This window comes from Calliopsis andreniformis, chromosome 9 (assembly GCF_051401765.1).
Source record: "Calliopsis andreniformis isolate RMS-2024a chromosome 9, iyCalAndr_principal, whole genome shotgun sequence".
Classification (NCBI taxonomy): Eukaryota; Metazoa; Arthropoda; class Insecta; order Hymenoptera; family Andrenidae; genus Calliopsis; species Calliopsis andreniformis.
In genome coordinates, this window is record NC_135070.1 from 18527772 (window position 1) to 18588719 (window position 60948).

Genomic DNA, 60948 nt, shown 5'->3' on the forward strand with positions numbered 1-60948 from the left:
AAGACATTCGAGCGATCTCTAAACATTTAACTATACTCGACGTAGAAAAAGGACAAAAAAGAGACAAGTCTACCTCTAAGTACTACCGTAAGCGTGTTGCTAGTCGATGTGATGTGACATGCAACATGATTCTTGAATTTTCTTCTTTGCGCGTAAGAAAAATGGACGAACGATTTTGTTTCGTGGTTTTAGCACCTACGAGTTTGGAATTAAAGTGAGAATTAAAAATACTTTCTGTCGGTTGCCGCCTTTCGGTCGGCTTTCGTGGATCATCGTCTCTTCAGTGATCTCATATAATGAATAAAGTTGCTCGATCAACGATAGTAGTTTAACGTCTATACGGAACACAGGGTGTCTGAATCTCGGTTGGTCAAAATTCAGGAACACTGTCTTTGGATGAACTCAGAGAAATGCTTTTATTGGAAAAGCCTAGGAAAGTAAAAGAGATCGATTGCTGAATATGTTTACTCTTAGAGGATGCACGAACAGAAGTATAGTCTCGCGTAGTGATTAAAAAGAAAACTCATGACGAAAAATATTCATTCTTGACCAGTAGGGTGAAAATTCAGGCAGCCTGTGAACATGTGTGCATATTACAGTGGCCAGTAAATTCTTGAACGTAGTTTTGTTTCATTGAAACATCTGCATACATTTATACTATACTATAGTCGCATCGATTGACCATTGATTGCGGTCATCGAATACCTAACACATAATTTGCCTATCCCTATATCCTTTGACTACTACCATTATCACATCTTCCATTTCTTCAAGCGTCCACAGTATGCAAGAAACAGAAAAAGTGAATTTATACGTTCCCTTGAGTATCTAATTAATTTTAATAGACTTATAGTCTCTGTCTTGAACACATTGAGAACACTAGTAACTCTAGAAGCCCTCTAAACACTTTCACTAGTACTTTCAATCTGATCTTTTCACTTTTCGACCAGTGTCCAACTTCTCGTGGGCTTCAATTAAATAATAGACGGATTTTCATTATTGTAACTTAAATAAACTGTACTCGATAACAATAAGTTATCAAAATTTGGACTCGTCCAAAAATTATTGGCCACCCGTATTAATATACATATACATATACATATATATTTTAACAACTTATTTGTACAAAACGTAGAATGTTATTGCACTTAAATAATGTAATGTTCCTCCCGCCACGCGTCAAGTTTCTTAATAGTATAAGTAAAAATAAATTGCTTCCGGGATAAGTGACTGCGCGACAGGAGAAGCATGATATTTCTTAAATATTTTTACAAAAGAAATGTCGATTGGAGTTTCCTTCGTTAAATTAATAAATAATCGCTTAATCATGTACACGATAGTAACCGTTTTGTTGCATTAATCGTAATTCTAGCGAGGATCAAGTGTTATCGAAAACTAGCGAGTAACTAGATTGCAGTCGCTTTGCAAGTCGTTAAATATTGCGTAAAAGACGGGTCAAAAAATATACTTGGAACTGAAGGGGACTCAAGACGAGTGGGATCCCTTGATTTCTTACTTTAACTTCCCAGAGCTGTCTTCGCGAAAGGTTTCACCGTTCACATAAAATACGCGTCTAATAAATGTCATGGTCACGTGAACTTCGGTGCTCGATTATTTATGTAAAATATTGCTCTCTTCCTTCTTTTCATAGTCTTAAAATGCGCAAACTTCATCTCGAAACGCGACATTCGGTCAGCTAGAAAACATATTATTCTCCTAACGTGTCTCGAGAATCGATTGTGAAAATATATTGGACAGGAAATGGTAGTCTTCAAAATATATTCCACTTCCGTTTCGTTAATCGTTTTTTCTACGATCATCGTCGACCCCTTCTTTACCTCTCCTTCGACGCAACAGCGATGGAAATACCTACGTAGAGGAACAAAACGCTCCATTCGTTTAAACTTTTCATTAATTAAAATATATTTCCATAGAGAATTTTTCTCGTAAAGTTGCGTAAAAAAATATTTCTTTTCTTTCTCAAGAAATCTCCATCGCCCTAGCGTCGATCATCTCCGTCCGCGACGACAGATCGAATTTAATCGAAACCTTAATTCGTCTACTTGTATCAGTCTCAAAAGTGGATTGAGCGAAACTGTACGAAATCAGTTTTCCCATCTGTTTCCTCAAAATAAAACACACCGGTATGTTCGTTTATTGCAACAGATACTTCATTACCTTTGACTGGTACCAATATTATGACCTAGCTTCCTCCTCGTACGTTCAATCGGCAGGATTTTAATCTCCTCGATAGTCAAACGATCCTATTATACATCTTGATTCTTATTCGACTCCGCTGTAGAGCAACGAGTCAAAAGCGTCTAAGGCTTTTGGTCAAGGAACGCATACTTCCGCGTCTACAAGGTCTTGCTGCGCGAAAAGAATATGGCTTCTCGTTTCGGTCAGCCATAAAACAGCTGACCGACTAAACGCTGCTTTTCCGCTGCGTCCGTTTCGCATATTTTCCAAATATGCCCTCGGCGCGTCTATAGAACGGCTTCATCGATCTCTGTCTCGAAATCGACCGTCGCTCCCACTGTCAAAGAATCGAGACGTCCTCCGAGTTCCGGTTCTGAGGCAGCATGGCAGTTCTCTCCTCCATCTGAATGGTCCCAGTGTTTCGATTCATTTCAGGTTGCACCAATGGCATTCCTGGCTGGATGTTCATGTACCTGTGCGGTTGCTCCTCATTCTGTTTGAAATTCTGTAGACTAATGACTGGTCCCGTCGATGTCTCCGTGTGGTTCAGTAAAAGCGGCCTGGAGCTGTCCAGATCGCAGGCTATATCGCCCAACAGAGAATCATGGTTCTGTCTGTCGTCGTGACAGTTTATGTCGAGCAAAGGAGGACTCGGCATTTCTAGAGGACTCGGCATTTCCAGAGGACTTGACGTCGATGTGGAGGGCAAGGTGGTTGGATGCTGAGGTGGCCACGATAAGGAGAATTTACGAATGTTCTCTGTTAGCTGCATCTCGATCTGTCCAGTATGTTCTATCTGCACGCTGGCTAAAGGAACGTCTAGACATGGCGACAGGATTCGAGGATTCGTTGCCAAGAAGTCGACGATCTCTGGAGCAGTTGGCCTCTTCGTGTGGTCTATCCTCCAGCAGGAATACATCAGGTTCTCTCTGTGGAACGGGAAAATATTTGAGTGTTTTAGTATTGTAAAGTTAGTAGTGGGTTTTTAGTGAAGATAAAAAGTGGTATGTGATGGTGTATGAATTTTTTAGAGTTGTTATACTTACAGTTGAATTTTGACTCCTTTAGGAACAACTAACGAGTTACCATTCTTGACGTGGGTCAAGACTTCGTTGTTGCTCATGCCCTGGAAGGGGAAACTACCGAACGTGACAATCTCGTAAAGTAAAACACCATAAGACCAAACGTCCGAAGCTGGAGTGAATATTCCGAGACCTAGGGACTCTGGTGCCATCCATCGCACTGGCAACATTCCTGAAACAAACATTTCAGTGGTTTCAGATACCTTAGCTATCAGAATTATCTAATACACCCTCTTGATCATAGATATATTCTGTACCTTTGCGATTAAATTTGTAATAATCGTTTTCATACATGGGCCTCGTCATACCGAAGTCTCCTAGTTTCACCACGCGCTGAGCATTCACTAAACAATTCCGCGAAGCCACATCCCTGCAAAAGAAGAGATGAAAATGAAATTACTACACCTGAGATTCGAGCAATTTGTAAAGATACAAAAATGACTGAAATTAAGGTACTTTACCTATGAACGTATTTCAACTGCGCCAAGTAGCTGAGAGCCCTGGCGACATCCAACGCCATAGCAGTCAGCTTCTTGTTAGAGATTTCATCAGAGTCTTCATAGCTGTGGTCATTCACGAGGTGCCTTCTCGCAAGAAGGTAAGTCTTCAGATCTCCATAAAGCATGAATTCCATAACTGTCAACACAGGCTCACCCTTTATGCATACGCCCAGCAATTTGATGATATTTTTATGGTCGAATCTCTTCATCACTTCTACTTCGCTAAGGAAGTCCACTTTTTGGTCCGTGGAGCTTCCAATCTTCAAAGTTTTCACTGCTATTGCGAGCCAGCCTTTCTCAGGGAAGTACGCTTCACCACCATAGACTGTTCCAAACGCGCCCTCGCCTAATTTTCGATTAATCACTACTTTGTCTCGGGGTATTTCCCACTTATCTAAGTCAGCACTGTCTGCTTGCGATAAGTTCAAGCCCAGAGATTTGATGTACTTCTCGTGAAGCCTTACTTTCTTATCGTACCTAAGAAGTAGAAATAAGCATATTATATTTAGTATCAAATAGTAATACTTTTAACTATTTCACGATGTAAAAATATGTGAGAAATCACTCACCTTCTTTTGATGATGATGAATCCAATGATGAGTATCACACCGAACAAGCCGAAGCCAAGGAAGTTGACGATAACGAAGGCAACTTGGCAAGATACATTTAAGAAATCTGCGAACCCAGCGATGAAACATTGCTGGGGTGGCTCGGAGCCATCGTCTGGCATCGTATGCGACAACCAAACAAGGGCAGAGACGTTTAGATTTAATTTTCCACCCACTACTTCATGCTTCGTTTCAGAAACATTCGGATAGAAATTGCCGATCAGATGAGTCTCATTATTGACGTACTGGACAATATTGATTACTGAATATCTTGAAGGACCGCCTAGGAAGTTAATTCTGCCTGACACCTATAATGAACCATGATTGATTCCTTAATTTGCTGAATTATCTATTGCTAATCTATTGTTATATATATATCTACTGCCAGTCTAGATCAGGCTTGCACAATTGGACTCCCAAGATGAGAACTATTTTGACAAGAAAAGGTCTCAACTTGTTTCTTCACGATTTCTAGCGGTACTTCTCGAAAAATACTCCGAGAAGTTATACAAATCTAGTTTAGGTAGAGTAGTTTTCTACCCTCTACATACCCCGTAGAAATCAGTTTCACCAATGATGTCCGTCAACCGATTGATAGTCTGATCACTGTGGAGGTCGAAAACGTAGCTCTGGTTCTCTCGAAGCAGTCGATCGATCGCATAAGCGTACGTCCACATAGCATCGTAAGCGTACCCAGCATAGTTTGAGGGCGGCTGATCGTAACTTCTGCATTCCTCTTCGTAGCGATTGCGCCACTGACGTACCGTTATTCCTTCTTGCATTAAGTCATCGTCAGGGGCGTAGTACGCGTGCGATAGGCCAAGATGACCGTTTATCGCTTTACTCATCTCTGCCGTAGTGCAAGACACTTGTTCATTCTCCTCCTTATTGTAGCGATCAGTGTCGTACCATTGAGGTCGGAGCCAGAGAGGGAGGAACCAGACGTAGCCCTTTAATTACATGATATAACAAACTTGAAAATGTGAAATAATTTTCTAAAAAAGCTTTCAAGTTAAATTTGTAGGGTTCTAGATCTCTAAAGTTATTTTATGAAGTAGTTTCTAATTTTATATTAGCGTAACAAGTGATAAACACAAGTACCTGAACAGCTGTCATCTCTAATTTGTAAGCCTCGCACATCACTTGCCGGGCTACCTGGTCGTACACATCAAGAATGATGATCTTCGCCTTTTTCTGTTTCAAATCTTGCAGATACTACAAATTCAAATGTTTCTTCATTAACTTTGTTGTGTAAATTTTATGGCATTCGCGCGACATGTATGCATACACAAAGAATTTTTAAAGAATTGTAGGATTCATAATTTTTCTGAAGTGTTTTATAAACCACTCTGGGTTAGAAAAATATTAATATAAAGGAACAGAATTTGTTAGACTTATTGATTGCGTCAAGAATGGACAAGCAGTTTAGTTTAACTAATAGATAAGATTATTCAATATTATCGGTAACAATATGTTAATATTAATATTCATAATGGATATTTTCCATAATTCCTGCATGTGTTCTATCTACAATGTAAAGCATTTTTGCATAATTTATTATTAACACGAATAATTGATTAGCCCAAATCATTTTCACTTTGTTCCCTAACTGCGAAGTAATTAGCACTCTAAATACCACTAGAAACTGATCAGGACATACATTCGAGTAAGTGCCTTTCTATTTTATTCTCAAAAAAAGCTTTCATAATCGCTGCCAAACCTTACCTTAGTCATCATGTCGGCTTCCCGTTCCCTAGGAAACTTGAGATTAGCGACGAACACGATCCCATTGTCTCTCAACGTGTCCTGCATATAGGATATGTATTCCGTGTACTTCTGTCCATCTTCCGTCAACGATGCCACTCGATGCCAACCCAACTTCTGCAGTAGCTGCAGATAGACGTGTTTATACTGTTTATTCTCCCCAATTGTGCGGAAGAAATAGGGATATTTGGAGCGATCGTTGAAGCTGGATCCTTCAGCACTGTAGCTGATCACCACCGTCTTATAATGTTTGGAAATGCCGACCAGCGGCTCCACAGTTTCCGAGCAAGCTGGGCCCAAAACGCCGATCAGCTTCTCGTAATAATTATGCACGATATAATCGATGAAAGACTTCATTACCATGTCCGACTTGCACTGACCATCATTGGCCAGCACCGTCAGATTATAATCCCTGAGAATGGTGCTATTCATGTTGATCGATTCCTTGGCCATTCTGGCCGCAACTAGGATCGACTTGCCTGAATAAAAAGTCTCACTCATGGGGAATATTCCACCCACATACAGCACGTTCTTGTTGGAGTACTTCGGCGTCCACTCTAGGGTATAGTTCAGATTGTCTCTGAGCCAGCCACAGGCGATCTCCTCCTCGTCGGTCGTTCCAGACAGCCTGTTGTAGCGATCGATCAAATCCTCGTACATCTCGTCGGTGAATGTGGCACGATTGATCGTCTCGAACGCCAGTTTCGCGATGAACTCTAGCTTGGACCAGACTAGCTTGGTCAGTCTATGTGACTCGTAACTGCAGCAGATCTCGTTGGCCTTTGTCCCGCAACGAGGGAAGCCGATTGTCGCGAAGTCCCTCGCTTCGTGCGGAATCACGGTGCTCGGAGCCCAGTGCATGATCACCAGAGACCTGGAAAACACGTTCTTCTTGGAATCGAAATAAAGAATGACGCGTGTGTTTTTCTCGAACGGGCCCGAAAATACGGTTGTTGCGCCTGCAGAGGCTGGCTTGATAATAAAAAACGCAATAACCGGTGAAATATTTGGCGGAACGGAATGGCTTCGCGTTGGTTGTGTTTGCGTTTCGGGGGAAATAGAGGTGATCGAGAAACGAACGAGGAAACGATGTAAATTGAGTTAGTGAGACGAGTTGGGTAAAAAAGCGAGTAGATATTTCGTGCTTGAATTTTAATCTATTGACTCTACAGAAGTTCGCAATAACTAGCTTATACTTAGACCTAAAAAACATTTTTATTTCTAACTATTTATGACTATTCTAATTTTCGCGTTAGCTGGCAATGATGAAAATTCTAAAAAGAAATGGAAGTCTTATCTGAACTAGACGGCGAAGCTTCTTGACGTTCCCTGCTTATACATGAAAATCGCGAATCTAAGCCGCATGCGGTATTCATATATTAAAAAATATTCCGAAGCAGTACCTGTTATCTGGCGTTGCGGCGTTGCGCGAGACCTGTAAATATTCCTTGGTCAAAGTTTCCAGTAGGTGCTTCAGATTGGGCCCGACCCAGGCCACCTTCACGTACAGCTGCATCGCTTCGATATCGTCTATCACGAAATCGGTGACATCGAGGTAGCTGGTCAGTAACATGGCGCAAGGTCGCGACGTCTGTCCATGTGGCTGGCAATGCTCGGGAATGTACATTCCTTGGTCGCAGTACGTCTCGTTGCAGTAGTACGAACCAGTTGTTAGGTCCACGGTGAAGTTTCGGATTCTGTTCAACGTGACCTCATCCACGTCGAAACGCGCAGCTGTCTCTGGCCTGGCGAATGTTACCCAACTGTCGTCGAGCCTAGATAATGCTTTGGGGACGAACCAGCCGAAATGACCTGGCGGGGCTACGGATCCGCATTCCTTCACCTCGTGTAAATTTAACAGAGGCATCGTGTCTAGCTGCGGCGGGATCCAGGCCTCCATGTTCACCATCGGCAGAGAGGATCTGATCGAGGGAACGAGTGATCGTGAGATGAGGCTTCCGCGGGACCAACTACCACCCTTTGCGCTCTGATTCCTCTTCTGGTCTTGAAAGATAGGAGGTTTAGAGGAATCTTTGTAGTTTTGTTTTAATTGAGGATTTGTGGATTCAAGAGGAATCGATTTTCAATCGAAAAGCTTTTAAAGATCTAAAACATTCGTGTAAAATTTGTTGTAGTTGAAAGTTTTGAGTACTTTCGAAATTTGTTCAATTTAACCATAAATGTCAGAGTAGAGTGTGTGTATTTTATTGTGTGAGCGCAAAGGGTTGTCATGTTTAATGTAGTAAAATACTTGTCCCAGAGTACTTACGTACAATTAGGAATAAAGTAGTACTTTCAAAAAAAAAAAAAAAATAAAGTCTCAGAAAACAAGTACTCTGGGAATATACTTTATAGCTAAAGAAAAAAGAGCAGTGCTTTACATTTCTTCCTTGGCGTACATTATAGCAGCGTACGTCACATTGTTCAGTCTCTCAATGGTCTCAGGTACTCTGAACTTGTCATCCATTTCAATAATAGAGACTCCCGAGTATCCGAGCACCTCTGTCAAGAAAATCTTCATGATTCTAGAGGCAAGGCGGTGAGTCACCCTGCGAGAGACTTCGAAGTTAATGTCCAGCGTGTGACCATCCAAGTACACCATCCTTTTTGGGTTCACCTCTGTCAAGTTGAAACAAATCGGTATTCAATTTCTAGTCACAGATACCTACTTTTCATAGGTTCAAAAACATGTCGAACGTGAAGCAAAACAACAGTAGTGACGTATTTTCATTTTCAAGCCGATAGTGTTTCGAGTTCTGAACCTCGATTACGTATTACATACTAGTGTCTAATTATATTTGTTTTGTAAGGAAAATAAGGAAAATGAATATTCTATTTTCTATATCTAAATTCCAGCTCGAACTAGAACGTTTTCAAAATGTGACGCATATAGTTCGGTCATACAACTACAGATATAGTTTGTCTCCTAGCGAAATCTAGAAGACGTAATTGATCTAAAACGACGATTTACCTTCGAGCATCGTCAGACAGCGGTTCGAGGTAGCGATCTTCGCGATTGCCAGAAGGACCAGCACGCCTAGTATAGATCCGGCTCTCAGCATCGTGGCCTTCTTCTCCTGCAAGGAATAAATTCACATACTGTTGGATTTGAGCAGATACAGTTGATGGATGTCAATGAGACAGCTCGGAAGAGATATTGCCCCTAGTGACCCGTTACATCACACTCAGCGAAGCATCGATAGCATCGCTTTCGGAGCTGATTGCCGCGCAAACATTTCGCTTTATAAATGGGGGAACAGCTGAATATTTAATTATTCAGATAACAGCGATATCCGTTAGCGTCAACGATACTGGAACAATCAGGTCAGTCATCAAGTAACACCGTCAAAAGTTCATTGTAACCACAAACGACTGATGAATGGGCTACTCGTCACTCGTCGGACGCAGGTGTTTGCGAGTAAGATTAGTTGGAAGAAGACGAGAAGGAGGAAGCAAAAAACGGGAGAGGACACAAATATAGTTGAAAAGCACTGAGATTCTTGACGCCGACGTTCTTAACACCGTAAGAGGAATATAACAATGAAAATGCAAAAACTAGTTGACATGTTTGACCCGGAAAACTTGAAGATCAAAGCATACGATTGCGTCGAGGACACTGAAACGAAATTAACATCACAAGCCTGACAGGCGACATCAGCGATCATCCTATTGTTCTTCGTTTCTCTTCTTTTACGGGAAAGTATGCACCATATTTGGATACTCCCATCTATAACTAGGTATTTACAGTACATATTTGGATTATAGTACTGTTTTAATGGAAGTCTCTCTAATTGGATTGTTATTGAAGCCTGTAAGAATTCTCTAGCACGAGTTACGTTAAAAATCTTATCAACACGTGGGCGATTAGCAATGAACCTGAACTGATTACATAATGGGCATAAGAACTACCTGTAGGACAGTCAGAGAGACTTCCATTAAAACGATGATACGAACATCTTAATCAAGTTCTACCAAGCGTCTAAATACCTCTGGACAGTGGTATATCTCTTCTATCAGGGAAGACGAGACAATCCCGACAGTCGATACCTTCGCGATTCAATGAACACCGACATACACAGCGATAATAAGACTTCGCGGTTACGGTCTAGATAACGATGCACAAAGAACGCACGTACGGATTTATAAATAGCGACAATGTATCGCGATGGCACACCTAAACAGCTGTCGATAAATTTATCGACGAAAAGGAGAAGAAACGTGTCCAGAGAGGGACACAGAGAGATCTTCTTTCTCTTTGGCCAGCAGGCGATTTAGACAGGTGGGGCGCGTGCGACGAGCCGAGGAAAGGGATATCTGCACGCTACCAACGTTTGTTTACAACGACGAACAGAAGCACGAGCGACGACGAAGGTGACAAGAAGCAACGATCGCCACGTGCTATTCTTAGCCATGGGCGGCGGCATCGCGACGACGTACGCGGCGCTTTGACTTTTCAACCCGTGCACGCGTCGCGACGTGGGCGAATGAACTGCGTCGTTTCTGCGATCGACACACCGATTCGGAGCTCGCTCTTATTTTCAATCGAGCACGATTTATCAGCGGCTGCACGGCTTCTCCGAGAACTACGGAGATTACAGGCGCGTTCCTGCGAACACGTTCGTGACTAACGTTCGCTGAACGAGTACTCGAGCCAGGCTTGCGGAACAGCGCTGTTCCGGGAACCAACTGATTAACGATTCACTTTACACGTTGGAACCTCTGTGACTGAGGTGGATGCATTCTGGTGCATACTATTATTTTCAGCGTCATTCATGATACTCTGGGCAGTCATGCGTGGTTTTAGGTAAACACGTAGGTATGTTGCTCCAACATTAGAGGGCTTTAGAGGAATTTTCAGATCCACCTACGCGACACTTCTTGAAAATGTATCTTTTGGCCTGATCTGACTATCCTCGCGCCTAAAGGTAGCTTTATGGACGATTTTATTCGACTTTATTCCCATTTCGAAGTTTGTAAAGATATTTTAGGTGTTAATTTACACGCTAATGGCTTGCTTTTACCTCGTCAAATGCGAAGACGAGAAAAAATGGGAAAATACTTCCAAGAACGAATGTGCAGCTTGAGAACAGACAGTTGCACACGTCAGAGCTCTTGTTTTCCATCAGTCAGTGACCATAAATATGACACAAGGATAAATTGGTACGCCCTGTTTTTTAGGTACCATTGACACTGTTAAATAGCATACTATGTAGAACAACGTCATTCGAGGAGACAAATGATTCACGGCTGCTTCTATGCGTCAGTCTTTGTTTTTGACTAATTGATGTTGTCAATGGCGAGGCAAGAAAGAGTTTGACATTGGAGCTCGTCCTTTAAGTTGCGTTTCTGGCAAAATAACATCGTTCCAGAGACCAGTTTAGGAGCAATTACCTTCGGATATCAAAGATTGTTTTTAACCGTTTGGTGTTCTTGGTTATGGGACGGTAAAGAAGTTTATGACTTGTTTGTGGCTGAAGTTGATGTCACTGCCGGCTGTCCACACTGGTTAAAGGCTAAGACATGTACCTACTGCAACATCATTCTTGGGATCGACTGATTTACAGCTTTCTTTGTACGCCTGAACCTCGTGTTTTGATCCATTTGTTGTTCTTCGGTGTTAAACGACGAAGACGAGTCTTACTCTCTGTTTTTGTATACCTCAGTCACTACTCTGGTGCTGTTTCTCCTTAACGCTGCTCTGGAATCAATATTCCTCGAACACTACCGTCGAATCAATGTTCCTACTTATCAATGTAAACTACTTTGGCATTCGCGTGTTTAGGCACTGACTACGGTCACTAAGAACTATTCTAGAGTTCATGCTCTTTATATAATTAGACGCTACTTTGGAAAATACTCCCTAGACAGGTGAAGTCATTTGCCACCTCCAAGCTAAATGTGTCGTAACCGTTTTAGGTGTTTAGCATGCTGCCGTAGTACGGTAAACTCGAAAACTAGGATGACGCTGGTTCTTCCACTTTGTGCGTCAGTAGTTATCTGCCAGATAATCGCATGGCCTGTACCTAATGAATAATTGATGATTGTACTTGTCGAAGTGGGCGAGCGATTTCACGGCTAGTTGGAATGCTTTGGTCTCTGTGGGACCGGATGTACGTGTTACTTTCTTCGGGAAACCTGTCTACTTCGTCCTAATTATAGTCTTTCAATATATCCAACTTCCTGCTGAACCCATTCATGACATCTTCATGAAGTTTATTATTATACAATGAAGCATTTATGACAAGCTATATAAGACGTGACCTATCCCAGTCACCTTTTCAATTCCAAGTCCTGTGGAAGTTCATTCTGAATACTGATTCAAGAACATTGCAATTATAAAGAGATGTTGAACGTATGCATACGTGAGAGTACTCTCGAGGAAGTTAATTATTTTTCCAGGTGTTTGAAGTAGATCCAAACTAAATTACAGAAAAATAAATGAATCAGTGTTAATCAGCGTTCCAACAATCGATCGCTCCAGCAATCGGCGTTCCCGAAATCAACATTCCACAAACACGCTCCAAAAGTAGAAGACAGCATTCTCGCCTGCAGTTTCCCCGAAGCTACCATTCAGGTAGGCAGATCAGCTGCATATAACGAGCGAGTGACACACCTTCGGAGAATGAGCGAGCATTCTGTACAGCGAGCGTACTCGACGGCGATACCGCAATTTATCGGAACTAGCGCAGATATTTTCATCGGTGTTGCGTCACGCGTACAGACTATTATGAAGTGGTGAACGAGAAATAGCGACGTATCGACTCGACATTTCGAGGTGGGCGACAAGTGACGCAGAAGAGGACTCCATTAGTCGCGTATATCGAAGACGTCGCAATTTACACCTTCGGGGAATTAAATCGACTCGACCCGACGACCCGCTTTATCGTCGATGAATAAAACATTATGGGAGGCCTGTTGACGGCGGAAATAATTCGATTAACCTTTCCCGACGCACGGAACTGCCTTTTTCTCGCCCTTCTTAGCTGCCTCGAAAAAAATGCACTGCGTTATAAAGAGGTCCGATCGACGAGCCTCTTTCGAAGCGGAGGCATCTTCTCTTATCGTTGGACCGTCGCGTAATTTTAATCGTAAACATATTTGCTCTAGATTTTCCATTAAGACAGCAATGCTTGCGTGTAAACAACAGATACGAGAAGGCTGGTTATCCGCGGATGATATAGGGGATTGAGCGTAGGCGCTGAGGAATCTGTATTTGTTTGTTTCTGGAGTTATACCCAGGATAGACGCCTGAAGAATTAACCCAGTAAAGTCATCGACGATTTATGTACGCTAATTTCTTCTGTTATTCGTAATTTCTAAGTGTCAGAAACGAGTAAAAGGTCAGAAAGAAATTTATTCGTTCGAGACAGGAATATTACTCCGTCCATAAATAATAATGGTAATATTATACTTGAGGAAAACTAACAGACGATCTGGGTTCTTCAAAACTTAATTAACTGAATCATTTATTCAGGAAATGCTTGATATGGATACAAATATCCTCATTTAAAATTTCAATCGATTTACTTTTCTTTTTGTCGCGACCTATGAAGACGCAGTTTCCCGACCAGCCTCCGTAGTAGACTTACGGATAAAGCAATTCCTCTCGTCTCTCAAGATTTTCTTTCCCACAAAAACAGCCCGGAAGCCTTGATTTTCGATTATCTTGGACATCCTGGAAGAGGGGAAGAGAAAGTTCATCCAACCGAGCGTCACGTAAAAATAAGAAACAAGAAGATCTCGTTATTCAATCCCGATGCTCGACGATCTATTTTCAGAGCGAAAACGGATTCCCCGAGCAAGAGGGAGTACTTCGACGCCACTGGCTGTGCAAAGACACGCGCGCGTACGCGAGCGAATAGATAAACACGTTCATTAAGATTAGTGTACAACTGCGCGCGATACGGCGAGTTAATTGAACGAAAAAGGAGACAGAGAGCTTTCAAGGCTTCCACCGTTCGCGAGGAACGCGTGGCGGTCTTTTTCTCCGCTATCGACCGACCAACAGAAAGAAAGGGAAACTGTTTTCGACCGACGAAATCTCTGCTCGAAAACAACTGGCGAAGAAACGGCGAGGTTTTCGATAGGCTCGCGTCACTGCGGCTTCGTTTACGCGCGAAGTATTCTGAGAAGCCTCGCGCGTATTGCCCTTACGGGAGTACTGAGAAATTCGAGTCGAAAAACTGCTGTAGGGAAGCGATAAATCAGAGTTGGTTTACAGAGGGGGCGAGACCCATAGATTCGTGGTTAACGCAGTTTCACGGTGCCACTGGCCTTCTATTTTTTTCTGACTGCTACCAGAGCGATCGCCTGGCCTTCTTACGTGGAGCTGATAGCGTGGAAAAACACACCTGAGCGAAAACACGCTCCAACGCATGCGAATAAATGTTATACGCGGCGAGCACGCGCCGCTAGAACCGCGGTTTCACTTTTCCAAGTTCAAGCCGCCGTTGACCCTCGGCTGGTGCACGCCGAGGCCGAAACGAACGCTCAGCTGTTCATTCACTGTTTCCCGCAATGGATTCGGTCGACTTTAGTCAGTTACCAGATACGTAGTCTTGTAACTTGATTTTTTTTATTGATTGTGTAACGTTAAGATTCATTTCATTTTCTAGTGATTATGCAAACAGTCTGGAGACTTTATACACGCTCCGTAAATTGACATTTTTTAGAATGTGTGTCAGTTTTTATGATGGTAGGAGTGGTGAATTGTTTATGAACTGAAAACGAAAGTTGTTTATTAAAACATTTTTATCGTTTCCCTCTACATTTAAGAGATACAAGAACTTCAAGTTTATCTTCACTTTATTTCACTTTAAAACGTATCAAAAGAATGAATATGCATTACGAAAGCATTTAAGGGGAAATTGTGGCGCCAGGTCAGACGTGACACAGAAGTTTGAAGTGCCAAGAAGCTTTCAGTTTTTGAAAAATAAATACGACGATAATTTTGACAGCTGCAAATAATAGAAAAAGATACTTTAACAGTAGATTGCTTTGAAGGCAAGAGAAAGAAAACAAATTTTCGTTTCTTTAGAAGCACCTGCATAGCATCGATATCGCGAGGAAACGAGATAAACTCGCAAATGCAGTTGACACAGCGAGGGGGAGGAAATCGAGCTTGAAACAACTTTCTTATCAATTGTTTTTCCCAGCGACGCGGAAATGCAACGCCTCGCAAATGGTATTTATTGCGTCCGATAAACGGCGATATCGACGATACGTCACGGCGAAATTATTTTGAGACATCGTGAGAAAACACGACTCCTCGAGGAGGGTATGGCACTTCCGTGTGCTGCGACAGTGTTTATCGAAGAGAGGACAGTGTTGAAAATGTTCCAGATTGAGCCAGCATGTTTCTTCAGTGTCGACAAGCGTCGATATCGACTTGGACACAATAACACGATAATGGCAATCTCTTCCATGGGAACGAGCTCGTTTTAATTTAATCGCTAATCCAATTACGAGTCATCCAAGCGTTCTAAGGTGGTTGCGTCACGGTAAGGGTTGCTTGTTACTCTGATGGCCAATAAATGGTCAAGTAGGGTACACGGATCGCCTGCTTCATTTTACGCCTTGTCCATTGGATATTTTAATGGATTAATCATAATAGACGAGATTATTGATTTTCTAGAAAAATGCGTCAGAACCTTCTGATAGAAGAATTCATGAAAGTGTTGGAGAAATGTGTGAAAGTAGGATAAGAGTTTTTCAAAGAAAAAGATGATTGAGCTGAACGTAAAAATAATGAAAATATGAGTAACGCCACGTGGAGTCAGTGAAATTGCATATGTATGACAATAACTGCATCGTTGCAAAGCAAATCAGTTTTAAAATAGGTACTAAAACTAAATTATGTTGCGGGAATACTACCGAGTTAAGAAAAAGCACTATCAGTCTAAACTGTACTACACGCGAACTTTTACAATAATTGATGTGTACCATTCATGTTATAAATATTAATTTCGTGACACTGTGTTGCTCCAATTAGGCGGCATTGTTATGAAATACATGATTAACCATTGACAATCTTAGATAACAATTAGGTCATCGTTATGTGACTTACTAAAGTGTAAGCGTAATATGCGTGATGTGTACAATTATTTGATACTTAGATCGTGTAACTGATTTCGTAATTCAAGTTTTTGTGCAGATTTGATTCGTGGAAGCAGTCAAGCAGATCCATTAAACGTGGTTATTATGGACAGATTGAAACCATGTTAGATCCTGGATTCCATATTTTAGCAAGAGTTACGAGAAAACTATTAAACAAGATCACAAATAATTGAGGAATCATCAATTAGTGAAAGGTTTAACACGTGAACATATTCGAAAGTGAATTTCACTTACATTTCGAATCACTTAATAAGCCTCATTTTAAAAACACTTTGAAGACAAGTAATCGTAGATTCATCAGTGACAATGGAAGTTATATTGTATATTAACAAGTTAACTGCTGTGGGAATTGCCCACGACCGTCGATTTGAATTGAAAATGTTTCCTTGAAATTCTCACAATAAGTTCCAATGTTCACATACTGTCAAATGAAAACAATATGACTAAAGTGCATCATCGAAATACTCTTATTTTCAATCAACGCATCTCGTACGTAATTGTACATATTAATCTTGAATAGTATATCTGAACAAGTTGCGAACTAGTCCTACTAATCTTGACTGTCACATCTCCATTTGACACAGACCCAAAAACAATTGGAAAGTGTAAACACGCGACATCGTGCAAGAGTCAGTTTCTACACTGTTTCAAAACGTTTCTTGTCTCTTTGTCACGGTACAGAAGCAGGTTCCATACAATATCGCAAAACAATGTTTCCTATACACTGAGGCACACGAAACCAACGCGTGGCAGCCAACGTGTTAACACACTCTCAATAACGTTACCTACACCTCGACGAAACGTATAATTAATACTCAAATTACCAATGATAAGCGCACACTTATTTCTACTAGAGGTCACACTGACAAGTCTTCGAGTTCTTTGACTTCTTTAGTTTCATTTAACACAGGTCGAAATGAATAATTCCAATCATTCCGATTGTTTTAATACTTTGGTATTAATTACGCCAGTGACTGTGAAAGTGTCAGAAGCAATATAGTCGTCACTTTCATCGTGAAACAGAATTTCTAATTTTTCTAAAAATGTTCGAACTATCCAATCTTAAACTCTTAGATATTAAACTCATGATAGAGGGACTTTCATAATTACTGACACAGTCATCGAAGGCGCGTTACCAGAAGGCTGCAGGTACATGAAGCGCATAGCTAGAAGCGATACGATCGAAAAGCAGGGGTCGAAGAATGATGGATGATGCCCCAGAGCGATCGGGTGCGTCTACTTACGATCGACATATTCAGGGTAGCGAAATCAACGAACCGGATACAGGTCGCCTCGACCAGGCAACGATGCGTCAACTAGATAATGGTAAAGCCCTGCGGACCGTTAAAATGCATCGCTCGCCGTGACGTATTTCCTCGTCGAAAGCCTCGTTCCACTGGTCACACGTGTGCGTGCGCGCCGATACGTGGACTTTCAATCCCGTCGATAAAAGTACGCACGGGACGGCCGCCCGCTGTTGTCACTCGTTCGCGGATTGACGTCACGATGACACTTGTTTGCCTCAACAGCAGCGTATGTACACTAATCGATAACGATAAACAGCGACCTGCGACTAGCCACGACGATTTCTCAATGAGCGAAAAGAAAACGGAGAGCAGACGGTATTCGATCGCCGATTCTCGATCACCAGTCCTCCTCCCCCGACCACCCACAATATTTGTTCCTCCGTGACGGAACGCGAGCTTCTTCGATCGTGCCTGGCGATTTACGTCAGTTGACTCGACCCAGGAGGACTCCAGGCTCCACGCAGGCGCCCGTCGTTTGCCCTCGGTTTTCGAGCAAAAGGGGTCGGGTCGCTGTCAACGAGTTCCCGAATTCGCGACTCTGGTTCGGTCCTACTTGCCACGGGAACGCGGCGTCGCGAGTGGCCAAGGTTAACCGCGATAAATCGATCCGAGGCGACGAGACGCTGAGCAAACGAGCGCCAGCTCGGCTTTAGACAGTGATAATGGAGGAGCTGAGGCAAACAGTGGGCGAAAGTGGTACAGAGGAGCGAGTCGCTGGCGCGTCGAACGTCGAGGAAAACAATGATACCGCTTGGAAAATTGCTGTGCGAATTAATCGCGAGCGCGCTGACCAGTTAACCTTGCTGTGGCTCGCGAGCTCCGAGGTTGCTTGAGAATTCGCCTGTTCTGGGAGAGTCGAAGGTCTCTTGGACGCTGTACTCCGAGGGGAGTACACCTGTCCTTTCGTTCCTACGGATCGACGCAGTTTCGTCGCTCGAGACGAGTCTCCGACGTTTTCGCAATCGAAATTGCTTGATGTTTGAGTACGACTTAGCACCTCGCGCGGACGTGTTTGCCTGCTTTTACCGAGGTGATGGAAGTTTGGACTTCAGTTTACGACTTTTCAGCAAAAAATATAACGCGCGTGTGTGCCGAATGAGTAAGAAATGGGGAAGGTGTGGAAAGTTGTATAAGGTGGTCAATAAGTGACGGTCCATGTTTCGAAATTAGGAAATTTCTGAAGTCTTATCAATTAGAGAAAGTGAGGTGCTCTGATTCTATTTTAGCTGCTGAAAATATGAATAATAATTTTCTTGAATAATACATTCCATTAGAATGTTCATAGAAATAGTGATGCTAATATCTGAATGATCGATGTGACACTTATTTCAAGCATTTCCTGCGAGATAAGCGTGTTCCATTTAATCTGGAATCTCTTTGCACGTGTCTTGCATCAGATAGCCATTCGCAGAAGAGCAGCACGATGCAAATATGTCAGAATGGTTAATATTTGTTCCATGCGCTATTGATCTGAGCCACCCGCACCAACAGATAAGGAAAACAAAGACGATATGGAACCGCGTGTTTTAGGTTTCTCTCGTTTCTTTTACGAGAATCGTAAATATTCTCGGCGCGTAAAGTGTCATTGTGTGACACTGCAATTAACCCTTCCGCTGAGCGGCTTTCGCGGTTTTTTCCCGTATGACGCACAGCTTTGGCTCAATGGATGTTTATGAATGCGATTTATGGCACGGGAAACATGCGGTATCGTTATAAGCGGCTTTTCGGTGAATTTAAAATATCCGAGATGACATTCCATATGGATCATATCTCTCACCATGGCTGCTTTCAGATTTCCAATACTCTGTCTACAAATCTTCTCAACTTTCTGAGTTTCAGGAATTCTCGTACTTCTATAATGCTACAAATCTCATAATTTATCGCTATGCAAAGCTTCAGTGTAAAAGAAAACAAGTACTTAGACATTGCACCTTCCACTTCACATTATTTCGTGATTACGCGTAATTGAAATACTCATCTATTTCATGGACGCACAGGTAGGAAGCTAGAACAATAACAATCAGGAGTCCAAACACGGCTCGGTGCTTCAATTAATAAAACTTTCAGCGATCGGTCGATCGTATAATTGAATCGCCAATTTTCGACATAGAAGGAAGTACCTACGTAAAATTAAAAGAGAAGATATCCAAATACGTCAGTTCCACTGAACGAATCTCAAGCGCAAGGAATCGTTTATTGTGAGCATAGTATAGACACGTAAGGTGGATTTCCAAGGTTCGCTGTCGTATCCTTGAGAATGAAATAAAGGCTTCGGCTCCCATGGGAGGCGTTTGAGAGTGGTAGACAAACAAGCGGTTAATGCACGGGCTTTCGGTCATTAATGGAATTCGCGGCGCGGTTTCGCGCTCTGACAGGAAGAGAAACCGACGTCCCAGCGATTCCCACTAATTAATCCTCTGCGTTTGCCAGCTACAATCACGATCCATAAACGCAGAGCCGTACACGCAAGAGGCGCGCGTCTGCGGCAATGGAGTCAAGGTTCTGTGAGTAACTGCAACTTGTTCCACGGAATTGCAGTCGCTCTGTCCTGTAAACAAGTTTCATATTCATGCCACAGTCACGTGGTTCTCCTCTGCGTGGCGACTGTGCATCTACCTTGTGCGCGTCGTTCAATTTCCCACACGGTTGCCAGGAATCGAGAGAAAATACGCAGTCAGTTTTGAATAAAGCGACTAGAGCAGAAGAAATTTTGGGAGACACGTTTTAATATTAACATTTGGTAGACAATTGAATGTTAAGGAGGAAAGAAATGAATTTGAATAAAAAAATTACATTAAAGTTTGAGGGATTCGTACAAATTTCGAAATTAGATAATAGTAATTGTTAACAATATTGCGATGAACAATAGAAATTGTTAATAATCTTATCTGTATAGCTACATTGATTATAATCATTACTTTATGTAAGGTATTCAACTTTCGCGGAGTATTTCGTGGTAAGTTTAGCTTGGCGGGTTTCACCAACCAATCAATGGAATCGATATCATACTCTTAGTCCTTTTGAAGGGTATAAATACAACCCCGAGATCATTAATTTCTCAGATGCTTCCCTGGCTTCGCCGGGGAAGGATCTCCCCTGAGCCCTGGGGGTCCATCGGGTGAGTACCCTTCAGGTACTCACTCAATGGTCAGGGATCTCCTTGTCGCCCTAACCTTTCCACCCCCATGTAGGGATTCTTCCGTACTTCCTAAGTCCACTGTCCACTATCCACTTTCCCCCCTCACCTGTCCTCATCCTATTTTTTTCCTCAGCCCTCTCTTTCCTTCACTTTTCCTCCTCCCTCTTTCTTTCTCCTCAGACCTCCCTATCCTCACTCCCCACTCTCCTCATACATCCCCTCTTCTCCCTCCCCACTCTCCTCATACATCCCCTCTTCTCCCTCCCCACTCTCCTCAGACCTCCCCTCTGCTCCTTTCCCAATCTCCCCAGACCTCTCCTCTCCTTCCTCCCAACTCTCCCCAGACCTTCCCTCTCCTCCCTCCCCACTCTCCCCATAACTCCTCACCCCTCTCCTCCCTTCTCTCTCTCCCCAGACCTCCCCTCTTCTCCCTCCCCACTCTCCTCAGACCTCCCCTCTTTTCCCTCCCCACTCTCCTCAGACCTCCCCTATCCTTCCTCCCCACTCTCCCCAGACATTCCCTCTCCTCCCTTCTCACTCTCCCCAGACCTACCCTCTTCTCCTTCCCCACTCTCCTCAGACCACCCCTCTTCTCCCTCCCCACTCTCCTCAGACCTCCCCTCTCCTTCCTTCACACTCTCCCCAGACATTCCCCCTCCTCCCTCCCCACTCTCCACCCTTCCCCCTCTCCCCAGACCTTCTCCCTCCTTCCTATCCAGACCTCCCCCTCCACTCTCCCGTGTCCCCTTTCTCCGCAGAACTCCCCTTTGATCCTTCCCTGATTCCCTCTCCACTCTCTTGAAACTTCCCCACTTCTCCCTCTCCTGTCCCCTTTCCCATTGTCCTCATACCTCCTTCACCTGCATCCATCCCCTCCTTCTACAGACCTCGGTCTCCTCCCATTATATTCTCCTCTAACCTCCTCCAATTTCTTTTGAATCCTCTCCTTAGCATGGTCCCCATCCCCCTCCTAAAATTTATATCCTATTTATTTCATTATGGTAAATTACGGGAAATTTGGTAGAAATACTAGCATTAGAAGGCCTTCAAAACTACTGTACAATGTCGAAAACCGTCTCGTACCTGTAGTGCGTCATTCTCTGCGACAATTCGTGGTGCGTAGTAAAGATATTTCCGATCCTATACGAGAAATATCCTTGAGTTCGGCCAACCCACTACGCCGTTAATTTCGAACGTGTAAATATAATTAGAAACATTATTGCGAAGCGAGTGGTGAGTTCAGCGCTCGGTTCCGCGAGTGCTTTATTTTGTACTCGCATTTTCTTTATGCTTCTACATTATTATCACATATTGTCGTAAAGGTTGCAAACGGTTAGATAACGCAGAGGAAAATAGAGCATATAATACATTAAAATAAAATAATGCTTGAAGACTTGCATTCGTTGAAGGACTATCCAAAGAGTTTCCTATTGCTAAGTCGAACTTAGATTGCATCCTCTGCTTGGAGTCTGTGGTACTCACTGCTGAAGTAAAATAAATGTAAGAAGATCTGCGAAGTTAGATAAGTATTCTTGTCGACTGTCTGGCGCGATACTGGACGATTCCCCTTAAAACTGCGTATCTCCTTAAAATTGCTACTTCCTATATCTCTTAACAAAATCTCAACAAATTTTGAAAGATTCTCAATCCAGAATCACCTGGTTACATCATCAACTGAGTCACTCACAAATTCCTCCGCGCCACGTGCCCACTAGACTCTACCTAGATATGCGGGGGTAAAAATTCCAACATACATCGAGGCTAGCAAACGTGCCTAGATATGCGTGCCAGCCGAGCGATCGGGGTGTCAAGGCCAAGCATGCAGTGGAGTTGTCGTAAGGCAGGTGGGTGGAAGTCATCGACCTGCTTTTGTGCATGCGTCTGCAGCGCGTGGAATGGCGTCTGGTCGCGCGTTAAGTCGCACTCAGGAACTCGGCTGGGAAAAGGCAAATTGCTCGATCGTAGAGCGACAACCAGGCTTGAAATCGAGGTAAACGTCCGTTTCATGCGCGGACGTGCTTGATTATGGCAACCATATGCTTGAAAACTGTGTGACGCAACTGTACGGCAAGAAATATTTGGCACACGACGCGAAAAGTTCTACGGCGTAGCTACGATCCGGAGGTAACGGGATAAGTTAGTAGATGAATGTGAGACGCGACATAACTCCTGGCAGACTCCTTAGAAAATGTAAGAAATCGATGGGAAACATCTTACTTAAGCTGTATCGAAATAAAGGATTACCAGAAAATCAGGGAGAGAAATAACTGGTGATTCCGGGAATGGTTAGATTCTTAAAGAAGATCTATCTTGGTTGTAGAAATTGGAAGAGCAATTGTTTTTGTTTATGAGTTGTGCTATTCTTGGATCGAAAAGATGACGCTTTTGGATTCCCAGATCTTGGGGATATGCATTTGGTAAATACTCTTCTAGGTATCCACGATGTTTAATCGTCTAAGAATGTTTACATCGAGGTGCAATAAGTAACAAGGATGTGAGTCATTTAATTACTCTTTATCTCATGCTCCGTTTGCTCATTCTTACGTGAGCTACATACTTCAAGATTCTGTCCCTCATAATTATTGAGGAATGTGGGTCATTGCAGCCCCTTCATAAACTCTTATAAACTCAGGTACAGGCTTCTAACCTTCTCGAATTCTGAGATATATAGCCTTATAAATAGCTTCATTTACTTTAATAATAATTCGCAGCGAGTTTCAAAGGTGTCGACGGTTGCGGTCAGTGAAGAAAAAGTTGCGGTCAGTACCAATTTAACGATTATCGCTTCGTAGCCAGCTACGTCATTGTTAATGAGCAATCCTGACAAGGCGGCCATGCGCCAACTATAGTAACGACGCGCGGCTATAAAAAGTGCGTTTGTCGGCGTCGTCTCGTAATCAGCCAACGAAAACGTGCGCGTCTCGTCCCTGACACACGCGAGTCTATCTGGTAGCAGCCACTAACGATCCACTACGGACGACGAAAGCGTAGCGTGGCCAAGTATATATAGAAATCGGATCTACGACCTCCTGCGACACGGTAGCCATTCCCTCGTTGCACCATCGAGACGTGGCTTGCACTTTCGTCGTCTTGAAACGACGTGCGCCGCAGCTGACTCGCTGCGTCATCCGCGGTTACGTTGCTGCTTTCGTGATAACTTTAGGGGCTGTTGGAAACCACCAGTTGACCTCCATTCAAAAAATGAAACGTGACTGAGAAGGAGACCAGACGCGCTGGCAGTATTCGAGAAAAACTGTTTTGAAGTACTGTGGAGGAGTGATCATGGGAGTCTAATCAGAAACTTACGATTTTCATTATCAGTTTCTCTTATAAGAACTCCTCTTGTGGCTTCTAATCTTCTTTAATTCATTTTAAGTCTGACTCAAATTATATTTGTCAAGATTGGTACGTTCCAGTCTTTACTTACAGGACAAAGTAGTGTCCCTCTCTCATGTCTCCTTTAGGATAGTATCACAAATAGGAATTTGAGAGGCACAATTTTAGAAAATTCATCCAAAGATTTCATATGCCTCACCTACTGCGTTTTCTACTTTTACTCAATCCGACGCGTCCGTCCCTTGGAATATCTTCAAAGTATGTTACGCATGAGTCAACCACAGCATAAACTATCAGTCTATGACGACAGGATACATGACTCTGTCGTGTCACAATGTAATCAGAATCAAACGCAGATTTTTTGCGTAGAGTTTATCGCGAAGTTACGTGGTCAGGGGAATTTGAACGTCTGACCACAACACGCCCTTTCCACTAGCCTGACGTAGCCTGATCTGGTGTCATCAGAGCGAATCGTTTGCTCGATTTCCTATTTCCGCGTTACGCTACCGTTGCATCAGTCTGTTTACTATTTAACTACGACTTTTGACTTCCAAACAGCAGAGATGGAGTCTTCCCGAGAAGTGATTCAGTGGTACGGAAAAAATGATTTGCAGTTTCTGGCATGTTTGCCAAGCTAGATAAATGCAACGGCGCACTCCTACTTATCTATGGAGCGTAAACCAACGAGCCGTGGCGGGTGAAGGAATAACAACACTCTGCAAACTTTCTCAGTGACGTCGCTTGGCTGTTGCAAAAGCTGACGAAACGAAAGCGCTTAGTAAGACGACCGCGTAACCTCAATAACTTCGACAGCATTTTCGGAACCAGTGAAAGCGGATTTTGATGGTTACGCAAATAATGGTGTTTATAAAACGAACAGTCGTCTAGTTTTCAATGACTTCCTATTTCCCCCCTCCTGTCCATGCTGGAATCTAGGGAAACATTTATCTCTCAACGCACTCGCGCGAACAATCCGTCTTTCTGCACGACGATTAGCAGCCGCGGGAAATACTGCGCAACAAAGTTGTACGTTTCTAGTTCTAATTTAAGATAGTTGCAATTCATACGACTGTGAAGACTGTTTCTTATGGGAAAATTATAAACAAATATTTGTCTCTGTTTAAATATTATACTTTTGTATTTTGGCTAATAACTTTGCACAATAATTTAGAAGTATAAACTACATAATTTATTCACAATTATAATAATGTATCTTATGAATGATAAAAAAATTTCAAAATATAGGTGTATTAGAATTGCATCGAAAATTGTGTAGAAATTATCAAAGGGTTATGATGATTTTTTAAATAAAAACTGTTATAGTTAACTCTTCAAACAAAGTACTCCATTAATGACGTGTCGCAACTCTGTTGGCGCCTGCTACAAAATACTCGAATCGTTTCCGGGCACGAGAGACTGGGGAATGTTTTTCGTCGAAAAATAACTCTATCACAAACAACGTCATCGTCATCACTGGCTGAGTCAGTGAACGCAGTGATCACGTTGTGGCTACACGCTTGAGAAAGTACATCATCGCGTGTCGATCACTAAAATAGCAAATCATTTTGTGTAGGAGGTAGTGCGAAGCATCATTTCGTAGAATCTATTATAGCACGTCTATTCCTTTTCAATGTTTTCCTGTTTTCCGCCAAATCTGAGCTGCACTAGCGTATCCGCTGAGTCATTCCAATGCTGCATGATTCTGAATTCTAAATCATCCAGGTTGATTCATGCATTGACAGTATGATGATGTTGGCCAAGAGATATTCTAATCAATAGTATCGGTTGATCAAAACCTCTGCGATCGTTGTGGGTGGATACCATGTAGTAGTAGCATGGAATATTCTTTAGCTGGGTTTACTAAACTTCTGGCTTGAGTTAGCAAATTCATCCCCATTTTAGAAATTCGGGAAATCGGATGAGGTGCTTCAGTTCTGAATCAGTTTACTCTGAAAGACGAATATGCATCAGAGTTTTCTGAACACTGAGTTGCACAAACGCATGGCGTGGCTAGATAAGATTCATAGAGCACAGATCGGGGGATTTACATAAATGCGCGGTTACAAACAACGAGTTCTTTGGGAAAATCCAGCTGTGACGTAACGACAATTCAACGGAACTTCGCGGACAGATAGTGCGACCGATTTCCTTGTGGAATGGGATCTCTTGAAGCTTGGGAAGCTTAACGGGAGCCGAAAGGAACGAAGCTGGGGAGTTACGTGCCTTCCAGTCTTGGAGGATTGAGTCACCAGCGTCTCGCAACCCAGTTCCGATTTTATCTCCGCGCTGCAACGGTGCAACGGAGCCACTAGACCTAGCTTCTCCCACCGGGGAAAACCGAGCAGCACGATCCAATTGCAGGAAACCATTCGTTGTGTTGTACACGAGCGAATATGCTCGAACTAGCGAGGACCTTGACCGCCAGTGAGTACTTTATGGTGAGAGGCTGCCATAAACCTGGGACTCCTGGCTGGTATGTTTCCTCTGGGAGCCTTAAATCCCCTGCAAGCTGATGCCCCAAGACAATCCCTCCGCGGAAAGAGTAAACTTCTTTTCTAGCGAATCGAGAGGCAATTTGGGCCTGTTCCCTATGCGGTGCATTGTCCTAGAAGCTGTGGGACGGAGAGCTTCTTTAGAACGTGAATCTTCACAGATGGTAGGTAGGGTCTTCGAGGTACCAGGTGCGTTCCGTCGATGATTCTGAAGGAGCTTAGGATAACGTTGAAAATAGCTTCGTTGAGCCTTTTAGAATATATTAACCTTTCCAGGATGACGTATCCAATCGAAGAAAATAGCTACTTAGTTGCGAAAAATGTATAGATATGGTGTAGAAGATAAATCTATTGTCAAACGCTGTCAATCTTGATCTGAAGTACCATCTATCTCTGATATTTATTGCTGTTTGGATTCCATTGTAATAGTCAAGAGACTATGAAAAAATCCTCGATTCCGTAAGCTTCCTTCACCTTGATTCCATCATTATTCGCAATTCTCTCAAGGGCTCGATCAGTAGACAGGCTTGCTCCGATCCGTAAAGGCCACACGAATCTCAGCCAGCCTACTTTAGTAAGAGTACGAATGGACTGAATGATTCTCAAGAGGAATGCTCGCATTCGAAGAACTGTTTTGAAGAAATAAACGTGTTCGTCACTTTTTCAGAAATACGCGAAATCTGATACACAAGGTAAATATTGCTTAGCAACGAATCAGAAATATGTGGCTTCTCTCGCAAGGAAATTCGAACAATAATAAAACTTGTTCGGTGGTCGTAAATGCAAAAGCAAGACGGATGTCAACGACAGACGAGATTTCCATGGAAATTGCAAAACAAGACCCAGCGACGGCGCTAGTCGAGACCAGCGAGCAAACAAGTTTTTTCGCAAATCATTGACTTGGACGATTGCAATTTACTTCTATCTACTGGAGTACCGTGACAATGACTATCGTAGACAAGGTCGGCCGATTGGAGCAGAGAGACAGGGACGGCGAGAGAGGGGAGCGGCAAGGACGTCACGACTGATAGAGTAAGAAAAAGTAACAGATTCTCTCTCGCTCTCTCTTTCTCCGTCTTTGGAGTATCTTATTCTATTGAGAACACTGTGTAGGGCCTGGAAGATACGACCAGCTGCCGAATTTGGTTGATTTTTGTGATTAACGCAATGACTGTAGAGTTCCATTTGCTGACGGTTTCAGCAGATTTTACGTAGTAGTCCTAGTTTCAAACGAAGCTGTTTTCGACGAATTGCTCTTAAATTTTTTTATGAGTGGAACTGCAAAGTTTGTAATATGTAGATATATGCAAAATTTTGTAATGAAATATAAGTAGTGGAAAGATTCAATGAGTTTTCCATTATCTGAACGACCCAGTTACGTGAATTGTCTTCTGCTCCGATATGCTCGAACAGTTTTACTACATCGTGAAAGTCTAATTGTGGTACAATTCCACGGCATCTCGCTCGTACTCCATTCAATCGTCATTTACTTCCTGAGATTGTCTTTTAATATATTTCTTAGAATCCAGGAACTCCGTTGCGTTTTAAATATACAAGATGTTTTAAAGCTTTGTATACATAGTAAAGAGGACAACATGGGTTACAAAACGAAAAAAAAAACAGTCTTGGCAAACACAAATACGTAAAAGAATTCTTCTTAGAACGTTCAGTTATTGGAAAGAAATTATTTTTTAAAAGTCCTGTCAACTTCTTTAAAACCGGGTTTGTAAATCGGAGCATAAAATGAATATTCACCGAATGAATATTCAAGCATGATTTTACATTAAAGCAGAGGCTATGGTGATATCAACGTTGGCAAATAGGGGAAGCGATAAAAACGACGGTTGATCTTTGTGAAGGTTCAACATATGGGGAAAATGCGGAAAAAAATTGAGATTATTCATGAGACACTCATTCTCAGACAATTTTATATTTAGAAATTCATATTTTTTAAATATATTGTCATCTAACATAGTAGTAGTTAATTTAAATTTTTACGAATTTTTAATCTAATTTTGGATTTTCAATTCTACGGCGTATTATATAAATTTGAATATTTTCATTCAGGAAGAGAATTCTTGAAGCATTACAAAAACAAGTAAAAGCTACTTAATTCCTGATCCGATGGATTAGAACTTTCCAATTTTCTCCATAAATTTTACTAGCCAATTACGTTTGGGCCCTCAGGCTACTTCAAAACATGGAAAAACCATTCTAGATGTAAATTACAAGCACAGGAATAATAAAAATAATAATTTAATCTATTCGATCTTGTTCCCCAGTCACAAGTAGTTCTGTAGTGCGAACGAAATCCATACTCCAAGCGCCATGGGGTTACGCTAGGACATTTCGATGTTATCTACCCTTGTACCCTATCTCCGAAGACAAATGTTTATACGAGCCTTTTTCATTATTTTTATGTCCCCAGTTCACCCCTGACATTAGGTACTTCCAGATGTTTTGAAACGTTCCACATATTCGGAGGAACAACTGGAAATATTCCAGTTACAAGTAAAAGCTCATTTCTCTCATTTCTCCTCCACAAGTTCCAGTAATCACTTAAGCCTGCAGCTGCAGTTACGAAACATCCTGCAGAAATTCCAGTCGCATCGCAGGTATACACAAACAAGGATCGATGCCCGTGATCTCCGAGTTTCGCGAAACCAGCTACGCGTCGGACATGACTATCAGACGAAAATATTTGTTCGCGCGAAAGATACTGTATGACACATGGGGCAAACATCTTTGTTCCATCCACGAAGTCAAACAAAGCCGCCCGTCGTCGTTCATCCGAGCGCAGAATCTTATCGATCACCTGGCGAAACGAACCGTGGTCCGTCCGATAACGCTTTCTTTCGCAATCACCGCGCGGCTGATTCTCTGTTTATAAATCGCGAATCGCGCGAAACCCGTCGACGACGTCGCCTCGACGCGCTCGGCGACAGACAGCAAATTACCGGTCGTTTGATCGCTAAGAATCGTCTAATAGACTAATCTTCGGCTCCATAAATTCTCGTTAACTCTTCCCAGTCGGGCAAATAGATCTAAAGTATTGTCAGATATAAATAGAACTGTCCCCTTCGCGATCGACGCATCATTTCCTTCCGTCTTACGCGCTAGACAAAATTGACACCAATTTGCGCATACTTACTTCATTACGTAGAAAGGAACCAACACTCTCGTTCTCCACTTATTCTCCGAGGAAGCCCATCAAAGAGTTAAGGACTCGCGTGGCTCGGCACGTACGTGGACACACACCTATGACATTGTCCGTGTCCCATGAACGGAGACATCGCGTAACCAGCGAACTATCAATGGAACTTCAGATTCCTTTGCGTGCTTGCTCTTCCACAGAACTTCACGTGCCACCGATTTCCAGGATTCCCAAGCCTGTTTATCTAATCGCCCCAATGCCTCGACTCGATCGCCACTTTTTTCTAGGTCAGCCGTTAGGCGACACTTGCTTGTCACTTGGTTTGTCCCTGTGTCGCGTCCGCGTTCGATCGTCTTCTGACTTAAAAACGGGAAAGCGTGAGAAACGTCCAGTCTGCGGTAAGTAGCCGCCTCCTATCACGTTTTGCAGCACAGTCGAAAACGTTGCCTGAGAGACTCAACACGTGACCGCGGCGCGTTCGGAGCGTTCCGTCGTGACTGTGTCGTGGGACGACGAAAACAACACTGCTCCGTTCGGTAACGTCGAGGGAACAGTAACCCCAACACGCTCACCGCGCGGCTGTTGGCGCAACACTGAACTGCGTATCAGTCATAACTAACGGCGCCTCGGCCCGCGCGATGACTCGCGCAGTCGCGTGATCGCCTACACGACAGATCGGCTGCCTGTTTACCGCCAGAATTAGACAAAACAGCAGAGCTCCGACGCATGAAAACGGTGATTAGGTTAACAGGAGTTCAACTTCGCGGGAGGGGGGTCGACCCCCTTCAACTGTCATCTAGCATTTTAATGCCTCCTTTATTCGCCGTTCGGTGATTACGACATCGGTTGATTGAAGGCTGATGATCGATCGATCGCGAGCAGAGTATGAAATGATCGTTAGTGGGAGACGGCAAATCGGGTTTCTTTTGTTTATTGATTTATTTTGGTTTTGGAGTATGCGAAATTTCAAGATATTTTAAGACTCCAGTTGTTAGCGAATTATTTTATTCTGAAATCTTTGAGAATATGACTCATTTGTCATTAATTTTGCAAAAGAGTTTAATCTTGGGGTTTGGAATTTCTACTAAATCTTCCATGGCAAATTGATATTATTGACAAGAAGAACTTATCAGAAAGCAGAAAGAATTGTAGTCACGAATCACTCGCATATTTCATAGAATTTATATTGCTGACGCGCGATAGTATTTAATTGAAAGTAACTCTACCATTATCTCTGGTCGCGACATTAACCTTGAAGAGAGTGGAATCGACTCCACCCTCTGTACACGCGTCGCATACCAAGTCAAAATGCCATTTCCCCCCAAAGATCACCGCGCCCCTAGCGAATAACATTTCTGATTGATGTTTCATTCGTCTTTGCCGAGAATATGTGAACCTTGGCCGCGAAAACAAGATATGTACTTGGTGGTGAGCGACAGCACTAGTGTCGATGTACGATTGAAAAATAACACGTGCACGAACAATAATAAACTATTTTCAGTGGAAGCTGATTCAGGAACCTGGAAGCGACTGCCTTTTCTACGGTTCACGTGTCCTTTATTCATAGCACCTCGGCTGTTGCTAACTCTGTTGCAGCGATAACGAGTGTTGTCTTTGAAAATTGCGTCGCATTTTTGAGTGACGGCTATGATCCCCATTCTAAGAGAAAACCGAGGATATTGTAGTTAAGACGATGTCAAAATCGATTCAAGATCAAGATAAAGCAGTTAAATCGAATGCGTTATCGCTGAACATTCCATCTAGTATCTCTGAGACATTAATATGTAACAAAAAGATTTTATCGACTACTTGGCGAATAAGTAGCTAAATTATATTATTCGAGGACTGTCTGTTCCTTAAATCTCTAGAATCTGAAAGTTTGAAAATTTGAAATATAATGTATTACTCTGTATTACTTCAATTTTTTTAATTTTTTGTTTCAACTATTTTAAAAGTCACTGGCACATCTAACATGTACAGAATCTGTATCCAGATAAATATAAATTGAATTCACTGGCTGGTAATGCTGTAGCCAAAAAAACTAAAATAGTAAACACTTGACAATTTAAAGCGTTAAAAATGGATCGTAGTGTTAATTTAAGCTAACACTGTGGTACATCTCTGTTTATTAACACCTACATACAATGTGCTTGGAGTAACGCAATTAGGTACACACGTGTACCTACACACGCCTAAGCTATCGCAGATACCTGCGCATGGACACACTGTGTTGCCTATCTTAAGGCTGCCAAAAATCGATAGAAGCTATGTAGCGTGGTCTACGAGCGTGACTTAAGAAGGCAGGCAACGGAGTTCAACAGGAATTGGAATAAGATCAGAATGTACATCACAATGCCTCCTACTACCTGAAAGAATACGCATCGCTATAGTTACAATAAGTTCTTCGTGATATTCAATATCCCTCGAACAGATTGCGTGAATTCTTACCTGCGTAAAAAGTGACCCATTCATTGTGATTGCCTTTGCCGTGAACTTGTTGTCCTGATGCATCAGTTGCATAGAAAACAGTCTCAACTATAATAGAAAAAACAGAGTCAGAAACATGGACTCACTGGCCGATAGTCAAACCTAAATTATTAGTACCAGCTTAATTTCTTTCAATGATTTATGTAACTATCACACGATTAATATAAAAAATCAGTACCTCGCGTTTAATCGACACATCAGATACAGTACTGAGAACATCGTGAATTGTGGTACTAATCTTATGCGACTGATTCGTGGCACTTTCACAAGCCCAAGTCATCATGGCGAACTTGCACAAGTGGTAGATTGCTGAAGGTAGATATGGCTTAAACCAGAAGTTTCCTTCATTTTCATCGTTTATCCCAGCGACTATCCACAATATGTAGAAGTATATGTTGAAGGTAACGACAGCAAAAGTCGACATTGTCACAACGATGATACGTATGAAGAACGTTTTGTTCAACAATCGAACGCTATCACTGATCTGCAAGTGCTTCTTCTCTAAATGTTTCAGTTGCATCAGCAAGAAAAGCTTTTGTTGGAATTGTTCCTTCTCCGTTTCTAGTATTTCCATCTGAGAGTCGTCTTTGGTTATTGATGTAGTCAATTTTTGCAAATTTTCGTTGATTTTTCGGAAGCAAGCTTTTAGAATGCACACGCAGTTCACATAAAACATGTCCATTGAAAGGCTCACTATTAGTATGTAAAATGAAAGTAAATGCCGCAGGTAGTTTTTCACACTGTTTATAAAAATATTCGGTAGGTGAATAAAGAGAAACAGTGTGCTGAGAATATCTTTCGTGTGAATGAATTTTGACATACGGTTGAAATCTTCTGGTGACAATACTTGGGACGAATCGACTAGGTCTTGAAGCAGGTTCAACCTTTTTCGATATAGAACGAACATTATCACGACGATGCTTCCATCCAAAAAGAAGAACAGGTTCACGTGAATTGCTGTAGTAATGTGACTCATAGCTAATTCGAAGGAATTTAAATCATATACGATGTACAATAGTATAGCTATGTAAAGAAGGATTATGAGCAACGAGTAAATGAAACGCTGCTTCGAAAATACGTATGTCGGTGGTCTGCTCTTGTAAGGAAAATATCCAAACACTAGAGTGACTAAGAAATTCGGATACAGGAGGGAGTTGATATTCCTGGCACGTAATGGTATCCATGATTTGCCCTCTTTTAAATTCTCGATCCTCGACAGTTTTCTCGACATTGCTCGATGATTTGTTCTACTCCACGGCGCACAAAATCCACTCGTGTATGAGGCAACTGCGCCTTCACAGAAAATCGAACTGACCTCGCCTGGCCAAGACTTACAATTTAGTTAATGAATATGCTACAATGGAACGTAATTCAAGAGCATTAATACTGATAAGCTGCTCAGGGTTTTCTTGGATGGATGGTTGTTGTTTTCTAATTGAAGCACTTGATGTAATGATATTCCAACGCTCGTATAATTTGATGGACACTATGATCTATGAACTTATGGAAGGTAATGTAATTTGATAATGTAAGACGCGTAGAAAGTTTATCGGGTAGTTCTATAGGGTTCGAAAGAAATGACAACAATAAATTTAATGTAATGTGCTTACTTAGCTTTAGTAAAAAAATTACAATTGTTTTATTATGATGGCAAGGAATATTTTTACATTTTTGAGTAATACTTATGAATTCAATTGTGTTTCATTCATATTCATTTTACTTTTTTTTTATTTAATTGTTTCTAGAGTTTAGTAGTAACAAGGAAATAATAATGAGCCTTTATAAATATTTTAGAGCAGTAAAATACTCTGCATTCATTTTGCATTCACTAATATGTAAAGTGTTTGGTGCAGAAAACATTGAGAGTGCTTTCGCATGATAAGAGAAAAATGGTGTGATAAAAAAGACGTCTGACACTCGGCAATCATGGCTTGCGTTCGGCAAGTCAGTAGATTCGTGTGTAACTGTAGCTGAAAATGGGTGAATGCAGGTAGATCTGTTACTCAACTATTGAATAATTTATCACTGTCATGAATTCTTAAAATATGTCATTCAAGCAAAGCTTGTATCAGTATCAACACGTATGTTGTTATAGTGCCTAATATCTGAAAAGATTCACAATGTAAAATCGCAATCTGACTTATTAAGCTATTATGAAATCAATTTACCTTTGTTAAAAGAGGTGCACTTATCTCAATTCCCATCACTACGAACTTGTTATTCAGTTGATAGAGTTGTATAGAATATAATTCCAACTGCAAATCCAAGAAAAGGAAAAAGTGATTCAATCTTCAGATATTGCCCTTTCTCATCATTTTCTATTACCTCTGTTATGAATTCTTCGTCATAAGTGTTTACAAGTATTCGATGAATGATGGTAGCAGAATCGGACGTAAAATTCGTAACTGATTCACAGATACAGACTGTAAAAGTCAGGTACAGAAGATAGCAAACGGAAAACCAAAATGACATAAACCACATGCGTATTGAATGACCATAGAGTATTGATGATATACAAATATATACGTTGAATGTAATATCGAGCACTATCAATAGTAAGAAGCATATGAATTGCAAGCCGAAACCATCATACAATGCTTGAAAAGCTTCATTGATCTTCATTTGCTGGCTTTTTAAAGCCCTTAGTTTTTTTATCAACACAGGATTTCTTTGCGCATGATATACTCGTCTGAGTAAATGAGGCTGATCGGTAAGTAACATTACCCTCAATTCTTCCAGAGATTCGTTTATTTTCTCAGAACATAGTTTTAGCACCCACAAATTGCAAGAGAACATGTTGTTCGTCGTAAGACTGATGTAAAATGTGTACCAGGAAATGTAATAAAATATTTTGTTAATCGTGATAGTGATTGGTACGAAAACTAACAGTGGTATTAGAAATAGTATATCTTTTGTGTAAATCCATTTAGACATTTTTTGATAAACCTGCGGAGATAGCATGCCAGAGACACTGAATACTTTTATAAACCCTCGTACTCTTGATCGACAGTCTGCATAAATAATAAAGATCGTTGTACAACCAAATATCAGGATCGTAAACTCATGCCACGTAGTGACTGTAGTGTCACTCTTCATCGTGTTGACTTGGTAAAAGAAGAGAATCACATGCCGTATATAAATAACAATTATAAACGTGGCCCAGACGAAATATTCTTTTGAGAATACATATTTCGACGACTCGATTTTGCAAGGGAAAAATCCGACGATTGAGGTGATGAAGACATAGGGGCGCATAAATGATTTGAAATCTCTTACGCACAACGATTCCCATATGCGATGCTTTTTGCTCTCCTTTGGCATTGCTATTGTTCGTTTATACATTTTTATTAGATTATGATTCGCGTGTTCTACGAAGAAAAAGTGACTGGAGATCACGTTCTCGTTAAAAATTTTCTTCTAACACAGCGGCGAATGTCAAGTTTGAAACTGTGGAATTCTATGGAACGCAAAATGACTTGGTCGCCTTGTTAATAAGTTCCTCGCAATTTCTTCTAAATGATAGTTATTTAGAAAATGCAGCACTTGAAACAATAACATTTAATTAGCAGTACAGTATAATTGCGTAACAATAATGATGAGTTCCAGAACAAGAAAGACGCATATCGACAATGTAGAATGGACATGAATAAAAAATATGTAAATTAATGATCTTGTCGTAGGACAGCGTGTATTTTTTACGCGTTATAGGTGTAACATATACTTAACTTTATGGAAGCAGATACAAAACTCACATTAATTCGGAAAGGTTACATTTCTCATTGATTAGACAATTCTATAATTATTGTGTTTGAAATTTTCTTTAACAAGGTTTCACTAGCAGGAACTGCACCAACAGTAGGACGTACGTGAAAACAGTACCGCCTATCTAAAAAAATAGTTTCTAGTATGTACTGATAATTAAGATTAGAGAAAAGAGGTATTTCACACAGATATATAAATTACAGAATTACAGAATTATAAATTATAAATAGCATGTACTTCAAATATGATTATTAAACCTATTTCAAATTTCGCTTAACAATTCATAACATCGATTTACCTTTACCAAGACGGTTGCATCTATCGGGAGACCCATTGCCATAAATGTATTATCATGTTGAAGCACTTGCCCGGAGAACAACTCCAACTATGAATTCGAAAGTCAGATGAAATACATCTATAAAAATTGACGATGTACTTCCTGTTAATCATGTTACGTTACCTCCGCTATCATCTCTTCGTCGAATGTGATCGTCAAAACACGGTGCAGATTAGAGCCTATTTTTTTCACTTCATCTTTAACCATCTCACAAGCCCCTACTATCATAATCAGCTTTATGCTGTGGTATATCATGAACATAATAGAGGGAGAAAAAAAGTTTGTTATCCTCCCTTCAACAGTGTCGAATATCAAAAAATAGTAGAAATTGAACGTGATATCGAGTCCCGTTAGTATCACTGTGAAAATGATTTCATAGCTGAACGTATCGTTACAGAATCCAATAATCCTGCTGATCTCCAAGTGTTGTCTCCTCAAAGCCTTCAATTCTTTCAGCAACATCGGATTCATCTGTGTGTGGTACACCCTTCTAAGAAGATGGGGTTGATCACTGATCAAAAGTATTCTCAACCTTACAACAGAGTCGTTTATCTGACCCAAACACGTTTTCAATACGATTAGGTTGTTCACGTAAAATATGTGAAATGTCAGAACGATAGCGAATGTGTACAAACAGAAGTAGCTGAATACAGATTGCTCTATGAAAGTATATTTTACAGAAAGGGCTAGCGGAAGGAATCCCAAAATGTCCTTCATAAATATCCATTTAGATATTTCACGAAAAGTTTGAAGAGATACTGTTCGACTCGCGTCTATCATCCTCTGGTACATTCGAATTTTCGATCGACTCATAATATAGCCCGCGAAAATGCTCAAATTACCGAAAATTATGATGACATAGTAGTGCATCAACCTAGAGACATCTTTGAATCCTTTAGTAATATATATGATCTCGTAACAAACGATGGGCAAAAAGCACATGTAAGCAATTAATACAATCGTGGACCAGATGAAACACCGTATTGAGAACACATATCTCGATGACACGACCTTGTAAGGAAAAAATCCGCAAATGGAAAGCATGAAGACGTAGGGCTGCATTAGAGAATCGTAACTTGTGATGCGAAAAGGATTCCATGTTTTATGTTTCTTAACATTTTTTATATTGGCTGTCTGTTGAGACATTTAAAAAGTTTATGATTTATAGTAAATTTTAAAACACGTCGCGAACTTAAATTCACGCGCAAGGTATGGTTTCTGCACTGTCCTGAATCAGGGAAATGTTAAACTGCGACAAGTTGTGTGGAAAACGAAGAAGGAACTAATCTGTTTAGCGATTGAACGTCACCGTGGACTATAATTGTTTTCACACAAGTTTAGTTCGACTGTCTGAAAGAAAAATATGGACTGATGAGAGTGAGAGTACATTTCTCTGTTAGAAGGTATGTCGTTAAGTGCAATAAATTTAATGTTAAAAAATTACGACGAACGCAATAATGGCGATATTATCTCGATTAGAGTCAATCGATAAAGTAATTCGAAGTAAACTATTCTATCGATCCTTTCTATTCTTATCGTGTGTTTACATCACCGTATACCGCAAAGAGTTTGTTAGAAATGATCTTAAGCTTTGAAATCTGAAATTGTGTTTATAATGATCTGAGATCTGAAATCATTCTTCAATCGCCATTTAGTTATTTCCGGATGTAGCTGTGTTTACATATCTCTTCGATAATGATTCGTTCATCGTTGATAAACAAATAACGACGACGAATTAGGTTATGATAATATTTGCTGATTGCGAAAAATTCGTGTTCCAAACCACACGCTCAATCGTTGTTTTCTCAATTAAGATCATTGCGTTTGACGTCAGTGGACACCCATGCGTAGGCCATTTTATCAACTTCCTGTGCTTACTGTTACTACTAGATATGGAGTTTTTTTCGCTATGATATCGTAGTTTGTCATTGAAAATTTTTATTTTCTAATGAAATCGCACAGTTTGTTGCTGTCTGGACGTCGCAATAGTGTTTCATCATTCTCTTGGGAAAGTATATAGCAAAAAAGTTACATTTAGTAGAGTAAAGATCTTGGTAGGTAGAATAATTTATTTTTAAATTCTCAACATTTATTCTTACGATTTAAATATTGTTCTTAAAATTACCATACACATATCTATACGTAAGTACAATTATGTAAGAAATCTTTATTTTTGTTCAAAAAGTTTTAAACTTTCTTTTTGCTAATCGACTTTCATATACTCGAAATCAGCTGACTGTAAACTTACGATCACCCCATGGATGTAGTTGTCAGAAAACCTTAACGTGATTGACTTCGCTTAGGTGGCACTCATGGTTTATTCTCAAAGATGGCGCGGTTGAAATAATCACAACTGTTTATCATAACAACACATACAGAAACTTCCTGTAATGATTGTTTGTATAGGTTATGGATCGTCGAATAAGCTGGAATACGCGCGTGTAATCTGAAGCACAAATAACTAAGCTGGTGAAGCTATTACTTTTCAAATGTAGCAGTCGTATATATTTATGGGATATTTTAATACCATATTCTAGCATGATTACTTAATAGACAAATGTATCATTCTGTTTCATAGAATTTCTATATTGTATTTTAAGTTATTGTAAAAAGTCACAATGAGAAGCCATATTATAGATAAAGGAATAATTACCCATATTTATTTAGAAAATTTTGTGTAAGTACTAACTTTAAACATGTTTATGCTTCATGTATTATAAGTCTATATTAAGGTATAATACTGAATATACATATGTATTTATAATAGTTAGTTGAATAGTTAAATATTTGTTCATGCCATTACAGGACGTACAATAAAGTTGTTGTAAAGCCTGGAAGGAATTTAAATGTAATTATAGGACCGAATGGGACTGGCAAATCAACAATTGTTTGTGCTATTGTTCTTGGACTTGGAGGTAAACCTAGTACTATTGGACGTGCAGTTCATGTTGCAGATTACATAAAAGCAGGTTGTAATGAGGCAAAAATTGAAATACACCTTAAAAATGGTGTAAATAAAGATACTGTTATTACTAGAATATTCAATATGCAAGGGAAATCGTCCTGGTTTCTCAATGGAAATGCTTCAAATATCAAAGAAATACAAAATCTAACAACTAGCCTAGATATTCAGGTACTTAGACTTCATTATACGTATCAATTTATTGTTTGCAGTTTCTTATAATCTGTTTTACTTGTTTAGGTGGACAATCTTTGCCAGTTTTTACCTCAGGACAAAGTACAAGACTTTTCAAAAATGAATGCACAAGAGCTACTGGAAAATACAGAAAGATCTGTAGGTGATCCTATAATCCTTGAACATCACAAACAGCTAATACAATACAGATCTGACTATGAAGAGTTAGAAAAACAGATAATTAACAAAAAGAAAACACTAGAGTCAAGAATTCAAGTATATACAGGCTTAAAAGAAACTGTTAGTGGAATAAAAGAAAGGAAATTGATCAAAAAAAAAATTGTCGCCTTGAAACAGAAAAAAGCATGGATACTATATGATCAAAAAAGAAAAGAGTTACTTAAGGTAAAAGTGTAAAGTCTACGATAAGTTTGAGAAATATATATTACTTTCATGACTAAGTTTTCTAGCATCACATATAATTACAGTTAAAAAAGAAAAAAGAAGATGCAGTGACAAAAGCAGCTTCCATAGAAGTAGAAATAAAACCTATTAATGAAGCAATAGAAAAGTTAAAATCACAAATTAAAGTACTCCAGAATTCTACAACAGATCATGTAAGTCTATACATTTTGGATTAGGAAATAATGACTATTCTGAATACTGTCTAATTTTAGAGTAATAAAATCAGACTTAAAACTACAAAACTTAAAAGAATGTTGGACGATATTTTGGATTGTGAAAATAATATCAGAGAATGTGAGAACACATGTAAGCAGAGGATCCAAACAGAAGAAGCTCGAGACAATGATATCGCTGTCGCGCGACAACAGAAAAGCAAATTTGACAACGATCTAGCTCTAATATTGAGGGATACTGGGTCTGGTTAGACATATATGTTAATTTAATGATTTTATCATCTTTAGACTTCAGAAAACTTTTAAAAGTTTTTTTCTTTTATAGAGGAAACTCTAACGAAGCAACGGCAAGAAATACTGACTAAGATAGACAAGCAAAGAAGTGTTATTAGTACATTAACAAATAAAAACTCAGCATTAAAACGGGAAGGAGAGCAAATCACTCTCGAAATTAAAGGTAAGCTAATTGTTGTTTTTGTATAATGTTTAATATTGCTTATTAATTGTCTATTGGTATAAAATTTCTAGCTCAAGAAGCAGAATTACAGTTTCTTAATATAGAAGCTAAACGATTACAACTCTTGAAGGAAAGAAGTAACGATGCATATAAAGCAGTACAATGGTTAAGAGGAAATCGTGATAAATTCGCTGGAACAGTACATGAACCAATATTACTTAATATAAATGTGAAAGACGCTTCATATGCAAAATATTTAGAAAATATTATTCCGTTCCGTGATTTAGTGGCGTTCGTTTGTGAAACTAAACAAGACATGAATTTATTGTTGCAATATTTGAGAGATGAGCAAAAATTGCAAGTCAATGCTGTACATTCGGATCCTACAAAACATGTCTCAATGTCACCATACATTCCTTTAGAACATATCAGACAATTTGGTTTTACTCATTATTTAGTATCGCTTATCGAAGCACCAACTACCATCATGAAGTATCTGGTGTCTATGTATAATCTAAATAATATACCTGTAGGAACTAATCTTGTTGATGAAAGTATTGATAAAATACCTCATAACATACGTTGCTATTTTAGTCGTAAGTAAGATTAGCAAATGAAATTACAGTATTTTACAAATTTGTAAATGTACTAATATCTATTTCTATCGTTCTTTGCAGAAAATAATATTTATGCGGTGAATAGATCTAAATATACAGGAGAGAAATCTATCAGTATGCAACCAGTATCGAGTACAAAATTGTTATCTATTGTTTTAGATAAGTCGAAACTAATGAAAATTGAAGAAAGGTTTGTAGATAGCAAAATAAGACAGTATTGTTGTAGTTGTGAGTAAATCATAATTAAAATGTGTTTCCAGATTAAAAATATTACGAGAAAAGAAGGGTAATACTTTTAATAATATAAAAGAAATAGAAGAACAGATATGTGAAGAGAATAAAGAGATAGATAAATACAGAGCTGATAGAAATAAATATCATCAAGATCTTCAACAAATACAAGCTCTGAAGTCAAGAATATCTATGTACGAAAAGAAAATTTTAGATTTAGAAAATGAACGAACCAGTATTGATAAAATAAAAGAAGCTACTACTAATGACATTAAGGTATTAAGTTTCATCTTATTTAACTATACTAATTACTGAAAAATGGAATTAATTTTTTAGGTACTTTTAAATAAGCAACTGAACATTTATAAAACATATAATGCTGAAATGGAGGAATGCTTCAAGTTTATTACAACAAATCAACAAGTCGAATTAGCATTAAAATTGCAAAATCGATCTCTAAGAATAAAAACTAGTAATTCTCAAGATCTAAGAGACGAACTTAAAGTAGCAGAAGAAATTGTAAAAAAACTTAATATGGAAATGTCACTTAGGAAAAATGAAGTACAGGGACTGTACCAAGAAGCCCTCAGAGTTACTGATGGTATCAGCCCTTCTGATAAGGCCTTTGAGCCTATAAATAAAACTTTCAATAAACTACCACCCACTATTGATGAAATTAATAACGAATTGAATATTGCACAAGCAAAAGTCTTTTGTATGGGAAATAGCGGAGACAATGAAAATGTTAGTGCTTTAAAGATACTTGGACGAAATATGTGATTTGATAAATAATTAATTTGGTAATCATATGTTGTTTTTCAGGTACTTCTCGAATACGAAGAAATAGAAAAGGAAATCCATAATCTGAAGGAATTTATCGAGAAAAAAACACAAGAATTAGAAACCACGGCACGAAATATGGAAACTTTACGAACAAAATGGTTACAACCTTTATCGAAAATTGTTGAACAAATAAATTCAAATTTTAGTACATATTTTTCCGCAATGGGTTGCGCAGGTGAAGTTGCATTAGAGCATGGAGAAAATTCTGTAAGTTATCATAAAATAGAGCTAAACTGTACATTCACTATTTGAGGAATTACTAACAGATTAACATTTATTCATAGATGGACTTTGCTCAATATGGACTGAAGATCAGAGTGAAATTCAGAGATACTGACCAGTTACAGGAATTAACAAGACATCATCAAAGTGGTGGAGAAAGAGCACTAACCACTGCAATTTACATGATTGCTCTTCAGGAACTATCCAGAGTACCTTTTCGATGCGTAGATGAAATTAATCAGGTACTACTACTCATACATGTATTATGAGCTTTCCTTCCAAACGATTTAATTTTTTTTTTTTTTCTAGGGAATGGATGTATTGAACGAAAGAAGAGTATTCAATTTACTTGTGCAAATGACTGCAAGGCCAGACAGTTCTCAATACTTCTTACTCACACCAAAAGTTAGTATATACATGACCTGTTTTTTTTTCAAGTATTTTCATATAATAATTATTAATTATATTATTATTTAGTTGCTACCTGGTCTACAATACTCAGAAACAGTAACAGTGCATTGTGTATTCAATGGACCATTCATGATTAACCATAAGGATTTTGATACAAAAGAATATTGCTCACACGTTGTAAAAACAATAGAGAAAGAGAACATAAACGATTAAGCAATGAAAACTACTAACATAGAAGTGTATACAGCAAAGTTATATGGCCATGCAAACATATATTTTTTTAAGATGTTTGAAGCAGTATTAGTAATATAAAAAGATATTTTGATATTACCTTGATTTTATAATATGTGTGGGTATTCTGAGTTTTTATTTCCTGCCCTTCTTCTTTTTCTTCTTCTGAGCCTCTGGCCAAGGAAATCCTCTACACTTCAATACATCCATGATATTGTGACAAGTATAGTAAGCATTTTCCATGACCTCTTCATTGAAAATATCCATAGTGAATTTTGTTCTTCCTCCACTTTTCCTTGACCTCTTCGTCCCCTTACTTTTACTACCGTTTTTATTATTTTTCCCATTTTTCCCATTACTTTTAGCTGCTTTCTTTTTTCCTTTTCCTCGCATCTTTTTCTTCCACTAATTACACGAACTTCACCACGAATTGATTTACAGAGGAAAGTGAATCGCGTTAACTTATATAAATTAAACGAGTAGAAAATCTAGAAGTATTTACGGTTACTTCACAATGAATCAGATTGAGAAGTTTTCCCATGGCATCGCGCTTATGTTTGAAATGGTTGCTATGTATCCCGTTATTTCAATAAGGGTTGTTACGTTTCGAGTTATATCGATAATTTATTTTACCCACGACGTAAAGTGCTATATTCGATGCACTTGTTTCTATTGTTCTAACGCGGTACACTTATCAAAATTAAATTAAAGTTCGAAGTCCCAGTTTCTCAGCGAACCTCCATTACTAAGCCATAATGCAATTACTTTAAACTTAAGTACGTCATCAATCGAGATGATCAACTTCAAACACTGATATCCCCGAAAGCGCAAGTCCACAACAGAAACACAGCTTCACAATTGTTTAGACGCGCACAGATAAAAAAGCAACAATGTTTTTACGTTATTATGAAACAAATATTCAGCGCACAGAATTAAAAAATGTACGAGAAAAAAGCATAACGACCTTCGCGCGCGACGCCACACTGAAAACTGTGTCGATAATCGATTTTTTGAATCACCTATATCGATTTGTAGGAAGGAGCGCGCTTCCAGTAGGTCGAACAGTTATCGATTCTCGAGCTAGATCGAACGGCCTTGACCTTAACGGTGTTCTCAGCCACTGCTTTAATCTGCAATTGCAGGTCAATGACACGGGGACATATTTCGTGATATCTTTCATGAAACAACCTCGAAAGCATTCGATGTCTCGCCTGGAAACGTATGTGCATACATTATTACGTCTCGATATCTCGAACATTGTTCTCTTTAAACTACGCACTTGTTTCTTACGCTGTAACAACGCTGGCTGGATATAAAAGGGAAAGAAACTGCAGTCGAGGAAGCAATTGAGTTATTAAGTCATTCCCTATCCCATTTTCTTTTTTACTGTGTTCAGTGGTCTAGTAATACCCTACCTTAAGAAACCCTTGGGTGAGACAGTAAATATACAAAGCCGAGAATCAAACAGGTCACTTTGATTGGCATATCTAGAGATAGAGGGAAGAAGAAAAAAAGGCGAGTAGAACTAAATATCAAATACATACTCGGTACGCATTACATAGTCATTGCAAGAAAATCGAAAGCGAAGTCTAGATTCTACCGCTAAGAACACTTTTTAGAACCCTGTGAAACACTATAAATACCATAGCAACTATGTACGTACATACTCAGTTACATAGCTCGAATGTTGACATGAGTTACATACTTAAATCGATAAGCAACACGTAGTTATTAAAGACTATTTTTTGTTTCCAGTGCTGTCAGTATTACTATCAACAATATCGATTCGCTGTCATTCCCCCACATACCACGGGTCCCTCTGTCCCCTATTCGAGTCATCATACTCGAATCGTCTAAAAATTTTACCTCCGTCGCGTGTACTGTACCCATCCCTTCTGTCTTTCCCCTTCCCCTCAATTCCTCCTGGGACTCCAAGTGGCGCGGACAGATGGACGCTCCGCGAACTTAACTCTATCGATAGGCACGCGCAGATCGACCGTCAAGAAGTACCGGTAAAACAAACGCGAAACAGTCGCTCCATAGCCCCTGTCACGAGTATCTCATATACCGAGCCTAACCGAGAGCAACCGGGCCTCCTTCGTCATTCTGTCGAGTGTACGCATCCGTTTCGTGCTGTTCTCTGCGGCGATACAGACTGGTCGGACGGTTCTTTTTGCACGTTGAATGTCGAGCCTTGGCGCGTGAGAGAAAGGACGACTGCACGAAGGAAAAACTAGCGTATTTGGCGAGGGACCAATCGCCGGCGAAACATGTCCACGGCTCTACTCGCCGTGTTCGCTGTGATCCTGTGCATCCTGTTCAGGATATTGAACGTAAACAGTGCACCTCGGAAGCCGTTGATCGTGTGCCAGGATCAGACGTTCCTCGCAACGATCCTTAAAATCGCCCCGGTCATCGCAGAACCGTAAGTCCTCCTTCCGATACCTTCTGCTTTAATCGGCTGGCGACGGAGACGTCGATGTAAACGCGCGAACATGCCTGTCACTTTTTCCCGTTACATCGAGGGAACGTAAGCTCGACGTGAAAGTGAGGTTAGGTTCGCCCCGGGACGCCGGATATTTTTCGTTTGTATAGACAGGATTCGTTTCATAGCACGCGAATCTGGTAGGCTTCGATCGATCTGTGACTCATTTGCGTACAGCGTTCTGGTTTCTTCGTTAAAATGACCATCGAAGATCTCGACGAGGGTAACGCCGAAAATTCGCGAAACATCTCAGAAGAGTGGTCGAAAGGGAAAAAGCGTACAGCTATCGAGCATCATTTTGCTCTGGTGCGATCTAGTTTTCTCTGATAGATAATGACCCTATCAATTTGTTTAATTGTGTCACGAGGAACGCGTAGCTGATAATGTAATGTTAACGTCGTGCAACGTGTCACGAAAATTGCACTTTGTTCGAGGCAAGCCTGATTAAATGAATTCAAATTGGGGAACTGAAGATTGCTTCATTAATTTTTAGTACTATCGGCTTTCGATTAAACGTGATTTCGTATTCACGAAATTACGTTCTTTTCCTTGCTCTATTTTAACGCTGCTCCGAAATAGGCTTCGACGATGGAAAAGTGTGGGGCTTAATTAGTCGCAGGCTCGCAGGGGCCAGTAGCAGCCGAATTGCTGAGGTCGGAATTATGTTCAGGCATTCGTGTCAGATTGTCTTATTCGACAACCGCTTATCTGTGCAAAACGAACGTTCTCGTATTTCTTTTTTTCCGCGAATGTTTTCAATTAAGATTATACAAAGTTTTCGATCGAGCAAATGTGGTTAATAATTGAGCGCGCGTGCGTAGGATCAACAGATGAGAGAACCTGGAAAGCACGAGTGAAAGATAACGTAATCGTTGGCATTGTTCTTCCATTTCGGGCATTGCATAACTACTTGTTCCGATCTTGGCTCTGACCTCACTGAACACATGCTTCTCTAGTACGGAACATAGTGACTAATACAACATTATCATCCAATGTAGTGAACACAATGAGTCAGCCGTCGATAGGAATTTGTACAAGTGCTTTTTTATTCTTAATCCATGGAAGCAATTGAGTGCATCTTGTTCTTGCAGAATTACAGGCACAGTCGTGTGTGTCTTATGTCATATTTCTAGACAAAAGTTGTTTACAAGGAAGATAAGCATGCATGAGAGATTAGTTTCGAGCTAGTGAAATAAAATATTCTCAGAGTAAAAAGCTTCAGGCTGAAAATCGATTAGTCGCATATGATTCCTGAGATTTTTACATTCAAAGGTTCTTGTGGGATTTCTTTCTTAAACGCAAACACTTTTCGTGTCAACGTTGATGTCACGCAAATCGATATTGGGTAATAACTGCCTATTCAGCTGGTGCATTTCCATAGAAAGACTTCCTGCACTTTATCGAGTGATCGTGTTTCCTAGCAATTCCGTTGCTTTCGCTTTTACTTCCGCGCGAACCATGAAATTCTTTTTCGTGGTGGTACGCGGCTCTGCGAAACCACTGAACCATCTTCCTATCGAGTAAATTGTCATTGATTCAATGTAAAGACAAACATTGTTGAACTAGCCACTTCCTCGTGGATAGAAAACAGCGACATAATATTATTTGTATCTTGAGCCTCTTATCTTTGTTATAGAGTCAAATCACGCGAAGCAAAGTTGTAGAGATATTTTTACTGTTTTTCAATAGGGATGAGGTCATTTTTGGTTTGTCATTAAGCATTAGTAAAAAAGAAAATACACTTTATTTCGTTCTCCAGAGTATATTAGTTTCTCTCATGAATTTTCTCTTGGAATTTTTTAGTCATGGTAAGTTAAACATTGAAGATTGTTTTTCATTTATCCATTTTAGTGCTTTTCAGTCGCGGCAAGTTATGTTTGTTCGACAATGTTTGCGACTTCACACTTAGTCCATAGGGCAAATGTTGCGTATCCTAAGCTACCATCGAATAATAAATACCTGTCTGTTTTTGCCAGAAATAACAAGTTTTCAAAAAAACTCGATTCAAGGACAAAATCTTTTTATTTCTATACAAATGTATTTTCATATTATATGTATACTTTTTCATCCTAGTTCAAAATAAAGGTAAAATTCTTCAAAAATAAATTGTGTATATTAAATAATCAGACCAGATATTTTGATTGCTTTATCTTTATGAAATAGTGTTATCTCCTTTATTTCATGAAATTATTTATCTCATTTCTGACAAGGCAACAATGAGTCACGCATAAATTATGTACGAGAAGATATTACTATTTGTACTAAATTACAAGCGATTATTATAATGAAAGTGTATACACTAAATATATATCTTTGTAACTATGTAATATTCATGAAATACAAAATTATTTAAAGACAATTTTGTTCTATACCCGTAATTCGTTATTTCTTTTGGAGCACGATTAACGTTATCATTCAGTGTTGGTTTTCAATTGAAACGCCACATGAGTCACTATCGTAAAACGTAAAAAGAAAACAAGGAAAATGAAGCTAAATGTCCTCTTTTAATCGATTGCTCCCTGACCATGACTCTGAATGGTTATGCACATTGTAACGTACCACATAATTTTACTTTTTCCATCGAGCGTACTCGGTGAAAACACCTCACGTTGCGTATAGTTTGTTTCTAATGAACGACTAACGATCAGTGTCGTTACGCGTGCGTTGTTACGATTTTCTCTACCATCGTTGCCACTGATAATCGGCTCGTAGTGAAATCGCGTGAGAGAGGAATCACATAAGGGTAAACTCGATAAGCCCTGGCAGGAGGCTATCCTACTTTTCTTCATCGATTCGTGACAAATCTAAGTGCACCGACGAATCGACAATTTATGAGGAACGAATAGAAGTTTCACTTTCTTCGAGGCGTATATGTCCCCGTGAACAATGGCAAATCCTACTTGTCAATAACTTCATGAATTCTGTATACATGAAATGAGTAACTTATAATTACTTTGCGATGTTAGCGAAAAAAATTATGTATGTAAAAATAATTATGAAAATTGTAATAGTGTTGATGAAATGCAATGATTATGTGTGGGAAAGTGTTCAGCTGAACTTGAACTTCAACTTACAATTTTATAACAATCTTGGAATGATATACTCGCGATCGTGAAACATTTGTGCGATTTTTTATTACCTTTGTACCATGGGTTAATCATTGTTACGTAAGATCTAATACACAATTGTGGAATAATACTCGACACGAAATGGACAAGCAAAGCGCATGCATAAGTTCCGCAAGTGAAAAGAATTTCTAAATTTTTTTAGTCAAGCTACTAACATCTGTACATAAATTAATACATTGAATTTTCCATGACCCAAAACAGCTGCCAAATAAGATAGATCTATGAAGAGCCTAGCCGAATTTCTACTTCCTAACTAAATGTAGGACACTAACATTTCTACTAGATTAACCCACACACCAAGTTAAGAGGTTCAAGTTCACGTTCATTTCAATATTTTCCTAACGTAAACGCGCACAAGATGTAGATGAACACTGTCGACTGTTACATTTGTGTAGCCCATGACATTCTAGAACTACTGACAATGTAGAATTTCATGTAAGAAAAGGAAATTGACTACTTATGTGCATGCCTTTTCTTGCATAACAGCGATTACTTTATGCGTTGACCATTTCATGCGTGAAACGCGGAAAGAAGCGATTTAGACATACTTCTACTACAATATGCGTCACATCAACAAGGTTTTTAACGTGCATTGAAAACATAACTCACGTGGTGTTTGTTAACGTGTTAGGTATGTACACTTATGGTGGAACTCGTAAAACTTCGCGCCTGGTTTACTTCGCGAAGTTTAGAAGGCAAGGAGTAATTGTCTTGTAATACAGTTTTCTTAATGGTGTATAGAAAATCGGGATCTTCAGACTGATCCACGTTCCGAAAGAATCGTTCCACGAATGAAGTTGAGCAAACCGATCGCCACAAGAACAAGGCTACCTTTCTTTATGATCTCGAACATTCCACTGATCTACTGCTGTTCTTTGAGAAGGTAGTAAACAGGTTTAATTTGTTTGGCGTCAGTTTTTCTTGAAATTTAGTGGGATACACACAAAGATTATGGCATTTTTGCTGAGGAAGACATACTTTCACGGAGTGAATAGCAGTTCTTCGAGTACAATGTCGTTTCTAGTACACAGGACTTGTGTGAAACTAGTTTATGGATCAAAAAATGGTGTAAGATGTTGAAGAATGTAATAAAAATTTTATTAGGATCCGGAATTATTTTAATTTGAAAATTTGAATCCATAAAATTACTAAGAACTGTGACTATTTCCAATCGTCGTTGCAGTATTTCGTTTTCCTACTAGTTTTTACTGTAAATTCTTGTTAACACCGTTCGTGGTTGTTTAGATTACCATTATTCGTACTCTTGTAAATGAAATTGTCACTTACACATAAGTGACGTGCATTCAAAATGTTATAAGCTGTTTTGAAACTTAAAAAGTATTTGATGATCTGTGATACGATAATTTTCACTATTTTTATCTGATAAGATATATACCTATTATCATATTACGTGTAAATAGCTCGATACTTCCCCTTCAATTATTGAACGCACAATATTCAGTTGTTTGTGTACCTTATGAATAGAAAATTAGTCGCTATTCCTATTTCTGTCAGCGGTGCAGTTTTAGTAGGTCATTCGTGTCGCTGTGCTATCAGTATGCATTAAATGATGTAAGGTTTATGATAAGACGATCAAAGCAAACTATTGAGGATTGAATGAGTTGAAGAAACATTGCGAACAAAAATAAAATAATATTCTATCAATCTAGCATGTAATATTAACACTAGTATTAAACTTTTCATGAAAAAATTCTATTATTTCCGGATTTGTATGACCTTGACCTCCATTTCCCACGACTTCCACGAAGAATATTAAGGTCATCTTTCTTATTTCTCCTAAAACATAGTGAAACTCTATACTTTCCTGTTTCCTCCTTTTTAACACTGTCCATATACAAGAAAACCGACAAATATTAATGATCTGTCAATAACATCCCTTGGATGCTTCTATCTGTAAAATTGCGAATTTGTGTGAGTAATATTAGAGACTGTTACATCACACTATTCTCGTATTTCAGATACAAACCAACAAGGTTATGGGGTTTTAGTGGTCACGTACAGACCATCGTCCACAGTATTATAGGACGCGTCCGCTGCCCTTGGCCGATTGGAGAACGAGTATACATCGGACTTCCGGATGATACAACTCTCACCTATGATCTCTATCAGCCTCTGACCAATGATTACGAAGGTCTGTCCTATTCTAGAGAAAAAGCTAAATGAAATGTTCTAGAGAAAATCTAAAAATGTTCTGTTTAGAAATACACCCGGTAAAGAACCAGCTGTGACTGAAGAATTTCAAATAATCATCTGTAAGATGTATCAAATTTCATAAAAAAAGAAAATTACTTCATTAGTTATGACATTCAAAAAATTCAAAAATTTAAATATTCAAAAATTCAAAAATTCAAAAATTTAAATATTTAAAAATTCAAAAATTTAAATATTTAAAAATTCAAAAATTTAAATATTTAAAAATTCAAAAATTCAAAAATATAAATATTTAAAAATTCAAAAATTATCGTAAAATCGTGATTTGTGCGACAATTTATACTTGTTAAAGGAATGTCAGTAGAAGTACGTACTTCTCATCACGGAAGTATGCTGACAGTGCTACTTTTCTATGAAAAATGATTCGGAAAACTTAATGAATAATGTACATGCTACCATGTATCTAGAACTGTCGCGACTAACGATTCTTTAATAGATTCAAGCAGCACTGAAATTCCTGATAGTAAACAATTTTTTCTTAAAAGAGCATAAGCGTACATGGATCAAGCAATAACAGTACACCTGTTTACGCGAATAAATTTGTTAATTTCTCTATGATACATTTTTTAATGTTGAATCTTCATGTAATATTTTACGTTTATCTTATCGCAGATGATGTCACGATTGCTATCTGTCCTGGGATTTGCAACAGCTCCGAAAGCGTTTACATTAGAACTTTTGTGCACTTTGTACAGTGCCATGGGTATCGATGCGCTGTGCTTAACCACGTCGGAGTTCTTTCTAGTGTAAAGGTTACTGCGCCACGAATATTCACTTATGGTACGTGGGAATGTACACTAATGTTTCATAATGGCTCCTGTTGCGAAACGAGCATCCTGTGATCTTGAAAATTATTGCAAAGTCGTATATAATATGATTTCAATCAATGATACTCAAGGCTTGCATGTGTAAATGATCTTTCAAAATTGGTCTTTGAATTTGATCAATTTTAGATAATAATTTCTTACTATGAGTGGTGTTCTCTTTCTATCGTTAGGATTAAATTAATCGCTAAGAATTAAATGATTCAGTGAAATTGAAGTGTTTGATAAAACTATAATTCCTAATTGAAAGATTATCAGTTAAGAGATGGAGACAATTACGGAGGACTTTGGTCACAGGGTATCTCTGGAGAAACTAGTTTCTAATTTCAATTAGCGTTTCCACTCACAAGCTTTGAATAAGTGAATTTTAATATCTCAGATCACGATAATCACAGGAATTTAATTATAACTTGGTAAGCGTCAATTGAATACGTGATTAACTATCGATTCAACTGAAACTGTGTAGGACACACCGACGATTACAACACTATGCTACAGAGCTTGATAGAGAAGCATCCGAACACGAGAATCATTTGTATCGGATTTAGTTTAGGTGGTAACCTCGTGACCAAGTATTTGGGAGAACGTGGTCCAAATAAATTCCCTAATATAATAGGTGGAATATCTATTTGTCAAGGTTACAACGCTTTAGAGTAAGTACATACTATTACTATATAGACATGTACTTTCTATAACTAGAGTTGTTAAGTTACTGAAGCGACTCAAGTCCACGCACCTTATTTCTGTTCAGAGGTACGAAGTTCCTACTTAACTGGCAAAATTTCCGACGTTTCTACCTCTACATAATGTCAGAGTCCGTGAAAAATATTATTCTTAAGCACAAGAGCATATTACTGTCCGAGGACGTGAAGCAGAGGTATAATTTAAACGAGCGAGACATCATTTCTGCTGCTACGTTACCGGAACTCGATGAAGCGTACACGAGAAAGGTACACTGCACTTTAATGCATCGTGGATTTCACTGTATGCACGCGTACAAGATACATATATCTATCTTGAATGTTTGTCGATCGTTCAGGTGCACAACTTTCGATCTGTGAAGGAGATGTACAAATGGAGTAGCTCTATTTTTTATCTCGACACCATTTCAACCCCTATGGTGTTCATCAATGCGATGGATGACCCTATAGTACCTGAAATGCTGCTGGAACCTATCAAGGAGCACGCCAGTAAGTATAGATAATCAATTATTTTTTAGAATCAAGATAAAAAATATTGCGGCAGAATTAAAGTAGTTTATTGCGTTCTTTTAATCATAGGGTAAAGAGTTTTCCCAATAGAATCACGGTTTGCTTTCTGCAAACATAAAAATCTCATCGAGGTCGCACTTAGTCGTTTCCTTTAAGTGTGAGCTGCATTAATTGGCAAAAATGACCTTGACTGGTCTCGTCGAATGCGGGTCATTGTCATTGTTTCTACTATCTCTACTCTACTAATCGTAAACAGAGAGGTTTCATTGAGAATTCAAAGAGAACTCAGCTATCATTTACGAGCAAGTCACGTCTTCAGATATTCAACTTGAAACTCATTGCTTCTTTCCATAACTTTAAGTCAATAAATCCAACAATTTATATAAAACCATTTTTTATAGAATTACAAGCAGTTGTATTTTCATCCGTTCTATTTATCAGAGTGAAATATCGTAGAAACTTGCAATAACATTGTTATCCATAGACTGCTATGTTATCTTGTCTCACTTATACAAATAAATGATAGCGATATTTTACATAGAAATGTACTCCACAAAGTCGTGGAGCGTTCACCCTACCTTATTATAGCTCCAGTTTTAATTTTATAGTCACGATGTTCATTGAATATTAAACATCCGTAGTTTCACTACCTACCTTATATACTAATCATAAAAACCTTAAATTTTTGTGTTACAGAGAAGCACCCAAACACTTTGTACATAGAACTGGCGCACGGTGGTCACTTGGGATTCTACGAAGGTGGCCTTCTCTATCCAAACCCCATAACATGGCTAGACCGTACCTTGGTGTCCCTCGTGGGGTCCTTGACCTTAGCACACGCAGATAAATCACTCAAGACCTCTTAACCTTATTTAAATCTCAATGTCATAGTCGTCTTGTAAGTAAACCATTAAGCCGCAAGTCGGCGCAGCTCATAATCGTGATCTTGCTGAGAGATTTCACGTTCGATATCGGTTCGAGGCCCCATGAAGGAATTGTCTGCGCGATAACACGTGAAATCGGATTTGCGTATATGAAACGGTCTCAGCTGATTTATGAGATGTCATTTTTTGTAATCGAAGCTGATCTAAGCGAAGAAATTCAGTTGGAAGGCAAACGGTGTCATTGTATTTCTTACGGTTGCCTTAAAGGAACTCGCCGTTTCGATGACGCGACCGCAGAAAATTCTTTGTGACTGACTTTCTAGTAAGAGACTGTATGTAATATTTCGACGATTATTTAGTTTTCCTTGGTGTCCTAATCATTGACGCTTCACGCTCAGGGATCTTTGATAGGGCGATTTGATACGGAACTGATGTTGAAGATCGTACGATAGAACGGTTGAAGTACGCTCGTGACGACTATTATCGCATAAGAAAGCGATAAATCCATTTTTTACAAGCTCAAAAATATTACGAGTTTCATTATATTTGATAAAGACTATTTACGATCTTAATGGAACTTCTTAAATTAGAAAACATATTTTACCTAATCAACGGTCGGTGTACTGTGTGCAAAGAAAAATGTGAAATTAATTGAGCGAAGATGGGGAATAGTCGAATCATTCGCTCCTGAAAAGTTGCGTTTACATATCCTGTGTTCAATGATATGGGACAAACGAAACAAGTTGTATATAATTTATTGCGTGTACGGAGGGGCAACTCCGTTAATATGGAAAGTGTGTTAAAAGGTATATTTTTTCAATGATTGCATATGCTTAGCGAATAGTCATTTGATTAAGGAGTTCGTAGGTTTTTAACTTTTCTGTTGAGAACCTTCGTTCGTTGAATGTTATATAGAATAATTTATAGATGAAAAGTCGTACTTGAAATTAACAAAAAAGATATCGTTCTGTTAAACACGAACGTTTTATTTTTTCGGACTGATTTAGGTGATATGTTGAGTTATATATACGCTTTAAAGAAATTTTTTTTATAAAACTATAACAACGAGGAATATAAATATTTTCAAACATACCAATCAAAACTTCGTTTCACTTGTCAAGAAGAAAAGCACAGAAAACTATGGTCCAAATATAATATATCAACCAAACGAGTAACTTTTACTAGACTTGCAATCTCATTCTCCATACTTTAATTTCTCATAGGTATCGTTCATAATACGCGTAAATATCCCCCTAAAACGATATAAGACAATAATATCATACACACATACATCTTCGCGCAGCAAGGTAATAAGTACATAATTATTTTATTTAAGTACAGTAAAGATTATTCCTTAGTTTAAATTATTTATTTTTAGTGTTAATTCAATGAGTACAGTTAATAATTAAAGACCTAGCAGTAATATTTTCATCATCATCGATATATTTTTGAGCTGTAGTTCATACAGCTAATAATATTATTGCTAATGAGGCCAGAACAATTTATACGTCTGTATAGTTTACAAATTTTTGAACTGAGTACGTGAATGGTGTTAAACAACTTGTTCCAAAGGACCACGAAATTAAATATAGCGCACATTGCATTCTTGAATTTAGGTAATTCTACTGTTCGTAATTTATTTGCCACACTAATGCCGCTTAAGCTAATACTTAAGCAGCAGGGCACATGTTCGTCGACATATCGATCATTATGCATTGTACTATTAATTTAGATAGGGTGAGCTAATATCTTCGAATGATCGAGCGTCGATGCAGAACCATTTACGGCTTGCAGATAGAGATTTACATGTACTGGAAAGCCGAAAGCTGTATATTATGTAACCAACAGGTGCTTGTAATAAAAAGTGCCTTAGATTAAGTTCTGCAAATGGAATTTACCAAAAAACAAGACAGTCGTATTTTTCCTCTTTAGCGAGCAAATAGCAGTTATGTAAAGAATGGTATTTTCCGTTGAATAGAGACGATAGAGTTTGTTAACGAATTAGGAAATTAGCGATGGGAGGAAGTCCGTTTAAGCAATTTATTGAAAGAGTGTTGCGAGCGTTTTATATTTTGTTCAATGATTCGACGTTTGTTACTTCCGAGCAATTGTCTTTTGTAAAAAATAATTTGTCCGCACTGAAAATAAATCTTTTCCATCGAGATGATAATTTCTATGAATTTTTTTATTTGTTCATTACACCTTGCATATATATTAGTACGTACCATAAATGTAGGAAATCTAACAAAAGTAAAATAAATAAATTACTTAGGAAAAATAGAAATTCTAATCCGTGAGTAAAGCTATATTTTTATACTATACTGCAATTGAAAGATGAAAACAATTACCTGATCCTATTAGCAGATTATTGTAGAACCATTGTAAATCAGATTAATTATGTATTCTTCAGCAATTTCAGTCTGAACACATCAGCCTTCTATCAGTCATAGTGGAAAGTAATCAAGCATAAAACACGCTATTTACATGGTTTCTATCAATGACTCAAAGACATTGACTCTGTGCGTTTAACTTACTAAGAATAAATGTATCAACATTTATTGCTATACAACAAATTTTGATTCCTATTAAACCTGCGAGATCAAGTTTTCTGAATACATGACCATAATAATAGACTTTACTTTATGTAACCAAATAACGGCGTAATAGGTGATTATTCATTTCTCACTCAATGAAACAATTATCATTCATTCAGAATGGAAGCTGCGGCGCGTTCGTTTTCTATTGCAATATAGAGACAAGCTAAGTTAATCAATAAGTCATTTAAGAACAACTTAAGATTCCATATCACTACCTTCTCCTTTATCAGATTTCGATCACTCTATCCCACTGAAGCTATCGTTGCAGATACAGAATGTACTAGGACAATCATAGCAGAGATAAAGTACTTCTTAAAAATACTATGTTAGAACGAAATGTACTGGCACGTGGTCTAAGAAGATCTGGACAACAGAAGAGAAATGTTATCTGATTATGTTTGCTGTAACAACAGAACCAAATGCCCCAGTCCTATCATTGAAAAACTGATTACAGAACAAACGTAAATGTTCAATCTCTGATACATCAGCAAAGAAGGTGGACGATGGTTATGACAGAAACGTTCAGCCAGTAGAGTGGTAACTGTCGCGAGGATCGGATCGGTGGCGCGATTTGAATTTGACCGTATACACGCAACGTGAAGCGAGACACACGTGGGATACAGATCACCGACCATGAGGCAATTCATTTTTGCGTTGATAGCGATACTAGGTCAGACCAGTGTAAATGTCGCGCTACCACTCTCGGCGAACTACACGATCCTGCGGAGACAAATCCTGGCGTACGAGCAGCAAATGGCAATAGGCGGCAATCTGACTTTGAACGACTTCGAGCAAGTTGCCAACGATGTCCTGATGACCGCGAAGAAAGAGGAACTAGACGCGGGTTCGTTTTTGTAGTAAACGTTTGTGATCGAGTTATCCACAGAGTACGTAATGTGACGGAAATACGGAAACCTGTTTGATACATTACAATTCGCGTACTTTGTTCACTGGTCAATCGTTAGACTCGAAGGAGCCGATAGAACTGAGAGTTGGAGCTACTCTTTGATCTCGCTTCGACGAATGAACAACTCCTTTGTTCGTGAATTACGCGAGTACTGTTGCCTCGATTTGCTTTATCAACTAGACTGATACTTTCGTCTTTCTTTGCCTCGGTAAACATTTTGCTTCCACTCGGTACCGCTTACAGTTCGTTGAACCACCACTATCGTTTGTTTTTCTTCCTTGTCCGTCATTCTGCCCACGAAGTCGTAATTTCCAATGGTTCTTGCAGCATTCAGGAAGCCCGAACTGTTCGCCCCTAGTCAGAACTTCCTCATGGCGAAGAAACAGATAGACAACTCAAAAGTCTTCCAATTCTTGCGCCGCATGCCAAAGGGTGCTGTGCTCCATGCCCACGACACATCCCTCGTCGCGATCGATTATCTGTATCACAATATTACGTTCCGTGATGATCTTTATATCTGCGACGAGGATGAAGTCTTCAGACTACAGTTCTTCCACAAACCAGATGACACGTGTCAGTGGGAGTTGCTGAAGGATGTCCGACAGAATCCGCAGCGAGGTATAGGAGTAGACGAAAGGATCAAGGAAAGGTTGACGATGGGTTGTGATGATCCTGATAATAAGTACGCAAACATTGATGCAGCGTGGAGCAAATTTCAAGGCATTTTTACCTTCATCAATCCGCTAGTGACGTATAGGCCTGTGTATGAGGACCATTTCTTGAAGGCTCTTGAAGAGCTGTATGAGGATAATGTAATCTATCTTGAACTGAGGTCCACTTTGCCGACTCTATATGATTTCGAGGGTACAGAGTATAAACCTAGCGACATAGTTGGCATTTATAAAGAACTTAGTGAAAGGCTAGTATTCTATGCTCTGTATTAATAAAAAAAGATTGTGAAGATAAGATTGATACTCAAGTACCTGAGATAATCGTTATAGGTTTTTAATGTACAGGTTCAAAGAAGATCATCCAGATTTTATCGGTGTTAAACTAATCTATGCACCTCAACGTTCTGCTGATCATAAACAAGCGGAAGGGTATATGAAGACCATGAAGGAGCTACAGGAATTATATCCTAACTTCGTGGCTGGATTTGATCTAGTTGGTCGAGAAGACGAAGGACACACCCTAGAATACTTCTCAGACATAATACTGAATTCTAATCCTAGTATTAATTTCTTCTTTCACACGGGGGAGACGAATTGGTACGGCTCGTCGACGGATGAAAATCTTGTCGATGCTATTTTGATGAACACCCGACGCATTGGCCATGGGTAAATAAATTCAGGATATTATCTCATTTTTGCAGCAACTAGGCGACGTAATGAATTTTATTTTTATAAATTTTTGTCACAGGTACGCATTGGCCTATCACCCTATTCTCTTGGAAATGGTAAGACGATTGAATATCGCCATAGAAGTGAATCCAATTTCGAATCAGGTGTTAAAGCTCGTAGATGATCTGAGAAACCACGCAGCTAGAAGGCTGTTCGCGGAAGGGTATCCTGTAGTCATCTCAAACGACGACCCAGGTTTCTGGGGCGCAAGAGCCCTGAGCTATGACTTCTATGAAGCTTTTATGGCACTTATGTCGGAACATTCCGATATGAAAGCTCTGAAACAGTTGGCCATAAACTCCCTTTCTTACAGTAGCTTGAACGATGAAGAAAAAGAGGACGCGATGGCTCTCTGGGAGATGAAATGGGACAGATTCGTGGAGGAAGTGGTTAAGGACGCACGCCAAAAGCGTGGATAAAATTGATAACGACGAGAGATTGTAATTTTAACTAAATTAGTGTACAATTTGACGTTCGTGTCCTCACATGTGACAATAGAGAACATTTTTCGATGCATCGTCGTCGTTTACTTATTTTTGCACGCGTGCACGATGAAATCACATAACGATTTTCTGTTATAATTGACTGTCGTTAAGTATCACTTAATTATTGTCGTCGATTAATCAGTAATAAAACCGGTTTCGGATACAATTTCTTTTCTTCAAGGATACGAAACTGTTAGACTGTACTGAGCTGCATGATACTGCCATTGATACAAGATTTATAAATGCATGCGCGAGACTTGATTACGTTTCAAAATTATTTTATACCATTTTAAAATTTGATTATTTAACATTTATCTTACAATTAGGCTTAGAAGTTATATTTAATACTTAGATATCTTGACGATGAAATTCCTTGATGTCTTCAATCGATATAGAAGGATGGGAGGGCTGATCAAAGGTCAGAGGTAAACGATGGAAGGGCTGGTCAAGGGTCAAGGATGATTAGAGGAAGGGCTAGTTATAGGATAGGGATGCCCAGTAGGAGGGCTAGTCAAGCGTCAGGGATGACAAGTGGGAGGGCTGGTCAAGGGTCAAGGATGACCAGTGAGAGGACTGGTCAAGGGTTTGAGATGACCAGTGGGAGGGTTGGGTAGGTCAAGGGTGGGCCTGAGTCACCAGATATCAAAAGGGGATCGGCAGAGCGATCCGACCGAGTCGAAGATCGGAACACAACTGAAGAATCGGTAGGTCATCCGGTTATTTATATCTGCGGGAGATTATTTACACCTGGGGGGGGGGGGGGGGGGGGGGGGGGGGGGGGCAATCTACCGAAGAATAATCCGACATAAATCGATATTTCTGTTAAAATAATGATTCTGACTTTGTAACAACGATTTTTGCTACATGTATTGTTAATCAACAGTTCCAGAAGTCATCTCGTATACATTGTTAACAATTATTGTTATTATGTACAGATTTTGTTATGAAATTAATAAAAGAAATTATTTCAACTAAAATATATGTAATCATTCCACTTTCTGAGGCTCTAACTGGTCTCTTATCATCTTGATGAAGTTATAATACTTTTATCATGGACTGGATACATCGATTTCCTCTGTAACCAGCCAACGGTAAGTCGATCACAAGAGTCGAAATCATTTAATCGATTGTCGATTCAAAGAACACCTCTTTCGATTCCAATAGTTCTATATCGGCTATCGATAAAATCTGAAACCATTTTCAACGAATCGCCTCATCTCTTTTCAGAGGCCGCCTATTCGCCCTAATAAGCCTACCATAAGTGTCGCAATACAGTCACAGCGTTCCGAGTATTCACCATAGGTAACGCGAGCTATCACATGCATGACAAACGTTCATAAAGCGTATGCAGCGTGACATTCAAAGAGCGCCGCGGGAAAACACGGCGTTTCTCTCGCTAAAGAATAATGATCACGTAGATGCAAATCTCAGCCCACTTAAAAGTCGATAACTCCTCGAGATGCGTGAAAGCATCTGCGACTCGCGCTTCGAACAGGGACTCCTGATGTTGCTTTATCGAGTCCATACGATCGGGCAACCTCTTGGGGATCCAGTGAAATCGCGACCAAGCGATTTATCCACTTATTATTTCAAAGTCGTACAATGCCCCCCGATGTTATCACCGCTGAGGGGGATCATTGTGAGGCTGTAGAAGTGGCGACGTGTCGCGTGGTTGTTGCGCAACAGACTCCCAGGCAGCGGCTTTTGGCCGAGATCTCCACGCTCC

General features: G+C 39.5%; 8 protein-coding genes and 1 long non-coding RNA gene across 18 annotated transcripts; 4 read left to right on the top strand and 5 right to left on the bottom strand.

Moving 5' to 3' along the window:
• Positions 1–2517: 2517 nt before the first annotated feature.
• Positions 2518–29815, bottom strand: LOC143183059 (uncharacterized). Of its 3 annotated transcripts, none has more exons than XM_076384451.1 (12): positions 29695–29718; positions 9125–9230; positions 8553–8772; positions 7557–8075; positions 6115–7027; positions 5491–5604; positions 4941–5339; positions 4351–4697; positions 3743–4258; positions 3539–3651; positions 3246–3453; positions 2518–3128 (listed from the first exon to the last, which is right to left on the bottom strand). In XM_076384451.1, the coding sequence occupies exons 2-12, from the start codon at positions 9213–9215 to the stop codon at positions 2540–2542; spliced, it is 4029 nt and encodes a 1342-aa protein (XP_076240566.1). In that variant the 5' UTR covers positions 9216–9230; positions 29695–29718; the 3' UTR covers positions 2518–2539. The 3 variants fall into 3 exon arrangements, with proteins under 3 accessions (XP_076240566.1, XP_076240565.1, XP_076240564.1); XM_076384450.1 differs by having other exon boundaries at positions 2540–3128; positions 5491–5544; positions 8535–8772; positions 29695–29815; XM_076384449.1 differs by having other exon boundaries at positions 2540–3128; positions 8535–8772; positions 29695–29815.
• Positions 18753–19689, top strand: LOC143183400 (uncharacterized). Its single transcript, XR_013002595.1, has 2 exons — positions 18753–19573; positions 19644–19689. It is a non-coding gene; the product is annotated as an uncharacterized LOC143183400 (long non-coding RNA).
• A 1848-nt stretch (positions 29816–31663) lies between the features above and the next one.
• Positions 31664–33106, bottom strand: LOC143183515 (uncharacterized). Its single transcript, XM_076385063.1, has 3 exons — positions 32363–33106; positions 32146–32232; positions 31664–32063 (listed from the first exon to the last, which is right to left on the bottom strand). Exons 1-3 carry the CDS (start codon positions 33089–33091, stop codon positions 31977–31979), a joined length of 903 nt encoding a protein of 300 aa, XP_076241178.1. The 5' UTR covers positions 33092–33106; the 3' UTR covers positions 31664–31976.
• Positions 33107–33985: 879 nt separating this feature from the next.
• On the bottom strand, positions 33986–35526 carry LOC143183459 (uncharacterized). The gene is made up of 2 exons (XM_076384989.1): positions 34510–35526; positions 33986–34439 (listed from the first exon to the last, which is right to left on the bottom strand). Exons 1-2 carry the CDS (start codon positions 35524–35526, stop codon positions 34344–34346), a joined length of 1113 nt encoding a protein of 370 aa, XP_076241104.1. The 3' UTR covers positions 33986–34343.
• Positions 35527–35788: 262 nt separating this feature from the next.
• Positions 35789–37429, bottom strand: LOC143183460 (uncharacterized). Its single transcript, XM_076384990.1, has 3 exons — positions 36407–37429; positions 36245–36331; positions 35789–36070 (listed from the first exon to the last, which is right to left on the bottom strand). The coding sequence occupies exons 1-3, from the start codon at positions 37427–37429 to the stop codon at positions 36005–36007; spliced, it is 1176 nt and encodes a 391-aa protein (XP_076241105.1). The 3' UTR covers positions 35789–36004.
• Positions 37430–37563: 134 nt separating this feature from the next.
• On the bottom strand, positions 37564–43500 carry LOC143182874 (small lysine-rich protein 1). Of its 3 annotated transcripts, XR_013002530.1 has the most exons (3): positions 43170–43500; positions 38532–38668; positions 37564–37633 (listed from the first exon to the last, which is right to left on the bottom strand). XR_013002530.1 is itself a non-coding variant. In XM_076384176.1 (2 exons), the coding sequence occupies exon 1, from the start codon at positions 43460–43462 to the stop codon at positions 43205–43207; it is 258 nt and encodes an 85-aa protein (XP_076240291.1). In that variant the 5' UTR covers positions 43463–43500; the 3' UTR covers positions 38452–38729; positions 43170–43204. The 3 variants fall into 3 exon arrangements, 2 of the variants coding, with proteins under 2 accessions (XP_076240291.1, XP_076240290.1); XM_076384176.1 differs by lacking the exon at positions 37564–37633 and having other exon boundaries at positions 38452–38729; XM_076384175.1 differs by lacking the exon at positions 37564–37633 and having other exon boundaries at positions 38454–38668.
• Positions 38573–44447, top strand: Smc5 (structural maintenance of chromosomes 5). 2 transcript variants are annotated; one of them, XM_076384167.1, is made up of 14 exons: positions 38599–38960; positions 39089–39416; positions 39486–39824; positions 39908–40036; positions 40097–40304; positions 40383–40514; positions 40586–41110; positions 41192–41321; positions 41392–41638; positions 41699–42106; positions 42185–42412; positions 42490–42669; positions 42737–42832; positions 42905–43174. In XM_076384167.1, the coding sequence occupies exons 1-14, from the start codon at positions 38902–38904 to the stop codon at positions 43049–43051; spliced, it is 3156 nt and encodes a 1051-aa protein (XP_076240282.1). In that variant the 5' UTR covers positions 38599–38901; the 3' UTR covers positions 43052–43174. The 2 variants fall into 2 exon arrangements, with proteins under 2 accessions (XP_076240283.1, XP_076240282.1); XM_076384168.1 differs by lacking the exons at positions 42737–42832; positions 42905–43174 and adding an exon at positions 44212–44447 and having other exon boundaries at positions 38573–38960.
• A 785-nt stretch (positions 44448–45232) lies between these two features.
• On the top strand, positions 45233–54252 carry Hydr2 (abhydrolase domain-containing protein 2). Of its 5 annotated transcripts, none has more exons than XM_076384170.1 (8): positions 45233–45494; positions 50662–50834; positions 51527–51694; positions 52205–52391; positions 52490–52688; positions 52778–52928; positions 53646–53847; positions 53931–54252. In XM_076384170.1, the coding sequence occupies exons 1-7, from the start codon at positions 45340–45342 to the stop codon at positions 53813–53815; spliced, it is 1203 nt and encodes a 400-aa protein (XP_076240285.1). In that variant the 5' UTR covers positions 45233–45339; the 3' UTR covers positions 53816–53847; positions 53931–54252. The 5 variants fall into 5 exon arrangements, with proteins under 5 accessions (XP_076240285.1, XP_076240284.1, XP_076240288.1 ...); XM_076384172.1 differs by lacking the exon at positions 45233–45494 and adding exons at positions 48520–49313; positions 49424–49565 and having other exon boundaries at positions 53646–54012; XM_076384169.1 differs by having other exon boundaries at positions 53646–54252.
• A 2720-nt stretch (positions 54253–56972) lies between these two features.
• Positions 56973–59667, top strand: LOC143183064 (adenosine deaminase). Its single transcript, XM_076384456.1, has 4 exons — positions 56973–57274; positions 57665–58256; positions 58354–58674; positions 58757–59667. The coding sequence occupies exons 1-4, from the start codon at positions 57064–57066 to the stop codon at positions 59154–59156; spliced, it is 1524 nt and encodes a 507-aa protein (XP_076240571.1). The 5' UTR covers positions 56973–57063; the 3' UTR covers positions 59157–59667.
• The last annotated feature ends 1281 nt before the right edge of the window (positions 59668–60948 follow it).

What these genes read in the sequence shown, in the direction of transcription:
- LOC143183059 (XM_076384449.1), bottom strand. Translation starts at nt 9,215, where the DNA reads ATGCTGAGAGCCGGATCTATACTAGGCGTGCTGGTCCTTCTGGCAATC. An exon ending in ATGTACGCCAAGGAAGAAAT is followed by an intron (nt 8,076 to 8,534) that starts GTAAAGCACTGC and finishes TCCCTCGATCAG; the next exon opens with ATCCTCTCTGCCGATGGTGA. An exon ending in GTGAAACTGATTTCTACGGG is followed by an intron (nt 4,698 to 4,940) that starts GTATGTAGAGGG and finishes GGTTCATTATAG; the next exon opens with GTGTCAGGCAGAATTAACTT.
- LOC143183515 (XM_076385063.1), bottom strand. Translation starts at nt 33,091, where the DNA reads ATGTTCGTTCTATATCGAAAAAGGTTGAACCTGCTTCAAGACCTAGTC. An exon ending in ATGTGTCGATTAAACGCGAG is followed by an intron (nt 32,233 to 32,362) that starts GTACTGATTTTT and finishes TTTCTATTATAG; the next exon opens with TTGAGACTGTTTTCTATGCA. An exon ending in ATGGGTCACTTTTTACGCAG is followed by an intron (nt 32,064 to 32,145) that starts GTAAGAATTCAC and finishes GTATTCTTTCAG; the next exon opens with GTAGTAGGAGGCATTGTGAT.
- LOC143183459 (XM_076384989.1), bottom strand. Translation starts at nt 35,526, where the DNA reads ATGTATAAACGAACAATAGCAATGCCAAAGGAGAGCAAAAAGCATCGC. An exon ending in ACGAAGAATTCATAACAGAG is followed by an intron (nt 34,440 to 34,509) that starts GTAATAGAAAAT and finishes TTGGATTTGCAG; the next exon opens with TTGGAATTATATTCTATACA.
- LOC143183460 (XM_076384990.1), bottom strand. Translation starts at nt 37,429, where the DNA reads ATGTCTCAACAGACAGCCAATATAAAAAATGTTAAGAAACATAAAACA. An exon ending in ACGAAGAGATGATAGCGGAG is followed by an intron (nt 36,332 to 36,406) that starts GTAACGTAACAT and finishes TCGAATTCATAG; the next exon opens with TTGGAGTTGTTCTCCGGGCA. An exon ending in ATGCAACCGTCTTGGTAAAG is followed by an intron (nt 36,071 to 36,244) that starts GTAAATCGATGT and finishes CTATTTTTTTAG; the next exon opens with ATAGGCGGTACTGTTTTCAC.
- Smc5 (XM_076384167.1), top strand. Translation starts at nt 38,902, where the DNA reads ATGAGAAGCCATATTATAGATAAAGGAATAATTACCCATATTTATTTA. An exon ending in ATTTATTTAGAAAATTTTGT is followed by an intron (nt 38,961 to 39,088) that starts GTAAGTACTAAC and finishes ATGCCATTACAG; the next exon opens with GACGTACAATAAAGTTGTTG. An exon ending in CTACTACTAATGACATTAAG is followed by an intron (nt 41,639 to 41,698) that starts GTATTAAGTTTC and finishes TTAATTTTTTAG; the next exon opens with GTACTTTTAAATAAGCAACT.
- LOC143182874 (XM_076384176.1), bottom strand. Translation starts at nt 43,462, where the DNA reads ATGCGAGGAAAAGGAAAAAAGAAAGCAGCTAAAAGTAATGGGAAAAAT.
- Hydr2 (XM_076384169.1), top strand. Translation starts at nt 45,340, where the DNA reads ATGTCCACGGCTCTACTCGCCGTGTTCGCTGTGATCCTGTGCATCCTG. An exon ending in GCCCCGGTCATCGCAGAACC is followed by an intron (nt 45,495 to 50,661) that starts GTAAGTCCTCCT and finishes CTCGTATTTCAG; the next exon opens with ATACAAACCAACAAGGTTAT. An exon ending in TCTGACCAATGATTACGAAG is followed by an intron (nt 50,835 to 51,526) that starts GTCTGTCCTATT and finishes ATCTTATCGCAG; the next exon opens with ATGATGTCACGATTGCTATC.
- LOC143183064 (XM_076384456.1), top strand. Translation starts at nt 57,064, where the DNA reads ATGAGGCAATTCATTTTTGCGTTGATAGCGATACTAGGTCAGACCAGT. An exon ending in GAAAGAGGAACTAGACGCGG is followed by an intron (nt 57,275 to 57,664) that starts GTTCGTTTTTGT and finishes TGGTTCTTGCAG; the next exon opens with CATTCAGGAAGCCCGAACTG. An exon ending in ACCCGACGCATTGGCCATGG is followed by an intron (nt 58,675 to 58,756) that starts GTAAATAAATTC and finishes TTTTTGTCACAG; the next exon opens with GTACGCATTGGCCTATCACC.